The sequence below is a fragment of the Mesoplodon bidens genome (assembly GCF_964165515.1).
Source record: "Mesoplodon bidens genome assembly, chromosome: 6".
Classification (NCBI taxonomy): Eukaryota; Metazoa; Chordata; class Mammalia; order Artiodactyla; family Ziphiidae; genus Mesoplodon; species Mesoplodon bidens.
In genome coordinates, this window is record NC_138162.1 from 101,698,380 (window position 1) to 101,761,649 (window position 63,270).

Sequence of the window (63,270 nt, forward strand, 5' to 3'; positions counted from 1 at the left end):
ATGCTGGCCCCAGACAGCTGAGGTTCATATCAAAGGAATGACTTCAGTGAGCCCAGACTCTTGCATCTTCCCATACATAGAAAAACACTAAATTCCTTAACTTGAGATATCTGGTTTTCTCTAATTAACAATAATCTTTTGACTACTTGCCCTTTGTTGCAAAACTCCTGTATATCCTGGTTCCTCCCCTCGCCTGCTCTGAACAGTTTTTCAGAGTTATCTGAAACACTGTCTCCAGGGCTGCAGTCCTCATTTTGCCCCAAATAAAACTTAACTCGCAACTCTCACATTGTGCATTTTTTTAAGTCAACACCCCTAAACCATTTATTGAATAATCCAGCTTTCCTCCAATGATTTAAAATGCCTTCTTGGGCTTCCCTGGTGGTGCAGTGGTTGAGAGTCCACCTGCCAATGCGGGGGACATGGGTTCGTGCCCCGGTCCGGGAAGATCCCACATGCTGCGGAGCGGCTGGGCCCGTGAGCCATGGCCGCTGGGCCTGCACATCCGGAGCCTGTGCTCTGCAACGGGAGAGGCCACGACAATGAGAGGCCCGTGTACCGCAAAAAAAATAATAAAATAAATTAAAAAATAAATAAATAAAATAAGATAAAATGCCTTCTTTATCATATATTAAATTCACACTTATATTGGTTATATTTCTGGAATATCTATTTTATTATTTTATTAATTCATCTGTAATCACGTATTACACCATAATTGTTTCTTACTATAACTTTTTATTTTAATAACTGGTAGAATTTGTACCTCAATATTCTTTAAAATTTTTCTAGTTATTCTCACATGGTTATTATCTATACCAAAATTTAGAAAAAGCTAGCCTAGCTTCTCAAAATATTTCTCTTGGTATTTTTACTGGGATCATATTAATTATAAATTATTTTAAAGAGACCTGATCTCTTTACCATATTGAGTTTTTCTATCCAAAACTAGGTTATATCTTTCCACTTATTCAGATCTTCCTTGGGTGGTTGGAGAGGAGAGAAATGGAAATTTAAGGAAAGAAAAGTTGTAAGACTGAAGAACCATGAAGCAAACACTCTGGGAACCCTGGGCAGATATATTGTTTGGTGTCAAAGGGAAAGTAGGTAAGACTGGGAGGTATCGCGGGAGTCAGACTGTTGAAGAGTATTGAGGACCACGTTAAAGAATGTGTATCCAGGCTGGCAAAAGACTTGCTTCAAGAAGAGTCTTAAGGGCTATCAGTGGTCCTTAACCAGGGGTAATTTTGCCCCCAGGGGACATTGCCAACTTCTGGAGACATCTTTGTTTGTCAGAGTGGAGACAGGGGTGTTACTGGCACCCAGTGAGTATTGGTCAGGGATGCTGCTCAACAACCTACAATGCAGAGGACAGTGCCCACAACAAAGAATTATCTGACCCCAAATGTCAATAGTGCCAAAGTTGAGAATCTTTTCACTAGAATGTTTGAAGGGCAAAGAGGCTCCAATCAGGGAAACATTTTAAGAGGCCAGTGCGGGCACCGTGGACTCTGAGCGTGCCTTAATGTAGCTCCAGTTGGCCTCCCCTCCCAGCATCTGCTGGGCAAAAGCAGGACAGAGCCAGTGAAGTCTATTGGGTCCCGGGCTGGCTCTCATAACCCTCCTTGCAAAGGAATTATTATTTAGTGGTTTACATACATCATACTCGACTACATTAATCAAAACAAACATATAGAAAGACCTCAATCCTTTTATCCAGAAAATATTTTGAGAAATTCTTCTGCAAAAATTTCTTTGAAAATAAAAGCTTGTTTAGAGTTTAAATGCTCAGAAGTCAGGAAACCACAATGGTCTGATTTTAGAAAAGTCATAATTCAAGTGAATACAGGTGGCTTTTCTTCCCTTGAGAAAAATGAACAGCATTTCCTTCCAAGGAAGCACATCCCTAAAAATGTTATACCTCCCACATCTCCAAGTGGTCTCTGTTCCTTAGCATAAAGCCTGCAAATAGTTGGCACTTGATAAATAAAAGTAAGTGAATACATAGTAAGGGGAAAGTAAACATTTAACTATTTCATTTGAAGTAACTTAACAATATGTGTGAATAACAACAACTAACATTTATTTTGCCCTTATTATCTCATTGACTCCTCAAGATAATGAGATGATGAAATAGGTGTCATCATTATACATAAGGAAACAACGCCCAGAGGTAAACGGATTGCTCATGGTCACCCACCTAGTGAGTGGACAGCAGGGATTCAGGGGGTCAATTACAGAACCCATCATTTTAGCCCATCATATTGATGCTGCTACTCCTCTCACTAATGATACACAATTCCTATCCTTTGTCTTATTTAATCCTCACAAGGACCTTGGGGTATAAGTATATAGGATCCCATTTTGTAGCCGTGGAATTTGAGGCTCGGAGAGTGGGACATGCGTGGGGTCCCGTGTCTAGTGAGTCACAGTGCTGGGTGTAGAGCTGGAGGGTTCCTGTAATATGTCAAGGTCTACGCTGGTTTATCAACTTACGGCTTCAGCTCAAAATCCACCCTCATTGATCTGTGTAAGTGGAGTTGGATCCTGTAAATATTTCTCCTCCACCAGCCAGCACAGTGTTAAACTTTATTAGTAGAGGATGCTGGAGGGACACGGCCAGAGGAAGGGTTTCTCTCTTGCTGGTTCCAGAGCACTGACTTCTCCAGGCTCAAGCAGTGCATGGTCTGTCCAACATCCAACTCTCACAGTGAACAGCCTCTGCAGCCTTCAGCTCCTGTAGGGCCCAGTGACCAGCTGTGCTCCTCTAGAAGCTTTGCAGTGAATTCTGAGGTGTGACATCTCCCTGTGAACAGCTGTCCCCAGCCTCCCAGAGGGCAGGTTTCCAGCAAGTTCTGCCAGTTACCTAGCAACTTCACAGCCATCCAGTCAGACATGACTGTGTCCTCCAGGAGGTCTGTATCTCAGCCTTAAGGGTAATGCCTACTCTCCATATCTGTGAATCCTATATTCTTTAGGGCTCTCTTTCCTCCTTTCTAACCAGTTCCCCATAATTTCAATGTCCTGCTATAATTAACTACTCTTTATTTTAAAACTTTTCCTGTTCACATGATTTTGTGATTTCTGTCTCCTGCTTGATCCCTGACTGATACAGGTTGCTTCCTTTTGGAGCATCTTATTGAAGAGGTTAAAACTTGAAAATTACCCAGCACCCCACAAACATGAACAAGAGAATCATGAAGCCAAGAGCCAAGGGAAAATTTTCTGATCTTCTTTCCTTGGTCTGTCATCTAAGTTCCATGGAATGCAGGAGAAAAAGATCAACCATATTGCACTTTTTATAAAAAAGTGTAATATACAAATGAAATATACAAATGTTGTTTATGCTCTAAAAACAAGTCAAAAGGTTTTTTAAAATTTCTAAGTTAGGTTTCAAATATATGTCTACGTACCATAGCCAGCACCCAATTCTCTAAATATGAGATTTGGGATAACTGATCTTAATCATCTTTAATGTTAGTATGTTCCCTCTTTTGGGAACAAGTATATTTGATCATCAGCTCTCATGATGAAGACACATCCTCACATGTCACAGCAGCTTCACATATGTTAGGTCATTAAACTATCAAAGCATCTCCTGGAACATCTACAGCAATTTTACTGTCCTCCTGTTAGACAAGCAAAACCTGTCACTGAGAGAGTTAAATGACTCTCAAAAAAGGCAAGTGATAAATAGCAAAGCTGCAAGTTAGGACTAAAATCCAAGTCTTCCAAGTTCATTTTTCTTTTTCCATTGCCTCTCCCACATCTCTCTGTTTCCTGGACAGAAGAGTTATCACCTGTTAAGGAATTTCCAAGATCAGCAAACAGTGTGGGGGGGTCTGTTTTGGGGACTACAGGGCTCTTCTAGCACCTCTCATATCACTGTTGAACAGAAGGCATCTCATACACAGAACCAGCTCTTCCCTTAGCCCAAAACAGAGACAGGAACTGAGGGTAGTCAGGGCTGGGTGTGGGAGGGACTGTGGGACCGTGGAAATGGTGTTGCACAATCTGACAAAAGGACTCACTTATAAGGTCCTTCCCCAGCAAGAAGCCAAGGCTGCACAGAGAGGGAAGTGTATGCGCCGGGGCAGGGGGAAGTGAGTGTGTGTGTAGACATTCTGCTAGCAAGACTCCGTGGGAGAACTTGCCTGCCATCTGAGGGTGGGTGCATGCTGACTACCCTCACGTGGTCGCTGAGGACTTGTACACCAGCAGAGGACAAACCTCACAGCATCCCTTTATAGATAAGGCATTGTCATGTCATGCTTTGCACCAGACTACCTTGGTTCACGCCTATTCTAGAGCAATCAATTTCTACTAATTATTTTAGCAGCCCTTTTACTGTCAAAGTTAATGATGTGGTCCCCCTATTAGGTCTACCACAGACAGCAGACACTGGAACACAAGACTGAGGGCCGTGTAATGATGCCACCGCTTTGAACGTGAATGTTTGCTCTCTCTAGAGAAGCACACTTTGGGTTAGATGATTTGATGTTCTTTGAGTTTCCCTCATTTTGTGGAAATATCCTCTCCTCCTCTAATCTACTAAGAACTCACTAATGTAACTTTCTGGTCCAAGATCCAGTCTAGAATCACATATTGCATTTTGCTGTCATTTCTCCTTCGTCACCTTTAATCTGACCCAAACCCAAAACATCTCTTTGACTTTCACCATCTTGGTACTTTCAAAGGGTGCTGATTTTGTACACTATTCCTCAGGTTGTGGTTGTCTGATGTTTCCTGATGAATTAAGTTCAGGTTACACATTTAGAGCATGAATAGCACAGAGTGATGCTGTGTCCTTCTCATGCATTGTATCAGTCTGTTCAGGATGTCCTTTGTCCCTTTATAGGAGATGTTGACTTCGACTGCTTACTAAGGTGGTTAGTTTCTCCATAGTAAAGTTACTATTCTTCCTTTCGTGCTTAATAAGGATTTTGTGAGGGGATACTTTGAAAACATGTAAACACCACATTTTCATCACACCTTTGCCAGTTAAGTTTAGTCCACATTGATGATCCTTGCCTGTAACACTAGTCATTACTGTGTTTGTCAAATGGCGACGTTCTATTTCTAGCAGCCCTTTTACATTTATTAGTTAGAATTCTACACTAAGAAAAAGCTTTCTCTTCTCTCCCATTTATTAAATGATTATTTATATCAGTATGGACTTAAGATTCTTATTTTATTCTACTGGTTCTAATCATCTCAGATTTAGTCACTGGGAACTGTTTCAAGTTGGCTCCAATAGGCTCAAGTTCTCCTTAAGATTATTTCCTTAAGGAGGTCTGTGTCTGAGAAGCCACTTTTGGTAGGAGGCCCTGGGCCACACCTCTACCTGAAAAGACTGCTTCTCAAAGTCTGCTTGCTGCTGGGTCTTCCCGCTGCTGATGCTGCTACTCTGCTTCTCTTCTGAGGGCCCCTGGCTGCTCTGGGTTCCAGGGCAGAAAAGAGACATTGCTCAGCTCTGTGCGCTCCTGTGCCAGCTGGGCCTCCAGCAGCACTGCTGGTAACCCAGAGTCACACATCAAACGTGTGTGTTTTCATCAAGTGACTTTCTCTAGCTCCTAACTTTTCTAGCTTGTGCAGAGAATTTTAGGAGTCCTATGAGGAAAGAATGTGGTGAGTCTGGGGACTTTGGAACAGCTGACTGCCACAGACAAGAATCATAGGAAACTGAGTAGTAAGTTGTGGGGTGGAGGTATAGTCTCCAAAATCAAATATATTAGGACCCTCTATTGCAGTGATAATCATTTTATCAGTCTCTTTCTACTAGAGTAACAGTTAAACATCCCTCATACCATATGTATATAATTTTTCCCCCCTCAGATAGCTTTTATATCCATTATCTATCTTGATCTCAATGCATTCTTACAGAAAAAAGTAAAATAGAGTTGTTATTGTTTTTACTAGAGAATGGACTTGAGGATATGGGGAGGGGGAAGGGTAAGCTGGGACAAAGTGAGAGAGTGTCACGGACATATATACACTACCAAACGTAAAATAGATAGCTAGTGGGAAGCAGCTGCGTAGCACAGGGAGATCAGCTCGGTGCTTTGTGACCACCTGGGGGGGGGCGGATAGGGAGGGTGGGAGGGAGGGAGATGCAAGAGGGAAGAGATATGGAAACATATGTATATGTATAACTGATTCACTTTGTTATAAAGCAGAAACTAACACACCATTGTAAAGCAATTATACTCCAACAAAGATGTAAAAAAATAAAATAAAAATAAAATTTGGTTTAATAAAAATGAAATAAATAAATCCAATTCTTAGATGAGAAAACTAAGTCCTTTATAAAGTCGTACAGGCTAATGTGTTATCTGTACCTGATGCAAGTGTCTGATTCTCCAGTTGAGGTCTCTCTTAGCTCATACGACACACCAGCTCAGTTTCTTTCTCTTGGCTGGTTTCCTCTATTATACAAAGCTATGGCTGCGTTAGGAATTTTGTTATTCTGAGAGGCATATCAAAATTGGTGGGGAGATGATGATATGAGATTTGAAAACAAAGCAGAACTTTGACCTATTGCTTTGTTTTTGTTTTTGGTTTTTTAATATGTTTTCAATGACAACGCTTTTTAAATTTCAACTAACATAGATGCAGGCTATGAGGTCTTTATGTTTGTGAAGAAGGATCTGGACAGAAAACACTGAGCAACACTGGACTAGCTGATCTGCAAGCTCTTGTCCAGCTCTGCTGGTCACTGATTCTAATTCCATTTACTCAGCACCAGCTAGAATTTCCTTTGCATATTGACCCACATTCCCAACAATGCTCAGAAATGTTTGTTAGGTTTTCTAAAATTGTATTTATACATGTATGTACATGCACATATGTATGTATCTATGCTAAAATAACTCAAAAAGGAGGGTTACATGATTCAAGATAGAATCTGGTAGAGAGGTGGAAATGACCAGAAGATTTTATGAGGCTCTTCCCATTGTAGATTCTAAAAAAAATATAAACACCCCCGCAAAAAACTAAAGTGTTAGAATATCTATGGTTTGCTTGTTAGAAGTTCATCCTAAAGACTGTGTAGCTAGAGATGCATTTCCAGGCTGGAGATGGAGTAGAGACTCTCTGCAGAGAACTGATAAGAGAAACAAATCTTGTGATCTTGGTGAGAGAAATAAAAAGCATGGCTACACATTCTGCCTGCCAGCCCCGTCTTCCTCCAGACTCTGGAATCTTGAGGGGACATGGGAGTCAGCTTTATTTAGGTAAATGATTTAGGAACGGTTCCAGGTATGATTTGAACATTTGGGGTAAATATATGGGAGTTGAAGGATAATTATGATAGAAAGTAGAACAGTAAAGTAATGAAAGAGCTTCACTACATCTCAGAGCTTCTCTCCTTTCCTTCTCCTGACTACATTGGAAGGCACAGAAAATCTGGTGTTTTTTGGCTTTAGTCATAAATGATGATTGCCAACCAGATAAAAATCAGATAAAACAGTTATTATAAATGACTGTTATAACCACCATCGTTAAGATCATCTACTCAGAAAACAAAATAGGTTCATTTTATAGAGCCTTTTTCTTACTGTTCAGAAGGTCCTGTGGACAGAAGTCAGGAGACCTGGATTTGCATTCTGACTCTGCCATCCACTAGTTAAGTGACCTGAGTATGACACTGAACCTCACGGAATGTCTGTCTCTCCACCTACAAAGTGGAGTGAATAATACCTTCCCTGTTCATATAGGATCAAGTGAGGAGATTTGTATACTTTGTAAAATGCCACATAAATTTAAGATGATATTATTATCATTATTTACCATTAGGGGCTTTCACCTATATATCCCATACTGAATTTTCAACTCTCCTAAGACCAGAGGACACCTTTTCTGTGGTTTCAAGTTTGTCTCAGACCCATGAGGAGGAAGGGGGTTGCCAGAATGTGCTATTTCTCCCCTCCCCAAGACCGAATGTGCTGTGTGGATCAAGACACTTCAGCAGAGATGGCCAGAAACAGAACCTGCTAATTGGTCTGGACACATGATAGGACATGATGTTATAATGTTATTGCTCTTACAGACCCAGTTTCAGGCCAGGTGGCTTGTCAGCTGACTTCCTGTCCCGGGGCTCTGCAGAGCAAGGCTGATTTGATCATGGACCACGTTCTCCAGGAACCACTGGGATTAGTGGCAGAAATGCCAGTATCTTGACCATACCTAGGCCACTGAAATAACAGACTTGTGGGGTCCATCCAGGCAGATACTGCTTGTTGTTGGTTTGGATTTTTTCTTGATTTGGGCTTATGGAACTGTGTGGAGAGGCTGGTTGATACAGTTTTATCCACTCCTCTTTCACCTAAGAGGATATGTCTCTAGCTTCTTTTTGACAAATACAATGAAATTCCTTTACCAGGGCTCTCAGGGGAGGAATGGTCATATACTTTAGGAGCATTTGGCCCAACAGTGTGAACTGTGAAATGACTTTCAGAGAACTATCCAGTGATATCCTCTTTGGATAGAAAGTGAATTTCTGTTGTTGTTGTTGTTGGGTTGTTTTCATTGTTATTTTTAGTGGAAAAGTGAGTCTTGCAAAATCAGGCCTGTTCCCTGTGTTTTCTCTAGTTCACTTCCCCTGTGGATAGGAGAGAAGGCACAGAAATAATGTGTGTCTTTGTGCTTCCTAATAGACAGGAGAAAATAGATTTTTACCTGTTAGTGTTTTGATGTGTGATCCCATGGTAATCCCTCTAACTCGATATATCTCATCAGGATGACATGTCTCTGACACCTTGATGTATTTGCTCATGGTGTCTCTGAGCTGAGGATTCTTCTTGGCACCCTCCTGGTGCTCTCTCATTTCCTTAGTCCAAATAAGACAAAGATTTTGAAAGATCCCCTTGAGCTTCTGCACACTCCACCAGATTGTGCAAGCTTCTAACTCCAAGAGAGCCAGGAATTACCAACAGCAACATGGCAAGAGGAATGCAAGGCCTGAGACCCTGGTTCAGGCTCTGGATCTCTCAGGTTTGAGGCACTCTTGCAGCCTCCTCACCAGCCTGCTTGTTACCTGCTGCACCTCCACCCCAACAATCCTGCACAGCCCAGCCAAAGTCTTCTTCCTGGATCATCATTTGCATTGAGCTCCCTTCTCTACTACGAGGAAGATGAAAGCTGGCTCCCCGAACCCAGCCTTTGAGTTTTCTCATAACCCGGGCCCAGCGTGCCTCTCTTTCTTAGCTCCCATTTCTGCTTAACAAGAAATGACCTTCCGGTCCCAGAGTGACTGTGCTTTTCTCAAGGTGTCTGTTTCTGAGCTTCTTTGCCCAGCTGGCCATCAGCTCCTTCTTGGGAGTAGAGCTCAAACTTTACGGCTGCCGCCACCTTCCCTCACACAAAGTGGTCTCTCCATCCCTTGAACGGCTTCAGGAATTTTCTGTATTTTTCATTTTAATCAATTAATCTCCCACAATTGTGACCTCCAATAATGCTGTGGACAGAATGTTTGTGTCCCTCCAAAATTTCATATGTTGAAGATGTAACCCTCATTGTGATGGTATTTGGAGATGGAGCCTTGGGAAAAATAATTAGGGTTAGATGGGTTCATGAAAGCAGAGGCCCTGGTCTGATGAGGTTAGTGCCCTTATAAAATAAGACACCAGAGCATTTGCGTGCTCTCTCTCTCTCTGCCTCTGTCTCTCTTTCTCTCTCTCTCTCCCTGCACACAGGCAGGCACTGAGGAAAGGCCATGTGAGAACAAGGAGAGATGGTGACCATCGGCAAGCCAAGGGGAGGACCCTCATCAGAACCCAACCATGCTGGCACCCTGATCTCAGACTTCCAGTCTCCAGAACTGTGAGAAAATAATGTCTGCTGTTTAAGCCACCTAGTTTATAATATTTTGTTATGGCAGCTTGAGTTGACTAAGACAGATAATATTTCAAGTCTTCTGCTGGGTAATTTTTCTTTCTTGTGTTACTTTCTACCTTCCCAACAGGATAGCTCACTTTCCTGGAGATTAAGGTCTTAAATACCTCAGCATCCCCCACAGAGCTTGGTATTCAAAATATGAATGAGTCTCATCTGAATTCAGTGTAGCTGTTCAGGTCACTTGAAGAAAGATTTGTGGACATTTATGGAAGTATGTCTTTTGAAAATAATTCAAGAGGTCCAGGTTTTATATCTTCAAGATCATATTCTAATTAGAATAAAAATATTCCTAAAATATTGTTCAAGAGAACTCCTTTTGAGACTTCACTGTATATATAGACATTTTTTGTTGATTCCCTTACTAAATGGATAAACAGGTATTCTTTTCTCTTAACAAAACTTAAAATTAGTTTTTCATCCTTCTGACATAGTTTGAACCCCCAACTTGCCATCTTATTGACATGATTTCTTCACAGAAAGAGCCCTTTATTTATAACTCTCTTTATAATCACAAAGGTAAATGTCAGCCCATGCTTCATCATGAACCACTTTGATTTTCCAGGAAGCCAAATCAGAATTGGTGACGTTTAACAATATATGCATTTTATAAAATAAGTTCTCTCCCGCAATCAGTCCACAGTTTGCAAAGGCTTTATCTTTTCTTAGCACACCCACTACTATGTGGGGAAGAAAAAAAAAAGCAAAAAAAGGTTCTGAGGATTGATTTCCCACTCCTTCCCTACATCTGAGATAGGGCTCTGACTTTTTCTCTGAAATGTGTCCTGAACAGTTCTAAGAAGAACAGGAAGGAGGGACTGACTTCCGGGACCTCACCCCACCTCCACCTAGAAATATAGGAAGGCTTGGTGGCCCAGAGATCACAGCAGCCGATGAAGAGAGGTGTGTGAACATAGTAGACAAGTGACCTATTCAGTGGGGTTGCTGTATCCTCATGGGGAAAAAAGGATCACACTGCATTTCCTGTCCTCAGCTGCATGTTACTTTTGTCAGATGTTATCCATAGAAAGTGTAGTATTAATACACAGTCTATTAACCCCAAGGACCTCAGCTAGGTTAGGAGCGTTTGCTCATTTTTCCGGCTCTGTTGCAGTGGCTGCTCTCCGGTGATTCTGTTTCCTGCTTCATCTTCTCTGACTAGTGCTTCCTCCTGTCCCTGGAGTAATTGGCCCCAAAGGACGGTGCTCAGAATCCCTGTTCAGAAACATTCCATGGTCCCCTAAGGGCCGACAACATTAATTCCAAACATCTCCAGAATAGTGTCGAAAGCCCTCCACAACTTCTCTTTCTGAACTTTTCAGCTCTCTCTTGTATTACCACTTCTCATGCATTGTAGTCATAACCTCCCATGGGTCTGAACATACTCTGGTGTCTTCTGCCTTTGCTCAAGCTCTTCCCCTCCTTCCCCATATGTTCTCCCCTCCTTTCCAACCTGGCCGGTGCTGTTCTGGGTCAGCCATATTGGAGTTGAGGCTAAAGGAAAAATACATACCCCCATATATGCTTATCAAAATATACTCTCATATTTGGAATCACTTGTAAAAGTTAATAAGAGCTCTCCAATCAAAAAACATGACTATCTATAAAACTCTGTGTTGCCCAGTCTGTGCTCACTCACTGTCAACCTTCATAAACTCTCCTGATAGGGTATAGAAACCGAGAGCTGATTGAAAACAACGATTCCCATTGTACAAGAATGCAGGGTCACAAAACGAACATCTTGTCTTTACTGAAATTCTATGTTCTCTTCATCATATGCTTTTTCAAGTTTATTTTTATTTTTAAAGCTATTTCATTAACATATTAATTAATATTTATATATTAATATGATTCATATTAATGTCTTGATCATATTAATATATTAATTATTACATTAATATTAATGTCTTGATTACTGAGGGTTTTTTGCACTTCGTTACATTTTGCACCTTAGTCAAAAGCGTTTCTTCTCTCACCCTTACCCCCACCCTGAATCTGGCAAAACAGGGCATTTAGAGTCCTGTTTATATGCTATTTCCTCTAAGCCTTAGCAGATCTTCCTAATTAGGTCCAACTCTACATCTCTTCTACATCCACAGCATGCTGCTTGGGCCTGGACCTTGCTCTCAACTACTCTGCTCTTTACTAGATTATTGATGTATGAGTCTTGCTCTCTTACAGCTGAGGGCTCCTGGGGAACGAGGTTCACACCTCTTTCGTCTCTGTGTTCCTTGCTGTGTTTAGCACCGTGTTCTAAGTCCACAATTGTGTAATGAGTTATTGGTCCAATAAGTCTTGGCTTGACTGGATAATAGTTCTAAGCCCCTGCCCTGGAATCTCACTCAGATGTTATTTGTTGTAAAATAGAATTTAGTATAAGTTCTTCTATTGCAGCTGAGGGGAATTTGTTTCCTGAAGTTCTGAGGGTACTAGTTAAAATGTAACCCCATTATATGGAGGATGGAGTGTAGACGTACAGCATGGAAATGCCTCATGGTGGCCTCCTGAGCTTCTCCTTCAATGTTTCTTTCAAATGAGCCTCTTTCCATTTCCCCTGTTAGATCAGTGAGTTCTTCCCCCACAAATTCCTATCTCTCCTTGATATAGGACAGGCATGGGGTTCAATGCTTCCAGTGTTTCTCATATTAACACTTATGCCCGACTCTTCCCATCAATCTCTCTCTTTCCAGGTAATACCTCTCTTGTGGGTTAGGCCACTGTCTCTGCAGATCACTGGGGAAAAAGGAGTTCCTCATCTTTCTTATTGAGGCTCATTGAGCTTCTGCCTGGAATTCACTCTGCTGCTGAAAGGGCTCTGGAATGGAGAACCCAGGGTCCCCAAAACCCAACCATTCCTAATAATTGGACTTGGGTCTACTGGCATTTTCCCTCGGTAATTTGAAGACATTTATCCATGTATTTAATGGCATACTTTTTTTTTTTTTTTGCGGTACGTGGGCCTCTCACTGTTGTGGCCTCTCCCGTTGTGGAGCACAGGCTCCAGACGTGCAGGCCCAGCGGCCATGGCTCACGGTCCCAGCCGCTCCGCGGCATGTGGGATCTTCCCAGACTGGGGCATGAACTCGTGTCCCCTGCATCAGCAGGCGGACTCTCAACCACTGCGCCACCAGGGAAGCCCAATGGCTTACTTTTATTGATTCATGCTCAAGTGAAGCTGCTGTGTGTAAGAATTAAAGCAACTCGTGAAAGTGAAAACAAATTTCTAAACCAAGAGAATAAATTAGCAGCTGAGAAAGTCAAAACCAAGAGACTCAGGGACCACTCTACCTCCTTGAACGTAAAATATTCCTAGACTCTGGGGAGAAAAGGAAGGGGAAGTGGGCCCTGTTCTTTCTAGGGTCTAAGGTTTTGCAGCTACTCCTGAAAAATCTTAATTGGTCAAGGCCACAGAAGAATAAAATTGAGGTTGAATTCCCTGAAATCAGGGACCCTGACTGGCCTGATTCTCCAGGGATCCAAAGAAGCCCACTAGATATTTGGAGCCTCCTTCTAAACTCTGTGACCTGTTTGCAGCAGACACCCACCACAGACTTGACTGCGTGACACAGCTTCCCAGTGGCCTCCGCTGACCCAGCCACCGAACATGCAACCCAGCCCACTGAGCTGAGCCTGGAAACATCTCAAGGGAAACAAACCACAGCCCCATAAACGGATTACAGTAGCTTTTAACATGAGTTAACATCATACTTGCTCTATTCAACCTCTGCAACAGTCAATTCTGCAAAGTCCCAGAGAACGTCACCAGGAAGCTCTCATTCTCATTCTGGGTTTACGTATCCCAGCTAAGTGAGCTTGATGGGTGGTTTTGCTAGAATAATTCCCTATCGGCCTCTTCAAGCCAGAGACAGGCCCTGCAAGAGTTCTCTCTAGGAAATGATTTTCCCAGTAGTCTAAAATCCACTTTTCCTGCCTTGTATTAAGGGGTGTGGAATGAAAGTGACACAGGCATTTGGAATTCTATGAGGTCATGCATGCCAGCTTCCAGGGCTGACAGGCTTTAAGGACACACGGAAACATACATGCTGGCCCACGTGCTCATCCTGCCCTGTCCTCAGCACTGTGATCTACCAGTTTACCTCTTTCCAGAAAAGCCCATTTCCATGGCTACTCCACGTTCATTTCAGCCTGTTGATTAAATGAGCCAAATCCATTCATTTATACTCTCCTGTGTCAGTTCCTCATCAAACACGTTTTGAGCACCTTCTTTGTGCAAAGCACTGGCCAGGTGCATTGAGAAACTCAGGGATGACCCCCCAGAGCACCAGAGAGCCCTGTCAGCTGCCACTCTCTCCTCCCTGGCAGCCCCCCTCACGGCCAGCACCCTTCAAGTTCAAGTCTCCCATTGCCTCCACCCCTAGCCACAATTCCCTGGATGAATTAAGTTTAAGTCTTCAGTAGGAAAAGTTTTAGAGACCTTATCCTTATAAGAAGGGTAAAAGCAGGATTCCCAAAACCAGCAGACTGGTGTTCTAATTAGGAAAATAAAAGTTCAGGTTAGATAAATGCTGCCGGGGGTCCGGAACTGTGTGCAGGCAGAGAAATTATCTGTAGGACCTGTGCCCGGGAATCGGTTCCTCAGCTCTTTGTGGGAGGTCAATACGGGCCAAGGTACTGACTCACGGGGGCAAGCTTTCTAGGAAAGATGGAGGGGTCAGGAATTTTCCAGTAGGACACATGCTGTTTTTCCCAGGCCTGACTTCCCCAGCTCCTCCTGAATCTCCTGGATGAAGGAGCTCTGTGGCTAGGTTTTGGAGCTCTCAGGCTGTCTAGCCCTAAACTAGAATCCAAGCAGTAGTTAGAAGCCCCATTTCCTGGTTGGGAAGAGCCCAGACATCGATGTGTATGGAGAAGATCCACAGGTACTATAAACTCACAGACGATCAAACACGGGGACGGCCAGCAATCCCAAGAAGGAAGAACTCTCATTGTCGGGCACCCTTTATTCGGAAAAACTCAAAGTAAAAGACCTAGAGTTCACTTGCGACTTCTGAGGCAACACTTTGGGTGTTTTTGCATGTGTGATACCGTTACACCTCAGCACAGCCCCGGAAGGCACATGTTCCCCCTATTTTCCTCAGGAGAAAACTGAGGTGCAGAGGTGATCTCGCTTGCCTAGCGTGGCTAATGGCAGGACAGGGAAGGGTGCACAGTTCTGTCGGATTCCTCCTCTCAGGCTTTTTCCCAGAAATCAAAGCCCTAACACAATACCCTTCTCTGAGACACGCAAGAGCCAGGGCTATCCCTTCAGGCAAAGGAGGAGACAGCGGCCTCTGGAGTAGGATTTTGGGGGCTGCGGCCAACTGAAAAGTTCCCCTCAATAGCTTGCCAGCTGTGCCTGGAACTCAGACCAAAATTGTTCCTCTGGTTGTTTGAATTGTAAGTAGATTTACCTGTATTCACTCCCTTGCTTTTAGCTGGCTTCTTCCCCTCAGCTATCACAAAGCATTTAACTCTCCCCAGTCTAAAAATTTTTAAAAATCTTTACACACCTCTGCACACCTTCTCTTCGATGGTCCAGCCCTGGAAGAGAAGCTCCATGGTGTGGATGCGTTTCTTCATCCTCCTATGACCTGTTCCCACGTCCGCAAAACCAAGCCTTTGTCAGTGTCCTTTGACTCCCAGATGTCTCTATAATGGTATCTTTTGGGTCTTCTTCCTGCCTGGCCTTTCCATGGCATTCAATGCCCCTGACCACCACTTCCTTCAACTGTCTTCTTTCTCAGCTTCAGGCAAACTCCGGTGTTTCAGGGATCACTTATGTTGCTCTATTCCTCCCTCTTCTTTGCCTGCACGTCCGACTGGCCTCTGATTTAAAGTCCCTCTCCCCGTTCCTTCTCTTTTTTATTCCCACTCTTGGCCAAAGGCATGGCCATCTCCCAACCTGAAGGCATGAAGCCATATTTTTGGACACCTCCTTCTATTCCTCACTCTCAATGTTCATCTTTACAAAGTCCCATTAGTCTACTTTCTCTCACTCATCCTGTCTCCTCCATTATCTCCGCTCCCTTTTCCAGTCCCTCTCTTTTCTCATGTGTAATGAAGAGACTCCTAACAGGTATTCCTGCTCAGAATGTCTCCCCACCTCAAGGAAACTCCACATGGCTGTCAGAGAGATCTTTGAAAAGTACAAACATGGCCATGTCAGGACACTAATAAAACCCCTAAATAATTCCGACTGACCATGACTTACTGTCTGAACTCCCGGGTCTGGCTTTTTAGGCTCTTGACAAAGGAACCCCACTGTGCTTTGCTGGCTGGCCTCCAGCCTCCCCTCCAGGCCCTCAGAAGAACCTGACACTCCCCAAAATCCATGCCCCCCTGTCTCTGCTGCTCCCAGCCCCTTTATGAGAAGCACACTCTTAACCCTCCTTCCAGGGCCAGCCCAAATATCACCTCCTCTGGCCAAGTCTCTCTCCTCCCCCAAGAAAGGTTGAACTTAGGTGCCCTTTGCGGTCCTACAGCACTTTCATCCTTCTGCTAATAGAGCCCCACTCCAAACCCCTCTTCAACATTGAGTCGCTGGACAGGTAGCAGCCAGGTTTTATCTAACTTGTTTTCCTAGAACAGTAACCAATTCCTCAAAGGAACTTAATAAATGATAATGATGACCGTGAAAATATATGAATGAATGAATGAACTACTGTGTTTCAATTGTTCTTTCAAGGACTTTCAGGAAGCAGGGAGGGAGAGAGGTGGGTGTAGACAGAAATGGAAGCAGAGGCAATGAACAAGGTGGCATAAATTAGCTTATTGGATCACCAGCTGTGTTTATTTATTTATTTATTTATTTTTTGCGATACGCAGGGCTCTCACCGTTGTGGCCTCTCCCACTGTGGAGCACAGGCTCCTGATGCACAGGCTCAGCGGCCATGGCTCACGGGCCCAGCATGTGGGATCCTCCCGGACCGGGGCACGAACCCACGTCCCTGCATCGGCAGGCGGACTCCCAACCACTGCGCCACCAGGGAAGCCCTGTATTTATTTTTTATTGAAGTATAGTTGATTTACAATGATGTGTTAGATTCAGGTGTACAGCGAAGTGATTCAGTTATACATATACATGTATCTATTTTTTTCAGTTTCTTTTCCCTTATAGGTTATTACAAAATGTTGAGTAGAGTTCCCTGTGCTATACAGTAGTCCTTGTTATTTATCTGTTTTATATATAATAGTGTGCATACGTTAACCCAAACTCCTAATTTATCCTCCCCCTCCTTCCCCTTTGCTAACCGTAAGTTTGTTTTCTGTCTGTGGGTCTATTTCTGTTTTGTACATAAGTTCATTTGTACATTGGCTGTATTTAAACGAAAGGGCCAAGTAGGTTTTATTTGGCGGATTCTGGCCAGCAGTTTAGCACTGGGGAGCTGACTGGGGAACCCCAGGCCAGGTAAGAAGCAGCAGTGAGCAGATCCCAGCCTGGACGTAGGGAGGGACTATACCCGGCCCCTGGAAGGCCTGTGCATTCTGAACTGACAAGGGGTAGAAAAGTGATCAAAATTGCCACTTCACAATTTTCCCTTGAGCCTTTTTGTGGAGTAACAGCTTTCTAGGCCTAAAGGAAACTCCCTGAAATTGAAAAACCTGGGCGCTTCCGAGGAGAGGAGCTGTTTCAATAGTGTGGTCAGGGCGCCCCCTAGTGGACCTATATAAAATGAACAGAGACTCTTAATGCTCTCCCTCTTACCCATTTATTCAACTTCCTCTCTCTTCATCAGTTTTTGTATCTGTATTAGTTTTATATTGATGTGTAACAAACTATGACAAAAGTAAAGGCTTAAAACAGCACAAACATTATCTTATAGTCCTACAGGTTAGAAATTCAAAATGAGACTCATTTGGCTAAAATCAAGGAGTTGAATGGGCTGCATTCCTTCTGGAGTCTGGAGGCTCTCTGGGGAATCCCTTTCCCTGACTTTTTTAGAGGCCTCCGCATTCCTTGGCTCGTGGCCCCTTCCTCCATCTCCAAAGCCAGCAATGTCGACTCCTTATGACCCTTCTGTTGTCTTGTTTCTGTCTGACTCTGACCGCAGCTGGAAAAAGTTCTCCTCTTTTAAGGATTTGTTTGAGTTGGTAGGGCCCACCCGAATAATCCAGGATAATCTTCCTGTCTCAAGATTCTTAGCCTTCATCACATCTGTAAAGTCTCTTTTGTCATGGAAGGTACCATATTCACAGGTTCCAGGAATTAGGATTGGACACATATGATCAGCCCTTATTGTACCCACACCTCCCTCCTGGCATCATTGTCTGTCATATTCCTTGTGCTAAAGAATGAGTAAGATACTCCTTACCTCATGGAGCTCACAGTCTACTGAGCAAAGCAACCCTGTAAACACATGGCATCGTGGTACCTTTCAGATGCACCAGTCACTATGCGAGCACTGAGGAGGGAGCTTCAGCTCTGCCAAAGCTGTTAGAGACAATTTCCCAGATAGGATGGTATTTCAGCTGAGATGGATTAGGAGTAGCATTACTGAATGCCTTATCCAGGATTAGAGCCTACTCTATCCACTGTTGGTTTTGTTTGTTTGTTTGTTTTTGGCCGTACAGCATGTAGGATCTTAGTTCCCCAACCAGGGATCGAACCTGCATCCCCTGCACTGGAAATGCGAGGTTTGAACCACTGGACTGCCAGGGAAGTCCCTATCCACTGTTTAGAGACCGTTTTCCTATTTGCTTTCCGGAGGAGAGGGAATGGTATTAAAAGAGTAGGGGATGCTTAAATGTCTACAGAAAAGTGTCATTCCTAGGAGGTACAGGAGCTATGGGAAATGTAAGTTTCAACTTTCTTAAATGATGTTTATCCTTAGAAACCTTTATTCAGATGAAATTTTACCTGGATAAGCAAAACAACTGAAAATAGAGCTTCCCTAAATAACGACCACCCTTGGCTTAAATGACTGGGTGGGGCAAGAGGGAGCCTTTAGGGGTGCTGCAATTTCTTTATATCTTGATCTAGAGGGTGGTTCCCCATGTGCATACATATGTAAAATGACTGCATATAAAGCCTGCTTTGGACCCCCGGACAACACTGTGGAACCCTTTGGCCTGGAACATGGTTTGAGGTCCACCAGCCTGTTTTGAAACATAAACTTTTGAGAAGGTACCCTGTGCAGGGTAAGAAATGGGTCCACATTAAGTGCAGATCCAAGTTCTTTGATATGATCAAGTCTGGAAGGGAGAACACAGTCCAATCTCTCCATTCCTTCTTAAGTAAACTTCTCAATAAAATACCATATACATACAGAATAGTGAATAAACCCTAAACGAACATGGCCATGAATCCACTATTGAAATGAAGAAACAGAGCATAACACACACTACCCCCCAGCCATGTCCCTGCCCTGGTGCCGTCACCCCTTCCCCCCAGGGACAACCACTGACTTCTAACCCCATAAATTAGTTTGCCTGGTTTTGAACTTTATATAAATGGACTCTTACAGAATATATTCTTTTCCATCTGGCTTTTTTTTTTTTCTTTCAACATTATGTTTTGAGATTCATCTATGCTGTTGGGGATAAGAGTAGTTCATTTATGCCGAATGCTGCATAATATTTCCTGTGTAAGAATGCCACAATTTATTTATCTGTTCTACTAATGATTTATACCTGGATTGTTTTCATCTTTTCCATCCCCCCCGAAACCTAGCGATCATCGAGCAAGTTAAAGAATATATATATATAAATGAATCACTTTGCTGGATACCTGAACCTAACACAGCATTGTAAATCAACTACACTTCAATTAAAAAAAAAAAAGAAAGAAAAAGAGCAGGTGGGCCTGGAAGCTGGGTCTGGCATCAGACTCCCACAGCACCCTCAGGCCACATGAACACAATTTACTAACCTAAGGTAATGTCGCCACCTGTGGGTGTGAGTACCCAGCCCTCCCCAACCAGGCTAAGAGCCCCTCAAGGACCAGATGAATCTCTCTCTGTAACACCAGCCCCGTAGCACAGTGCCAAGCACCTACAGACGCTCACAGGTATCTGTGGAAGGAAGGCCTGTTCCCCACTGCTTCCCACGACAGGCTTAGGACCCCTTGTCCTCCCAAAATTCTCTTGCCAATTTGCAAAAAACATTCAAAAGGAATCTAAATTTCTGTGTTATAATGCAAGAGGGCCCAGAAGAGGGAGGGCCCAAAGATGTGTTCAGTCCCTTGCATCTCAGCGTGAATTTTATTTTATTTTATGTTATTGAAGTATAGTTGATTTACAATGTTGTGTTAGTTTCTGGTGTACAGCAAAGTGGTTCAGCTTTATATATATATTCTTTTCCATATTCTTTTCCATTATGGTTCATCACAGGATATTGAATATAGTTCCCTGTACAATACAATAAGACCTTGTTGTTTATCCATTCTACATATAATAGTTTGCATCTGCTAATCCCAAACTCACAGTCCATTCCTCCCCCACCCCGCTCCCCCTTGGCAACCACAAGTCTGTTCTCTATGCCTGTGAGTCTGTTTCTGTTTCGTAGATAAGTTCATTTGTGTCATATTTTAGATTCCATATATAAGTGATATCATATGGCATTCGTCTTTCTCTTTCTGCCTTGCTTCACTTAGTATGATAATCTCTAGGTCCATCCATGTTGCTGCAAATGGCATTATTTCATTCTTTTTTATGGCTGAGCGATATTCCACCGTGTATATACACCACCTCTTCTTTATTCATTCATCTGTCAATGGACATTTAAGTTGTTTCCATGTCTTGGTTATTGTAAATAGTCTCAGTGTGAATATTTATCAGAGATCCCCCCTCCCTACAGACAGTTCCCTGAGACCCTCTGGAGAGGCTTTCAGCTTCAGCCTTTGCTAGAATCTAGACCCCTCTGTGCCCCAAGGCAGCCACTCTGCTGTCAGACATCCCCTCACTGGTAAAATGAGTCACGTCTCTGCCTGGACAGGCAACCTGATCTGAGCAATGCCCATCTCTATGCTTCATCAACCATCCCCGTGGGGAGAGTAAGAGGCTCACAGTGGAGACCATCTAGGGCAGTGGTTCCCAACCTTGAGTCTTTGGTCTTTAAGCAGCATAATCTTTTGTTGAAACAAGATTTTGTGGAACGTTTTGGGGAAACCCCCAACTTTGCCCACCCATCTGCATGGATTGCCTAGAGCTTTGGGATGCACAGGTGCAAATCTCTGCTTTAGACCAAACAAAGACGTTAGCCAAAGCCTGGAGGGTGACCGAGGCTCCTGTGGATGGTACCATAATTATTCTTTGCGTTAAAGCTTGGGGCACATTCGAGGGCTGGACCAGAGGAATGTGTTATGCCTTATGTAACTATACTGAAAAGAAAAGATGCAGAGAGCTTAATTCCAGATGACCTTGTTAACAAGTTTGCCCATCAGATTCCCACTGGAGGAGATTAGTGAAATTCCCCTACTTGGATCTACAGAGAAGTTCAAGATCTTCCACTCTCCAGAAGGGTGAAGGCAGGATGTAGGCCTTGTTAGGAGGAAGAGGAGTGCTCCCCTCTGATTCTGAGGGAGCCAAGAGCTTCCTTGGACCCAGAGCCTCTTCTGAGCTGTGGGGAGGTTGGGCTGCCCCCTGCTGGCTGGGCTACCACAGAGCACTCTGGGTTTCCCCAAACAAGAAAGGAGCTGGAAGTGATGAGGTGCGCGCTCTTTGCAGCCCCAAAGCTTCAAGCTAAGTCTGGAAATTAATTCCAACAAATTGTCAGGAAGGACCCTTTCACTCTTGGTTCATTGCAAAGTGCATGGATTACAATAGTCCTCACAGAGCAGGCCACACACAGTTGTGGGACAAAGGAGGGGCCATGGGTGAAGTGTTTCTAAATGCAGGCCTTTTCTAGTGTACATCAGGAATCAACCTTGGAAGATACCTCTGGGTATAACACGGTTTGGTGCACCCATCACTTATTTGTAATGGAAATTAACTTAAGAGCTATAAAACAAAAAGATTTATTGGCTGGGGCAGGGAGTGAAAGTAAGGAAGGGGCTATTTAAATACCAGCTTTACTTCTTTTACTTAGAAATCCACCTGTTCTTTTTAAATGATTAAGTTTTTACTTGCTTTTGCTTTAAGTTGCTATTACTAACTGCTATGTTTGAATGCACTAAAAATATATACATATAATTTTTTTTTTTTCGGTACACGGGCCTCTCACTGCTGTGGCCTCTCCCGTTGCGGAGCACAGGCTCCGGACGTGCAGGCTCAGCGGCCATGGCTCACGGACCCAGCCGCTCCGCGGCATGTGGGATCTTCCCGGACCGGGGCACGAACCCGTGTCCTCTGCATTGGCAGGCGGACTCTCAACCACTGCGCCACCAGGGAAGCCCAAAATATATATATATAATTTTTAAAGAGCTTTATGAGAAATTCTGAACTGCCGGTAGATGAGGACCCTCCTCTTACAACTATAGCTCATTCTGAGGGCATCTGCCTCTCTCCTCCACAGGAAAGGGTTTTTAGCCGAAACGGATGGGAGGGAGGGAGGGAGGAGGGGAAGAAGAAATAAAAATAAAGAAGTATGGGCTTCCCTGGTGGCGCAGTGGTTGAGAGTCCGCCTGCCGATGCAGGGGACACGGGTTCGTACCCCAGTCCGGGAGGATCCCACATGCCGCGGAGCGGCTGGGCCCGTGAGCCATGGCCGCTGTGCCTGCGCGTCCGGAGCCTGTGCTCCGCAACGGGAGAGGCCACAACAGTGAGAGGCCCACGTACCGCCAAAAAAAAAAAAAAAAAAGAAGTATATGTGTATATTTATCTATGTCTTTATGTAGATGGGTCACAGCAACAAATATTAACTGAGTACACACTGTATGTTGGGATCTATAACAGATACTAAAGATGCAAACCTGGATAGAAGAGCCAGCAATCAGCCTGGAGGAGCTTGGAGTCCCGTGAAGGAGAAGGTTTGTAAAAATACAGCAGCTACACTACATACTCCTGCTGTAACTGAAGCAAGTGCTCCGTGTTGAGGGAATGTGGAGAGAGGAGTGGCTCGGCCTGGATAAATCAGAGAAGACTTCATGAAAGAAGAGGGTAGAGAAGCAGAATACGCCATCCCAAAACATGTCACTTGGCATATTGATTTTTTTTGTTTTATGTGGATCATTTTTAAAGTCTCTAGTGAATTTGTTACAACATTGCTCCTGTTTTATGTCTTGTTTTTTTGGCTGTGAGGCATGTGGGATCTTAGCTCCCCGACCAGGGATTGAACCCCCAACCCCCTGCACTGGAAAGTGAAGTCTTAACCACTGAACCGCCAGGGAAGTCCTTGATTATTTTGAGTTAAAGTTACTTGAGAAACAGCTGGTGTCAAAAGGACACTCTGACCCTCCTTTGTCCCCCTGAAAGCCACCCTCCCTGTACCAGGAAAATAGAAGGCATTTGTATCACCAGAGACAGAGAATTTAGGGCTGAGAAGACTGTGTAAATAAACACTGTCACTCCCTCACTAATTTACTACCCCAAGACCAAACTTCTTTGTCTTGTCAATTCTTCACAAATGTATTGTTTCTTTGTCCAAAAGGTGTAAACGCTGCCTGCTTTGGTCACCTCTTTGAGCCTCATATTTTTCCGGACTCCCATGCTTACAAAATCAAATTTGTTTTTCTCCTGTTCATCTGTCTTATGTCAATTTCATTATTAAGTTAGCCAAAGAAATGAGAAGCAGGGAGGGGAAAACTTTTTTGCCCCTACAAGAGACATTTGAGCTAGATCTTGAAGCATGAAAACAAGTTCTCTATCTGGTATAAGGGGACACTCATTCCTGTCTGAAAGAACAGTGCAGGCTAAGTGTGGAGGGCAAGGATGAGGGCAGCTGGCCCAGGAGGATTACACAGCCAGGGAGGACAGGAGAGGCTGCCATTCTCTCTCCTCCCCTTGGCAGAAGCCATCAGCACAGACAGGAATGCCAGCTCAGGGGCATCCCAGTTCCCTGGACCAGCGCCCAGCTTCCCTTGATCTCCCTGGGTGTTAAATCTTCTCCCGAAGAAAATACATAGCTTGTTAAGGATTAGAGCTGTCCCACATCAGAATGACTGCACAGGTGGTAGTGAGGTCCCCATGAGAGGAGGTATGGAACAAAAGGGACCCCTTGTCTAGGCTGTGGTGGAAGAGAGGTGGGAGGAGGAGGAGGTCTCTGCCACAACTAAGGGTCTGTGATTCTTTAACGAAAGTGGAAGTTCCTTCTCTACTGTGGGGATTGGAAAAACAGGCCCAGAGAGGTTGTGTGATCTGTCCCAGGTCACACAGGTCTGGTCTCCTCAACTGGATTTTGAGATATCTGAGAGCAGAGGCTGGCTCTTTTCTTTGCACTCTCTTTGCCATCTTTGGTAAAGACACTAGCACTGGACGCCAGCTGGATGACACATGCGTGTGACTCACAGGCTCTGCTTCAGCCCTGTTAGGCAGGGCCCTGAACAAACACAAGCATATGAAGTGTTTGTGCGGACACTGAGCAGGGCACTGAGTAGGGTCCTGACTTCACACCTGCAGACAGAAGGTCACTGCTAGAAATATTTCACGTGTTTATGTTCATCAGGTTCCTTGCTTTGTATCAACACTGGCTGATCAGATGGGTCAGGCTGAGCCAGCTTTCCCTCTGCCGAGCTGGATTTACTGTGACCAGTCAAGGGTTTTATGGAGACTGGCTCAGCCTTCAAATGTGTCAGTTTTCCTCCTTCCTGGTCCTTGCATCCTAAAGCAAGATTCAGATGCTCAGATGCCTGCTCCTCTGGGTTAAAATCCAGCACCCACAAGACCCAGCTAAACTCACCAACATGTTCTGGAAAGGAGAGTTTTCCAAAGTTCTCGGGGCCCGAGACATGTCCGTGAGCAGTTCCCTTACCACTTGGGCACACTTTGGAGCACTCAGTGTGACTTCCCACACGTGACCCTATTTGGTCCCATGGCTCTGGCTCAGGTGTTAGTCACACCCCCAGCATCCAGAAAGAAAACCCAGACCCTGAAGCTTGGAGCCTTTACCACACATGCCAGATGGTCTGTTGAGCAAGGTTGTCCCTTTGGAAAGGGGTGAGCAGGGCACTTAGGGGCTGGGATCCAGAGACACGAGTTGTGGGATGAGGAAACTCCCGGGCAAGCAGACCCCGCTAGGATGCACTGGGCAGATGACAGCAGATCATGGGGACCAAAACCAAACTTTAGAGTTCACTTTGGCCACACTTGGGTGCTGGGCCCTAGATGGTAGATTGTCATAGTTGTAAGTGTTGAGAGTACAGTTCAGTGTGGGCCATGTCCTATCACATGGGAGTGACCCGGCTCTAAGGGGTCCTGACCTGATGTTACCATCCTTGACCTGATGCCAGCAGAGCTGAGCCACGGACATGGGGCCACCCCAGGCAAGGCTGTCAGGGGAACAGAGGCCACAGAGCAGCCATAGGAGTATGAGCGGGCCCCTGGCAAGGTGATTAGGAAACAAATAAAACATGGAGATGAGTTTATAAAAACCACCCAAACAGACAGCACCTCATACTGGGCTGAAAGTGTAACATCAAATGCTCTACAAGGGGATGTAACATGCCTGGATGATGGTTAAGAGTCCCACTCCATCTTCCTGTCTCTTCATCCTGTGTGACACAGCCAGGTCCATCTTTCCCACATGTTTTTTGACCTTGTAATTCTTTCTTTGATTTCTGGTGTCTGCAAAAGACAGGTCATAGACCCTGACCTGATGGCCACCGTCTTCTGTCATCTGACCTCTCACCACCTTTCCAGACTTGCTGTCCCCTCCTCCCTGCATTGTAGGTCCCCCCACCCCACCTCCAAGCTGACCTGCTCACTCACTGTCCCCCAAGCCAGCCTGACACATAAGACATGAGTCTTACACTCAGTTGAATGGGATCCAGAGAGGTGAAGCCATCACCTCTCCTGGTCCCTAGGGGATCCAGACCAAGCCTTGATTTTGAAGCCCAGGCCTGTTCCCACTATTTTGCAGTTGTTTTAGAAAATCAACATGCCAGAACTAATCCGTTTTGAGGGTTTTAATACCCACAAAATGTGTCCATTACTCTTAATGAATAATCTCTGACCCTCACATCTTTTAATAAGCTCCTTTGCCCATGGCATTGAACACCATTTCAAGTCTGACCAAAGAGAAGAATTAAAGTTTTTTTAATGGAACAAAAATTATGTGAAGCAATGTCATCAACTGTAAGATAACATCCCATATTAGATTCACAGGACGTCATTGTATTTCATAAACAAAGCTACTCAACGAGCCATTTGTTTGAATGAAGATTTTTCTTCAATTTAGTCTTATGCCAAAGAAAGCTCTGCTGGTGACTGGTTCTCATGGCCATTTTAGGGAGCCTTATTCTCCATTTCTCTGCAGCTTTTAAGTGATGCTAGCTGTAATGCTTCTGTTGTTTCTGAAGAGAGAGGCCAAGGCCAAAGCAAACTCAGAACTTTCATCCAATGTGGTAAAACCTCCCAGGGATCTCTCCAACCAAAACTCCATGTCCCCCTTTGACTGCTGAGATTGATACTGACATGCACCTCCTCCCCCCACCCACCAAGTAACTGGCTGGTTTCAGTCACTCAGCATTTCTCTACTCAGACCCTAGAAAAGACAAAGCTGGATACAAAGAATTCCAGAATGGCAGGATTGGTAAAGACCAACCTCCCTGTTTCACAGATGAGGACGCTGGGACCCACAGTGCAGAAATGCCAGCTTGTAAGTGCTAGTGTTGACGAAAACTTAATCAACTGATCTAAGAAAGCAAAGGAAAATTTTATTTGTGCCAAGTTTGAGGATTATAACCCAGGAAGAGCGTCTCAGGAAGCTCTGAGAACTGTTCTGCCCATTAGAAATCAAGGCACAATTTATATAAGTTTTTTGAGACAGAGAGCTGTACGTCAAATGACGTATTACAGACAGATTACATAATCCAGATCTAAGCGCCCTCATGGTGGGTCACATGACTCCCTACAAGATCAAGAAGGAATGTTACCTTTTAAGGAGTTGTCTTGTTGGTGCTACGAGAGGTTGAGCAGGTATTCCGGCCCTGCCAATGGGGGAGGTTTAGTTGATGCATAATGCGGATACACAGTGCATAGTGGGTGGGAGAGAGGAGATCAAAGGGCAGAGAAGATTTTTTGTTTAAATGTCTTGTCATAAAAATATGACTTTTAGGGCTTCCCTGGTGGCGCAGTGGTTGAGAGTCCGCCTGCCGATGCAGGGGATGCGGGTTTGTGCCCCGGTCCGGGAAGATCCCACATGCCGTGAAGCGGCTGGGCCCATAAGCCATGGCCGCTGAGCCTGCGCATCCGGAGCCTGTGCTCCGCAACGGGAGAGGCCACAACAGTGAGAGGCCCGCGTACGGCAAAAAAAATATATGACTTTTATTTCACACTAGCAATGGGAATTCCACTCCAAGTTCCAATCAATCAAGATTTTCTAAGCTTATGTACCATGGAAATTTACAAGAGGATCAAAAAGTGTGCAGCATGGAAGGATCCTTGAGGAGCCCACGGTCTGGCTTGGGGAGATACCATTCATACACTCAGAATAGTAAAGATGAACACAAGACTGTGTAGACAACAATCCAGGCAAGTGATGCAGCCATGAGGCCCACAGGACATCAGAGGTAGAAAGGGTCAGTCACCCTTGTAGAGGTTTGAGTAGGGCAAGGAAAGTCTCTACCCCACCGACGCCAGATATGCGGCAAGTTCAGTACCAAAGTAAGCTCTTAAGTTGCAGACATTAGCCTCTTGAGCAGCTGTGCTGGTCCTCTGAGGTCTCTACCTCCTGCAGGCTCTGTGCCACAAATCTGGAACTCACTCACATGTGCACAGCTGTATAGGGGTCTTCATTGTCTCTGTGGGTGCCTGGGCTTAAAAAGTGCCTGGCACTTAGTAAAGGCACAGTAAATGTCAGCTACTTTTCTTTGTAGTTTTTAAATGTTTATTTTTTTTTAATTCTCTTATAGATTTGCCCAATACTAACCAGATATTAGGCCACGCTTCTTGCACTGGAGTCAGCCATTAGCAGTCACTTTGAGGGAAGTCAGGAACACAAACTGGCAAACAACTTTCTAGGACTGCCTTTGGAAGAAAACAGAGCCCCAAGAAAACAGACTCCTCATTCACTTACTTCGGAGCTGAGAGGACGTCAGAAGCAGGGTAAGTGAGAGGTTTCAATAAAAGAAGATAAGGGTGTGGACGACTTCAAAGGGAAAAGGGAGAACAGAATGTAGAAATTAAACTTCACTTAACATTGTGCGTACACTTTATGTAACGTTGTGTGCGCATAAGGTCCACAATAATTAGTAAACCGTAACTGCTCAGTGAGTCACCCGCCTCAGGTCTCACAGGAATTTGGCTTTAGGCAGTTCAGGGTCTAAGCAATTTAGTGTGGACTCTACTGCCCTCTTCTGGAAAGAATGGGAAATTGACCATTATTCTTTTTTTTTTTTGAATAAATTTATTTATTTATTGGCTGCGTTGGGGCTTCGTTGCTGCACACGGGCTTTCTCTAGTTGCGGCGAGCGGGGGCTACTATTCCTTGTGGTGCGCGGGCTTCTCATTGCAGTGGCTTCTCTTGCTGCAGAGCACGGGCTATAGGAGCGAGGGCTTCAGTAGTTGTGGCTTACGGGCTCTAGAGTGCAGGCTCAGTCGTTGTGGCGCACGGGCTTAGTTGCTCCGTGGCACGTGCGATCTTCCCGGACCAGGGATCGAACCCGTGTCCCCTGCATTGGCAGGCAGATTCTTAACCACTGAGTCACCAGAGAAGTCCCGACCATTACTCTTGATGGTGTGAGTCGGTCAAAAATACTGGAAACCTGAGGCCACTTTCACTGTGGAAATTGAGACAGAATTTGGTAGGTGTCTCGGGAGGGAGGAGAAGCAGGGTGGCAGCAAATAAAGGTGATGTACTATATTTCTCAAAATATGCAGAAAAGTTTCTACAGCCCATTCCAACTTTAGTAATAATTCACTGCTGCGAAAAAGCACCCTATATTAAGTTTTGTTCATGAGCAAAAGGTGTTTGTTGAGATATTAGTTTCTGGAGGAAAAAGCTCAGACTTTGGAAGCAGACCAACATGAATTTAAATCTGGACTCTGCTGCTTGCTCTGTGAGAAAGTGACTATGTGAGCTCAAGCTGATTATTTAACCTCTCAGCCTCAGTTTTTTCCACATAAAATGGGGACAGTAATGCCTAACCCAGGAAGATGAAGTGAGATGCCATATTTGAAAGGTCCAATATGTCATAAATTTCCCTTCAAGAAATTTACTTGAAGGGGGAGGGGCAAGATAGGGGTAAAAGATTAAGAGATACACACTACTATGTATAAAATAAATAAGCAACAAGGATATATTGTACAGCACAGGGAAATATAGTTACTGTTTTGTAATAAGCTTAAATGGAGTATAATCTGTAAAAATATTGAATCACCATGTTGTACACCTAAAACTAATATAATATTGTAAATCAATTATACTTCAATTAAGAAAAGAAACAAAAGGAAATTTATTTGAAGAAAATGATAAAATCATAATGAGAAAAATAAAGAGAAATCGGAGTAAATGGAGAAATACATATGCAGTTCAAGAACAGACAAAAACAATTGATGGGAATAGAAGTCAGGATAGTATTTACCTTTGGACGGAGGGTCGGTATTGGTTGAAGAGGGACAGCCTTCTGGGGCGATGGAAGTGTTCTATATTTTTATCTGAGTGTCAGTTACACACACATACATAAATTTATCCAGCATAGGAGAGGGTGTGGAAAAAAAGGAACCCTCCTACACTGTTGGTGGGAATGTAAATTGGTACAACCACTATGGAAAACAGTATGGAGCTTCCTCAAAAAACTAAAAACAGAGTAAACATATGATCCTGCAGTCCCACTCCTGGGCATATATCCGGACAAAACTATAATTCAAAAAGATACACACACCCCAATGTTCATAGCAGCACTATTTACAATAGCTAAGACATGGAAGCAACCTAAGTATCCATCAACAGATGAATGGATAGAGAAGATGTGGTGTATACACACACACACACACACACACACACACACACACACACACACAATGGAATGTTACTCAGCCATAAGAATGAAATAATGCCATTTGCAGCAGCATGGATGGACCTAGAGGTTATCATAGTAAGTGAAGTAAGTCAGACAGAGAAAGACAAATACCATATGATATTACTTATATGTAGTATCTAAAATATGACACAAATGAACTTATCTACAAAACAGAAACAAATTCACAGGCATAGAGAACAGACTTGTGGTTCCCAAGAGGGAGGAGAGGTCGGGGAGAGATGGATTGTGAGTTTGGAATTAGCAGATACAAACTATTATATACAGAATGGATGGACAACAAGGTCCTACTGTATAGCACAGGGGACTATATCCATTATCCTGTAATAAACCATAATGGAAAATAATATGTGTATATATATGTATAACTGAATCACTTTGCTGTACAACAGAAACTAAAACAACATTGTAAATCAACTCTTATACTTCAGTAAAAACTAAATTTAAAAAACAAATAAATAAAATGAAAAGCTCTCAGAATAAATAAATAAATAAATAAATAAATTTATCCAGCATGCCCTTATTAGTACATGGCCAGGCCACTCGAGATAGCTGTTCTCTTGCTCTCTATACATCCCCTACTTGACCAGTGCCTACTTCACCTATACCCTACTAACATAACTGAACTTCCTACATACTTGTTCCAGGCCCCAGCTAGTGATTGTTCTTATCAAATAGGTGGTGAGGGCCCTGCCCTTCTGCTGGTTTCCCTGGTAACTGATGAGCCAACCTGACATTAATTCCCCCCATAACTGGTAATCTCCCTCTCCCTCTGGTGGTGAAGACTGTCGTCATATCCTACCCGCCGTCCCCTGCACACGGTGGGGTGTGCAGGATCTTGCTCCAAGACCTTGCTTCAGATATGTAAACTCCCCCATCCATTAAACCACCTCTGTTGCTGACTCCGGGCTCTTTCTTTGGTCCTAAAGCTGGGCAAGAGCAGGCCTTGTAGGCCTGCAGGGAGCAGCCTAACAGTACACTTTACTTTATATGTAACATACATAATTTTTAAAAAGGAGGGAGGAGGGGGAGGAAGAGGAAGTGGGGGAGAAGAAGTAGGAGAAGGAGAAGAAAAGAGAAAAAAAGAATGGAAAGGAAAAGGAAACAATCACTAAGAAAACTGCAATGGTGGGTGGCGGAAATCAGAACTCCACTCAAGATAGTGATCTGAGCATTTTTAACTCTGCCCCACCCCACCCCTCCTAAGGGCCCATTAAATGGCTTGTGTCAGTCCTGGAACCTATGGGAAGAGACATCCACATGCAGAGACTACGAGGAATTTCTGCTGGTACTGACGTAAGGAGATAGAGCAGAGGTAGACTAACCTGTGATTCAACCAGGTGAAAGGAAAGCCTGGGGGGAGTGGATATAAGTGATTTCCATAAGAAACCCCTTGGCTCAGAGTGTCAGTGGCTGGAGGCCAAGATGGACCAAGGGGCAGCCAGAGTAGAGTTGGATGTGTAAGATCTGCGGCTACCATAATTTCTGGCAAGTGCTCTGGATGCAGGGGTCAACACAGAGTGGTGACACCCCCACATCATTCACCCACAGCCTTGCATGCCAGGCATATTATGCATGCCAAAAACAAGTTCAGCCATGGTTCTGCCTCAGTTAATTGCTAACAGGAAGAGTCAGGACAATTCCAGAAATAAAGGACTTAATTTCAGACTACTCCAGCAAATACGAAAAATAAATGCAGGCACACAGACCAAACTGTTCCAAACCTGTCTCAACTCTGGCTCTTTTCAATGTCTTTACAAGCAAATATAAACTATGAGTAATTTTCCCCCCTATCTTTCTTTAAAGGAGCTGGAAAGATGTTTAATTCATATAAGCTCCTATAGCTACCCTATGAAAGGATTCAGAAGGAAAGATTTGGGAAAAGTAGTTGATACTACATGAGATAGCAAGAATTTTTTGGAAACTGTTAAGATGAAAATGTTGGATAAATACAGAGGGCAAAAAGGCACACAAAAAGATGCTCAACATCACTAATCATCAGAGAAATGCAAATCAAAATCATGAGAGATCACCTCACACCTGTCATATGGCTAACATCAAAAGACCACAAGTGTTGGCAAAGATGTGGAGAAAAAGGAACCCTCCTACACTCTTGGTGGGAATGTAAATTGGTACAGCCGCTACGGAAAACAGTATGGAAGTTCCTTAAAAAACTAAAAATAGAACTACCATGTGATCCAGCAGTTCCACTCCTAGGATATCTAAAGGAAAGGAAAACCCTAATTGGAAAAAATACGTGCACCTCAATGTTCATAGCAGCATTATTTACAATAGCCAAGATATGAAAGCAACCTAAATGCCCATCAACAGATGAATGGATAAAGAAGATGTGGCACATATATACAATGGAATACTCCTCAGTCACAAAAAAAAAAAAAAAAAAATTTTGCCGTTTGCAATAACATGGATAGACCTGGAGGGTATTATGCTAAGTGAAGTAAGTCAGACAGAGAAAGACAAATACTGTATGTTATCACTTATATATGAACTCTAAAAAAGAGAAAGACAAATACTGTGTGTTATCACTTATATGTGAACTCTAAAAAATAAAACAAATTAGTGAATATAACAAAAAAGAGACAGACTCACAGATATAGAGAACAAACTAGTGGTTACCAGTGGGGAGAGGGAAGGGAGGAGGGTCAATATAGAGGGAGAGGATTAAGAGGTACAAACTACTATGTATAAAACAAATAAGCTAAACTGTGTACAACACAGGGAATACAGCCAATATTTTATAATAATTATAAGTGGAGTGCAATCTATAAAAATTTTGAATCACTATGTTGTTACACCTGAAACTAATATAATACTGTAAATCTACTGTAACTCAATTAAAAAGAAAGCTCAGTTAATGCTGGCAGATACCACTTTACCCAAGTGATCAAGGTTAAAATTACCAATAATAAGAGATATCACATATTCCCTGATGTGATGCATTGGGAAGAGCACAGGGGAACCATATCCTAGTATCTTTTCGAATTATGGTTTTCTCCAGATATAGGCCCAGGATTGGGGTTGTGATGATATGCTATGCTCAGATATTAGTAGTCAGAGAGGCTTTATCTATCTGTTGGAGGACTTGAGAAGAATGAGAGCAATCTGTAAAACTAAGCAAGCAAAGTAGCCATTATCAACTGTAGGAAAAACAAAACGTTGTAGAAAAAAGGAATGAAATCAGAATACCATCCTTGGTTCAGCAGCGAGTAATGCTAATTTGATCATAAAATGAAAACACTTCTTATTAATTTAATATATTGTGAGGTTAGAGGGCAAGGAAGGAGTATGTTTTGGTAAAAATACCAAATCCCCGGGCTTCCCTGGTGGCGCAGTGGTTGAGAGTCCGCCTGCTGATGCAGGGGACACGGGTTCGTGCCCCGGACCAGGAAGATCCTACATGCCACGGAGCGGCTGGGACCGTGAGCCATGGCCTCTGAGCCTGCGCGTCCGGAGCCTGTGCTCCGCAATGGGAGAGGCCACAACAGTGAGAGGCCCGCGTACAGCAAAAAAAAAACCAAAAAAACAAATCCCCATCTACCATTAAAAGAAGAAAGTAGATGACATCAAAAGATTAAATCAAGAAAGAGCTGAGTAAGTAGGTTTCTTAAACATAAAAATAGACAGATAGATAGATAGATAAAATAGATAAAAATTTGAAAGTGGGGGATAGGATTCAGGGGTGAAGGATGAAGCAAAAGACTGCTGCTTTTTTCTCATACACCAGAGGAATTATTTGTTTTTTTTAACTATCTGATTTTATAACTTACTACACAGTTACATTAATCAAGACAGTGAGATTCTGGCATAAGGACTGACAAATAAATTAATGGAATAGAATTAGGAGTTCAGAAATAAATCCTTACATTTATAGTCAGCTGGCTTTCCAAAACAGTGCTGGGAAAATTCAATGGGAAAATGATAGTCTTTTCAATAAATTGTGCTCAGACAACTGAATATCCACACGTAAAACAATGAAGTAGGACCCCTACCTCACACCACATACAGAAATTAACTCAAAATAGATCAAAGATCTAAATATAAGAGATAAACCTAAAAACTCTTAGAAGAAAACATAGGTATAAATCTTCATGACCATGGCGTAGACAATGGTTTCTTAGCTATGATGACAAAGCACAAGCAACAAATTAAAAATAGATACATGGATTTCAAAATTACAAGCATTTGTGCTCCAAAGGATACCATCAAGAGAGTGAAAAGACAACCCACAGAAAGGTAGAAAATATTTGCAAATCATATATCGGATAAGGAATTTGTATGTAGACTGTGTTCCATTCTAGTGTATGACCTTAGGAAACTCACTTTCCTTTGTTGGACCTCAGTTTCCTCTTCTGTAAGATAAGAGAGTTGGACTAACTGATAACAGAAAGTAGCACTTGGATAGGACTTTGTGATTTATAAAGCGTATTCTTATTTCATTTATTATTATCTCATTTAGTCTTCATCACAACCCTGTTACTAAAGTATTGCTATTTTCTCCACTTTACAAATAAGGACGTTTTCATTGCCACATTGCCTATATGTAGAGGAGTTCTGCCACCTGCTTTGCTCTGTAATACTGCTGCCCTGTGCCCAGATCCCTGATACCCCGTGATTCCATGGTAGAACTAAGGTGAGCACCTGGCCACCTGCACATTGTCATGTTACTATATTGCACTACACCTGTACACACAGAGCTTCTTGCTTTCCTATGAAGATTTGCTCAACAACCAGTTGTGGCATCCACCCTGTCTGGCTGCCCCTCAGCACACCCAGGACCCTGCAATTCTCCCTTTATGAATAGCTGTCAGTTACTGGCCTGGGCTACGAGTCTGAGTAAGCAAAACAAGCAAGATTCGGCCAAACAACCTCAGTTTCCTCCCCTGTGACTTCAGGAGACTGTATGCTGACTCAGTTTGGAGGACAAATGCAAACAGACCTTGATCAGGCCTCTTGCCTCTGCTTACACTGTACTCTTCACCCTCCAGCAGAAGAAGAACACGGAGGAAAAAGGGGGTGGGGGAGGAGGACAAGGAGGGAAAAAAGGAGAAGGAGGCAGAAGAAGGTGCATATTTTATTTCCAATAACTTCCTGAATACAGGAAATCAAGCCTCAAGTCACATTTGTATTTCTGAGGTGCGCTGGAGCACTGTCTGGATGTCTCATCTTTGCCTTAGGCTCTTCACACAGGCCCTGCCCCTGGAACTTACTGAAGGTGGCCCCAAAATAAGCCAGCGGCAGGATGGAACCACAGAAAGCCAGATCTGATCTACAGGGGGTGGGTGATGCTAAAGCCCAGAGGTGTGAAATGACCTGCTCCGGGACACAGCAGCTGGTCAGTGGCAGAGCTAGACTAGGATTAGTTCTGTTTACTCTTTTTTTTTTTTTTTTTGCGGTACACGGGCCTCTCACTGCCGTGGCCTCTCCCGTTGCGGAGCACAGGCTCCGGACGCGCAGGCTCAGCGGCCGTGGCTCATGGGTCCAGCCACTCCGCGGCATGTGGGATCTTCCCGGACCGGGGCACGAACCCGTGTCCCCTGCATCGGCTGGCAGACTCCCAACCACTGCGCCACCAGGGAAGCCCAGTTCTGTTTACTCTTGATTTGGTCCTCCTTTTATCACCTTATGACCTCAGCATTTCTCCTTCACAGCAAGGGGGGAGAGTGCTGTGTGCCAAAGCCACCTTGTTCCAATCCTCCCTTGCTCCAGAGAAAGTTTTTCTGCCTTAGACAAGATTGTAGGGGTGCACTCAGCAGGACTAAGTTGTGTGCCACAGCGACCTTGGTGCATCACCCATGAAGCTCAGTCCACAGGTAGAGGACAAACAGGTATTAGAGATGACAAAGATAGACTCAGCCGCATCACATCCAGGGCCACCCAGGCATGCTGTGTGGACTACATTGCCCTTTCTTCATGTCAACCTCAGAGGACAGACTTACACAAGCATTACAGAGCTGCCTCCAGGTATAGGGCCGAATATTCTTAGAAAACTTATTTTATTTCAGTTTGGGCTGTATCTTGGAGTAATGATACTCCATAAGTAAGACAACACAGTGGGAGATAATATTCCCTAATACCGACTCTTGCCTTAGCTCTGTAGTGCTTTTGGAGTAGCCCTTTGTGGAAGTGTTCTGAGATTTGGTGCTGACACCAAGACGGGGCCTTTCTTAAAGGTTTTAGCTACTTTCTTCACATCCCCTTGGGTTTGGGTCCCTCCCTATAAGAAATGTCCTGTCTCTCTCCACACCACTCTCCCTGCCAGCCATTTATCATCTCATGTGCTCCCTCTGCATTTTCTCCAACTCCACAGTTGCCTGTGGTAACTGCCTGTGCCTTGTGGTACTCTGCCTTGCACCCCAGGTTTTGTACTTTGGAAATAAAATGTCTTCTGGTTTGTTTCCAACACTCTGAGAATTCCCAGTATTTTTCTGGCCTACTGAGCACAATAGCTCATGAGTTCCACTGTCTCCTTTGTTGCATCTCATTGGTAGTTAGGGGCCTCTCACCCTATAAATGTTTATAGTCTCTGCAGCTCCTCCCTTTCATAAGGGGAAAATACACATCTTCAGCCATCCACAGTAGAGGCCATCTGATTCTTTCTGCCACTTTTACAAAAAAAAAACCCAAAACCAGTAAATAAAACCAAAACCAAAACACAAAAATCCCAAAAAACAAACAAAAACAGAAACAAAAAAAACACTGGTGGCTCATTTTTGCTGGGCTGGTATTTTCATTTTTAGAAGACCTTAGGGTCACCTGTGAATGCGTGAAGTTTACTATGAATTCTTTATCTTCTGTAAAACCATTGATAAAGACTAATTCATTTTCTATTTTTATGATATTCTCTTTTTTAATAATCTTCTATATATAGGCTACGTTTATGACCTATTTCTGACCTATCATAAAAAAATGGGTCCTGACTTACTTTGTAGTGTTTGGTGTTGACTCTTATCAACAGTATTTTGAAAGGCTGAATAAATTATATACATTGTTTCTCCTTAAATATATGTTTTAAATTGCTCAACATTTACTAACAAGTTAAAGATGAATTACTCCTTTAAAAATTCTTCCTACTTTTTTTTAATGTGCAAACAATTTCTGTAACAAGCCCATCCTTTAATTATAAACTGTCCTCCATGTGGATGTGAAAATCAAAGCAGCACTGTTGTTGGTGCCCCTGACCCCTCCACACCCTACTGTATCCCACTCCCACCTTGTACAGGAGTCACAGTGGACATGTATTCAATATAAAATTTGTAGTCACAGCTCACATATTTTGACAAATTATTTCCCAGTTTTATCTTTGAGCTCCTTCAAAATCTGAGACAATACCATCCTGACTAAATGATATAAATACATCGGGTTTTGCAAATCAGGTAAGTCTAGTTAATGCCAACCCCCTAAAAACACACCCATAAATCAGATATCCATTGTCCAAGTGGTAAGAATTCATTGAGGCTAAGGTTGAATGTGTTCTGATGATTCAGGACTTGCACCGAACCCACCAAACTTGCAGAGGAGTGCACTAATCAGACCCAGGCACCATTCCAGAGTAAAGTCTGAACACCCCGATCTAATATCCAGGAGCCCCAAGTCTGTGCCTGTGGGTCTTTCCATTCCTGCCTCTGCCTCCATCTCCACCATTATTCCCCACCCAGACCATGAGCAACCCTGCGTCTTTACACTTGAACACAAGTGTATATACAAACTTGCAGTATTGATCGTTTTTATTCAATGTATATCCAGTTTGCTCAGATAGATGGAAGACTACCTAAGGGTAGGTGCCGTGTCTCCCATATCTTGGAAACCCCATCTCTTAGTAATTATTTCAAAAAGGTAGGAAAATGTCAAAATATTTATAGTACCTACTGTATTTGCCCACACACTCTCTTTTGCTGTAAAAGAGCATCCAGTGTGCCATGTCTGAATCAGGGATCAATTTACTCATTAGCAAATGTGGACAATGCCTCATTAGAATCTTTGTGTTAGGAAACCCCAGTTGGAAGGGATTCCAGCACAGTTGCTTCACCCTTGTTCCCATGAAATCTTAGAGTTCATAGACTGTGTTTTCTGTCCTCCTACCTTTATTTCTAAGAATCTAAGAAATCTAAGGAAAGGGAGACAAAACCCACAGGGGACATCATGAGAAAGTCAGTAACTCAAGCATAAGAGAAGCAGGCTCTTTTCCTTTCCATTTAGTAATGAGGAAAGTAGGAGACCTCCTTCCACTGAGGGCAGACTCACTTCAGCAGCTGTAGGTTTGGCCACAGAGAAAACACATTTCCCAAACTGGCAATGTGGCAGCAATACAAGGTTGAGGACGCTTCCTCAACTCATCTGGGAAAAGTGAGGGAGGACCATGTTGAGGAACAGAAGACAACACTCTTATAGTCTGTTGGGAAGGTACCAGAGAAAATCAGATAACAGATGAAATGAGTCTTGGCAGCCACCCCACTGGTTTCAGGGAACACGGCTCACTGCCGCCTCCGTGAGATGAGTCACCCCTCGCAGAACCCACACCGCCTTACAGAAACCGAGGAGGGAGCATCGCTCTGTCCTCCCACAGAAGGTGGGCTAGCTGAGGCATCAAAGCTTAGAGGGAGGGCTTCCCTGGTGGCGCAGTGGTTGAGAGTCCGCCTGCCAATGCAGGGGACACGGGTTCGAGCCCTGGTCTGGGAAGATCCCACGTGCCGCAGAGCGGTTAGGCCTGTGAGCCATGGCCGCTGAGTCTGTGCGTCCGGAGCCTGTGCTCCGCAATGGGAGAGGCCACAACAGTGAGAGGCCCGCATACCGCAAAAAAAAAAAAAAGCTTAGAGGGAGAGCTATAGGTGACACAGGTGAGGAGAGAACCTGGGAACAGCATGCATGGGAGGGGAGGAAAGGAGACACCAGGGGAGAGAGAAGTGAGGAAGAGCCTGTGGAGATCTGCGTCCAGGGAACGAGGCAGTCACTGAAGTCTGAGCCTCACGTGACAAGGTCCAGGGACCAGTTTCTGCTGCTACTCCTCACAGCCAGGCTCCTCATCGCTGTCCTCCCCCAGAGGAAATTCCCTCATGTGCTTCTCAGCTGCGTGCCTCCGGGTCTCCATGGGGCAGTCCTGGCGCAGAACTGCCTGCAGCAAGAGGCAGGAAGAGAAATCACTGCACATCCTTCACCAGCTTCCCCATCCCCTTCCCCAACTAGCTCATCCAAGTCTAGTGCTGTGCACAGAAAAGACTCAAGAAACCAGCAAAGGACCCTTGCTCTGCTTCATGTATGTGCATAGACCACCCAAGGGACCAAGGTGTAGTCACCCTAGTCAAGACAATCATCTGATATGCTTTTAATTTCAGCCGTAGTACAGGCTCGAGCAGGGAGCCAGCTGAAATGGGCACCACCTCCCACCAGACTTTCACGTCGTCTTTTGCTCCTTTAAGCAACCTCCACATCCATCCCTAACCCACTCAGACCCTCAGGGTGCTCGTGCTGCGGTAAGAGGAAAGTATCTTATTAACTAAAATCATATGCTGTGGTTCTCTTCCCTGGGGTGTTTGTGCTTTAAGAAATGACCTGGTAAGGACAATGACCGATGTGAGTGAATGAATGAATGTGCCCAGTGGAATTCTGTCCATTTTGTGGGCATGCTTTGGTAATTCACACTTTGCCAGTAACTACAGCAAATATAGGATGCCTTGGATGATCCCTGACCCCAACACTTTACAAGCATCCCATTTTCCTTCTGTACTTAGGACCCTTCCTAACTGACCAGTGTTAGAGAGAAAGTGGTTGTGTAGAGGAGGGAAAATAAGGAAAGGCACAAGGGAAAGAGGGAGACGAAAGGGGCATTGGAAAACATGGCAGAGCAGAGAGCCTATCAAAGAGGGAGGAAGTAAGAGCACGGGATAAAAAGGGATGAGAGACATGGAAAGAAACAGAAGATGATTATTTTTTCAGCAGTCATCAGAGCCCCTTACAAGCTTCTCCTCCTTGGCTGGGGGGCTCCTCAGGTAGTAGCAGAGAGGAGCGTAGATGATGTTGACGACCCCGATGATGACCATGAGCCGGGGGAAGCCAATGGCTCGCACAATGGCACCCCCAGTGGATGGGCCTGCGAGGAATAAAGCAAATTTATTTATTTATTCAAAAAAATAAATTTATTTATTTATTCAAATTTATTCAAAGTATTTATTGAGTCTTGATCACACGGAGGACACCATGCTAGGGGCAGCAGGTGACCCAGGAGACGTCCCAGGGTCAAATATCTCCAGAACCCTAGGAGAATCAGCCTCTTCTACCTGGTAAATGGTAGATAAAAGGAGAGTGGGGTACCAGGTCCTGGTGTTCCCCCATCTCTCCACCAACATACCTATAGCAAAGCCCATGCAAAAAGCCACGTCAGCGATGGCATAGATACTCCCGTACACCGGGGCATGGCGCAGGTCCACCAGGTGTCCCATGATGGGCATCACAGAGGAATCCACCATGCCTGTAGTCAGAGCAAGCAGGACACGGCAGTCAGCTCTACCCACAGTCCCCCTGCCTGTGTGTGGCATCCTCCCTCCTCCTCCCCCCTTTAGTCCACTGCCTTTGCCTGCTGTGCGTCCTCCCCTCAGAACTGACACCCATTCCCACCAGGAGGTATGAGCCCATCTCTCCATACCCCTGCCAGCCGCTCTCCTGCTTCTTCTGCCTTTCCACATACCCCCTCTGATCCGACCCAAAGCCAACGTTCAGGGGCTTCTTGTTTCCTTTAAGGGCACTTCTTACCTATGGAAAAGCCAAGCCCTGCATTGGGGCCAATGAGACCAAAAATATTACGAGCCAGAGGAATCTGCAGCAGGAAAGGAGGAAGAGTTCTTCAGGAGTCCAGCTGGGTCAGGTGGGAGCAGCACGAAAACAGAGTTTTCCTACAAAATGCATCCTTGACCAGGCACTACGTGCCACAGACATTATCTCCGTGTATTCTTATACCTCCTGATGAAAAAGAACCTTTACTTCCGTTTAAAGATAGGAAAACTAGATTGGTGCCATTTGGGTTGAAGGTCCTATCGAGAATTACAGAACATAAGTGGTAAGATCAAGTGTGAACCTCCGATTTGACTCTAGGAAACCGCAACAATGGCCCTTTTCTGCTACATGGACTCTTCCTCACCTTCCTCTATCCCCTCCACCCAGACACATACTTCCACCCTCACTCTTCACTGAGTGGAGTTTCCTCTCTTTTCTATTTGCAACATCATCCAGAGGTTTTACTTAAACCCTAATTGGGAGCCCGTGGAGCAAGAAGACAAAAAAGAAATGCCAACAACCAGTTACCTATGAGCTAGCAGGGCAGGTGGCGTGGTTTGCATTGCCGCTTCAGCAAGCTTGTGAAACTCATTCTCTTGCCCTCCCCATCCATCCCTCATGGAATTCTTCTTTTCCTCTTTTGCTGGTTCCTTACCTCCCTCCCTGGGCATCTGTCACCCAAACCTGCTATTCCAGCACACTCACCCCTTAGAGGTTTCACATACCATTTAGATGTTAGTGGCTATAAACAATTTTAGGGGTGAATCCTCAAGGGCTCTTTCTGTTTTATCACTAGTACTGGTTAAAATTCACTGTGGGCTCACTACATGCCGGACATGGCTGCAGTTGGTGTGGGTAACCCTGTGAGGTGCTACCAGAATCCTCTTTACACAGATGAGGATACTGAGTAAAAGGAGGTGATGGAACGAGCTCAAAGTCACATGAGGAGCAAGTGACAAAGCTGGGACTGAACACGGAGCTTGTGCTCCCGATGAGGACCTCCAGCCTTTCCTGAGCACTGTATTCAGTGCTTTACAGCCATCTTATTCTCCTTCAAGCCTACGAGGCAAGCGTGCTTCTGATCCTTATGGTGGAGAGGAGAAAACGAAGGCTTAGAGAGCTTGAAGGGGACTCCTGGAAATGGAAGAGCCCTTCTTTCTTTCTTCCTCTACCAAACATTCTGGTGCTAGAGATGGGAGCACAGATAACGGTTCCCCTGGTGGCTTATGGGGTCCTGTCAGGGTGAGATGAGTAAATGAAGGCATAAAACGCACCAGCTTACAGACCCCAGAAATAGATACCACATGTATTGCTTCATGTGCCCATCCATAAAGCCTCAGACCTCTGTCTCCAGCTGCCCCACTGCCCTCTCCCTCTCCTTCCCCACCTCCTTTCAATGGGATGACTGGTGGCATCTCCCTCCAGTGCTAAATTCCTACCTACACAGAAAGAGTCTTTCTGACAATCCTTGCCAAGTCAACCCTCTGCTCATTTCAAAGGAAAGTGGTCCTTAAATGTCTGGGTTTCTCTTTCTCTCTCTCTCTCTCCCAACAAGACCTTATTATACTTACACAAAGCAAGCTGGTACCTACTACCACCATCCCAATCAGGGAGCACAGCCACCTGGAAGAAAACAACCATCATTAAACAGTGCAAAGGGGAGAGAGCCCTTCCACCTGCCACCCCATCACCAACACACTGGCCAGTCCCACCACCCCTACTTCCAGGAATCCCTTAGGATATGAGAAGGTAAACACATCTCTACATGACCAGTTTATGCCCAGGTGAGCCCTTGCCCTGTCCCTTCCTGGCCCCCCATCTCTTCCCTGACTTCACACCTCTTTCCAGTAGAAGCAGATGAGGAGCAATGGGACATATTCTTCCTTCCCTTAGAAGAGGAAGCAGCTGACTCAGAAGGTACTTGCCCCTTGGGGATAATCCTCAAACTTAACTTCTGCTATTTCCCGATTCAGCCTACCTCTCACCTATTCATATTTTATCTGGTCTTCAGGGTCCATCTCAAAAACCACAAAACATCCCAAACTTCTTTCCTTCTCTGATTTCCTATGGCAATGGTTTTTAAACTTATTTTAAAAATCTTTGTGCTGAACTCCAATGGTAAAATTAAAGGTGTTCTCACTGTAGTGGAGGAACAGAAACCAGACTCATACCTCTTAGCCCCCAACCCTTTCCACTTGGTGGCCTCTGAGGCACACCTGTAGAGCTCCCTGGGGGTCCATGGAATATAGTTTGACAACCACTGCCCAAAGGTACTGCTTTCTTCATACCTGTTCTCTGTGGAATTACTTTATCTCTTCAACTGGACAACAAACATCTGGATACTAAAGGTTGTCTCTCATATATTCACTGCCTCTTCTATAGCAGCCAGCTCAGGACCATCCTTTCTCTATATTACCCTTACCATCTACCCATCCCCATCCTCCCAGTGGGCAGTTTTTATCTGTGTGTACTTGTTCTAAAGTTTCAACCTCAGAGAAGCTATTATTCATCATCCCAGGTGCAGGGAACACCTCAGAAGACTCTCCCACCTGACTTTTCCCAGACCCCCAGGCTACATACCGACCCATCTTGTTGGCCAACACACCAAAGAGGTTGGTGCCAATGAGGTAGGACACACTGGCAGGCAAGAAAGCTAGACCTGTAGAAAGACACAGGCCCTTACCTTAGAATGTACCCAGCTCCTCTAAAACACCTTGTTTTGTGTTCAAGGATCCCAAACCACTTTGTTTTGTGGGTTTGGAGATCCTTGTGCAAACCCAGAGCAGATGACATAGGGCTCCACACTCTGCTTTCCTCAAGAGCAGGGCTGCGTTTAGCTTCAACACATTTAACGTGCGTTTAGCTCCCCTCTTGGACTTCCTGATGAATGGCTTTGATGAGCCATTCTCATGTATAAAATACCCGTGATTATCAGCATAAGAGCATGAGCTTTAGAGAAAGACTTACATACCTCCTAGGAAGTAAAATTCCTGCCTTGCTATTTACCTGCTCTTCTATTGCTCTGACAGTGACTTTTTTTTTTTTTTTGGCCACACCTCAAGGCTTGTGGGATCTTAGCTCCCTGACCAGGGATCGAACCCATGCCCCCTGCAGTGGAAGCACAGAGTCCTAACCACTAGACCACCATGGAATTCCCTCTGACAGTGATTCTGCATAAGTTACTAAACCTTTCTGAGCGTTGGCTTCCACATCTAGGAAAAACAAAGCTGTGATTCTATCGTACCAAATTACACTAAGGAGCAAATTAGATAAATGTATGGAAAAGGATTTTGTAAACTGAAGCCCTTATCACATTGTTTTCTGTGACGGTAGAGTCAGGTACCCTGGAACGTGGGCTTTGCTGCTGAGTTCAAACTGTGGCTTGACCACGGTTTAGCTCTGTGACCATGGGGAAGTTACCCTCTCTGAGCATCATTGATTTGTTCTTTCATTTATTCATTCATGTAGCATTTTTAATGAGCTTTTATTATGTACCAGGTATTCTAGGGACCAGGATTAGAAGGGTGAATAAAATAAAGAAAATCCTGGCTTCCAGGGAGCTTACATTCCAAGGGAGGGAGATAGACAATAAACAAGTAAACAAATAAATGAAAAAGATAATTTTGACAAGTGATAAATTCTGTGAAGAAAGTTTAATGTGGCAGTATGGAAGAGTGACCCGGAATAAGGGCTAACTTAGATTTAGGAGATCAGGGAAGGCTTCTTTGAGGAGGTAACATTCAAGCTGAGAACTGAATAACCAAAACAGAAGGTTTTTAGCAAGAAAAACAAACAAACAAACAAAAACACTTAATGCAAATAGGAAGGCCTATTGAGTGGACAAGTCTAGAGTTCCGAGGAGAGATCCTATGCACAGACATAAGGGTTCGACTAATTGGTTTACCAATTCGTTCTTAAAGCCATGGGAATGGTTGGGATCACCCATGAAAGATCAGAGATAGAAGAAGAGATATCTATGGACTGAGCCTTCTGGGACTCCTACCTTGAAAAGTTAACAAACGAGGAGGAGATAGCAAAGGTGGTAAAGAGTAGCCAACGAAGTAGGAGGAGATGCAATCCAGAAGGAAAAAGAAGAAGAAAAGAAAAGAAAAAAGAAGTTTGACCTCTGAAGGAGCTGGGATGTTCCAACCATAAACAGAAGGCAGTGGATGTAGGCACAGGTACAGGGAAGTAAGTATATGTAGTGATGAGAACATGCAAGGTCCCTTCTTGTTGCTTCTATTTTCTCAATGACTCGGAGTTGAGGATGATGAAGGTGAAGGGATGAGGGTGTGTAGGAGGTTTGAATGGAGAACTCTAAACCAGTCCTTTTGGAAAGTAGGAAGGACATAACTAGGGACTCAGAGAAAGACTGTTGAACAGCATGAAAACCCACTTTAGATTTGTGGCCATAAGTATAAGGTGAGACCAACAGCCTACCTAGTGTGTGTTTTCCTACAGCCCCATTTCACTGCTCAGGGGCATGCAAGGAGTCGGCAACCAGATAGGCTTAACCAGAGTGAAGGCTTCCCATGTGACAACCCCAGAGGGAGTGGGTGGGGCAAAGAAATTAACAATGCTTTCAAAGGAGTGCCATTAATGATGGACATGGATTCATCATGATGGACTCCAAGCTGAGTAAAGAAAGAAGAGAGGACATGAGTAGTGAGGGAAACAGAGAAAGAACTGAATGGACTGGTGACCCCAGTGTAGCCAAAATGTGTTAATATAGGGGTATTAGAATACCTGAGCAGGGAATATGTAAGGTGATAACTGTACTGCTTGGAAGTGAAATTTCAGAGAAGCTACGATTAATGGTGAGGTCAAGGTCAATACTATATAAAGGTTTGATTGGTTAAGGTGGAGAGGAGAAGATCATTCCAAGAGAGTAGACTAAGGAATAGGCCAAGATGTTGGCAAGGTTATCCACCTGGATATGGGAGTCACCAAAAGTGGTGACAGCAATAAAGGTGAAATGAACATGAGCCAGGTGTTGGTGGATTTAATGAATAAGAAGGGATAACTCAGGGGTCAGTAGATAACTGCAATAAAGAAGGGTGGGGTGGTATAATCTAACGACATGATTTTCAAGGGAGTCAGGGCCTTTGAAGGAGAATGAAGAAGAAATGATTCAGAAGCAGCGAAAGAAAGCAAAGCCTAAAGGAACATGTACTTCCATCAAGAAGGCTGTGGGAAAATGGTGTTCTCAGAAAACATTCAGGTCTCAGGGCAAGAAGATGAAACAAGTGTTCAGAGAAAAGAGGCTGAGGGCATAGGGACACTTGCTGATGGCAGGGACTTCCACAAGACCCAGGATTTGGGAGGGCAATGGGAAACTGGGTCAGATTAAGAAATCTCTCAAATATGGGAATAATAATAATTGCTACCAGATAGGCTGGTGATAAGGCTTAATTGAGATAATGCAAAGCAACCATTTTGCAAGGTGCCTGGCACAGAATAAGTGCTCTCTGAGCATCGGCCTTAACTATTATCATCATAACCAGGGAGTAACAGGGTCAAGACTTGAACCCAGACCTTCTCCCTCCAACTCCAGGTGTTTCCACCACCCCACCAGCAGTGTGGCAGCACAGATGGCTCTGGCATAAAGAACTGCATGGAATGAGTGGTGTGAGTTTCCTTGGGTCTCACCAGCCTCTCTCTGCCTCTCTGTATGGAGTGGAAACAGTGCTGCCTAATAGAAACTGTCATGATGATTACAAATAAACCCAAAGTCAACAATTCACCAGTTACTGGCTGAGGTCTTGTTTGCTTTTAATATTCTCTTCTGTGGGCTGGAGGTGAAACACACCTTAGTGTGTTTGTCTAGTCTATCTGTACAGGTGGCAATCTGTTTCAAACTGTAACCATGTGTTTCTGTTTAATTGCTTTAAAAAAATGTAATAGTACAGCTACTCAATTGTCTACCTGGTATCTGGAAATGGGCACCTGTATGAAGCCCACAGGCCTCCTAGATACATCTCCTTGACATTATTTTAGGTGGTGTGGGATTTCCTGAATGAGATTTTCCTCAGTCAGTGTGGCTTGTTCTTTAGGATCTGAGTATAGCTTGCAATTCAGTAGCATTTTGTGCAAAAGAGGTGTTCCAGACTATATGTCTACAGACACATATATATTTCACAGCATATCTTCAAGGGGTGGGGAATTACACAGAGCTGTGACTGTCAAAGTGATTTCAACAAAAACAATGATGAAAACAGTAATGATTTTTATTTCCTGACTATATCCTCTATTCCAGGCACTGTGCTAATGCCTTTAGAATATAAAGATCTATTTAACCCTGAAAACAACCAGAAAAGTGCTTCCATTTTTTTTTTGGATTTTTTTTTTTTTTTTTTTTTTTTTTTTTGCGGTACACGGGCCTCTCACTGTTGTGGCCTCTAGACCAGGCTCCAGACGCGCAGGCTCAGCGGCCATGGCTCACGGGCCCAGCCGCTCCATGGCACGTGGGATCTTCCCGGACCGGGGCACGAACCCGTGTCCCCTGCATCGGCAGGCGGACTCTCAACCACGGCGCCACCAGGGAAGCCTGTGCCTCCATTTTTACAAATGAAAAAAAGTGGAGTTTGAAGATGTTAAGTAACTTATCCAAGGACACAACCAGTAAGTGGCTGGGTCAGGATTTCAACCCAGGTGGACTTGTCTCCAAAGCCTGAGCTCTTTCCTCCACTGGGTGAGAGTAGTGGGCACACAATGGGCCACTTGGAGGATGTTCAGTCACACACTACAAATTGTTCCTGCCAACACCTTGGAGACGGGTCTGCATTGAAAGCAATATTTTTCAGTGTGGTCGCTGACGCCATATCAGCATCCCTGGGAAATTCACCAGGAATGCAAACTTGTTTCTGCTGAATTGCTGGATGGGGCCTCGCAATCTGAATTTTAACACACTTTCCAGGTGAGAACATTTGAAGTTAGACTTACAGATGCAGAGGGCACTGAGCAAAGTTGTAAGGGATGGTGGAGGACAAGGCCTTCTCAGTCTCTCACTTACCCCCCTGAGGGCTTTCTACTGTAGCCTCGCCTGCGCAAGGCACTGGGTGGCATCAGGCCTGTGAGCTTCCTCGCGTCTCACCAGCCTCTCTCTGCTTCTCTGTACCCTGACAGGAAACAGTGCTGCCTAATAGAAACTGTCAGGATGTTTACGATGAAACCCAAAGTCAGCAATTCACCAGTTACTGGCTGATGGCTGGTTTGCTTTTACTATTCCTGTGGGGTGAAGAAGGGCTGGAGAGAGGCCGTTCTGAGCCAAGGTCGGTTGGCCCTCCGCTCCAAGAGCCTCGAGGCAGGGGATGTTTATTTGCACCGAGCACCAACTAACTCAATCAACTGTCATGGTCAGGGGCAGCTGCAGCCCAGAAAAAATTCAATTTAGGGCTACGAGTGCAGCTGGGAGCCTTGCTTAGCCTGGTCCCCTAAAAAATTAGATTTAGTGCTTTTCATTGTATATTAAGCTGTATCAGGTTCTTGTCAGTTTCCCCTCGGGCCACTTAAGCCTCTCCTCCCTGCAGTGGCTGAGCCATTTGCACGTAACCTTCTCTGTCCCCATTCCTCAGGCTTCCTGGAAAGGTCCAGAGCCTGCTCTCTGAGCTCAGATGAGTCATGAGGACATCTCTCCATGGAGCAAAGGAGGCCAGAGGCCTCCCTCACAGAACAATATACTCCATTAGCACCTTTTTAGAGGTAAAAAGATAGCAAAAGGGTAATCTGGGGGACGGGGAGTGGGAAAGAAGAACGTATCAGTGATGGTGACGGTGGTGCCTTGTTAATGTTCTATGGGTGCAAAGCTTTGCCACAGATTATGTCATTTGTTTCTCAGATTTACCCTCTGAACTAGATAGTATTCTGATGTCCATTTTAGAGATGAGAAAAGTGGTGCTCAGAAAGTTGTGATTTTCACAAGTGTGCACAGCAAATCAATGGAGCAGAAATAAAAACCCAAGGTCTTTTTTTTTTTTTTTTTTGCGGTACGCAGGCCTCTCACCGCTGTGGCCCCTCCCGCTGCGGAGCACAGGCTCCGGACGCGCAGGCTCAGCGGCCATGGCTCACGGGCCCAGCTGCTCTGCAGCATGTGGGATCTTCCCGGACCGGGTCACGAACCCGTATCCCCTGTATCGGCAGGCGGACTCCCAACCACTGCGCCACCAGGGAAGCCCAAAACCCCAGGTCTTTGGACTAGAAGTTATTCATCCACCCAGCTAGGTATGTTGCCCCTCCATCACCCATCAACGCCCCCCAACTCTGTGCTTCTCAGCCTGCTTCTTTTTTTCTTCTTCTTCTTTTTTTTTTTTTTTAAGTTGAGAGTTATGACAGAAATTTTTAGGACTTCAAGCCCAGGAGGCAGCCTCTCAAGTAACCCTGAGAGAACTGGTCCTCGGCCTGCTTCTTGAAGGGACTGCCCACTAAATCAGGCTTGATTCACAGGTGTGGGCAGGGAAGGTAATTCTGTGAAGGAAGCACACTGTCCTTCTGTGACTCTGAAGACCTGGCCCTGATGATGCTTGCCGATTACCTGAGAAAGGGCCCATGGCACGCATCTCTGCCCAAGCCCGAGTTGGGAACCAAGGTCACTTACCTAGCTGCCACTCAGGGGCACACATGGTCTGCATCATCCAGATGGGCAGTGTGGGCTCGAGCATGGCCACCCCCATGTTGGCAAAGCAGAGGGAGCCTGGGGAGATGGTTCAGTGAGCCCCCGAGGCTGCCCTGAAACTCAGACTCTCCCAGCCCAAAGGGAGGAAATGTCAGCTTACCTGCAGCCACCAGGATAAAAGGGTCTCTGACAAGTGTGAGGAGGGGAGTCCCCTTGGCACTCTGAGAACATGGACAACAAGAAACTTCCATTTGTACTGTGTATTCATCTCTCCTGTTTTCACAGAATCTGAGAGCGTGCAGGCAGACCTCAGAGACCATCTACGTCAGCTCCCTTACTGGAGAGACCAGACACCCACGTCATAGAAGAGGAGGCGACTTGCCCAGTGTCACAGAGTGAGCTGGTGGCCGCACAGCCCCCGTGTGCAAGGCAGTCACAAAGAGTAAGACAACATATTCCAGACATGATTCCTGCCTTTGAATGACCATCAACCAGATCAGAGTGGATTGTCAGCAAGGCCAACGTTGGACAACAGGTGTTCCTGGCCTCGGGCCTCTCCACTAGATCTTACCAGCACCAATATTCATCCACGAGGGACCACAGGCAGAGCGCTGAACCCCAAAGGTGAGCCTAGAGGTAACAACTCAGAAAGCTGCTCAAGCCTTCTGAATGCTTTGTTCTGACCGTGTGGAGCCATACTGGACTGGTGTGGCCGAAGGAGCCTGAACATCTAGATTAAAATGCCAGCCTAAATGTCCAATTATAACATCCCGCACCCCTCAAAAAACTTCATTCCAGATAAACTTAGCATCTACCTTCCTTCCATGCATACAAGCAGGCCCTCAGTTGTCATGGTTATCTTTTCCTAAACTCCCTTCCTTCTCCTTTGCATAGGTTCAAACCTCACCCATTCGTCAAGGTCAAGCTTAAGTGGCTCCTTCTTATCCAGTGTTCCCTGACTCAGGAGCTGGAACTTCTCTCTCTTTCAAATTTCCTGAGTACTGTGTCCTTACCTCTGGTGCTTACCACATTCTAGCTTGTAATAGATTTAATAGTTTTGATATGATAACCCTCTCTGCATCCACACAGGGTGGATTGCAATATTCAGAGATACTAAAACTAAAAAGATCATGCCTTCTCCCATATATAATTCAAGTAAATAGACAGATCTAACTCATAAAATGTACATAAAAAAGTCCAATAAACCCTTTGAGCCAACCATTTCACTTTTCTTTGTTTTTGTTTTTGGCTGCACCATGTGACTTGTGGGATCTTAGTTCTCTGACCACAGATTGAACCCGGGCCCTCGGCAGTGAAAGTGTGGAGTCCTAACCACTGGATAGCCAGGGAATTCCTGACAATTTCACTTTTAGAAATTTACTCTAAAGATGACCTCCAACTCTATAACAATGCCTATACACAAGTTTATTCATTGCAGCACTATTTGTAGCTGCAAAATACTGGAAACTACCTAAATGCCCAAATATAGAAGAATGAATAAAATATAGTACTGGTATGCTAGCCAGAAAAAAAATACTTTTTTGAATACATAGAACATTACCATCTAAAAATCAAAATTATTCAAAAAGGTACTAAAGGAAAATCACTCTTCTACTTACAACACTTCTGATACCAAATGGGTGGGCTTTTTTCACACCAAGCAATTCTCCAATTCTCTGTGAACCAGCTGGGGGTCCCTAAAGTTTAATTCAATTCTGACACTAATTACTTGGAGCTAGCACAGACCCCACAAGATTGCCCCCCACTTCAGACACCAATCACAAGTAGTGCACCCCTAGGATACCAACACTACCTTCTGACTTGGCTACAAAATCAAGGTCCTTAGATCAAACATTCCCATATTGTCTGTACTCTCTTATCTTTCTTCATGACTTGGTATAGATTTCCCAGAGCCATCTCTGTCTTAGAGTCAGACAGACACCAACTCTGATATTTAACTGCTACAGAATGACAGTCTGTAAGTATGCTTTGTGGGGGAGAGGTTGTTTGGATGGCCTCCAAGGTCTTCTTTAGCTCTGAGATATTATAACTATAAATACTTAGGTCCCAATGTGATAGTCATCCTGGTTCTGAGTTATTATATATAACTCAGTAAGGTTTCCTTGATTCTTTATAAGGCCCTTCCTCCATCTTGGTCCAACAACAAGCCAGACTCCTTCCCCATCCCTCAGGCTATCCTAAACGTGACCCTATTGGGAATCCAGTACAGTTCATGCTTTCTCCAACTCCACTCCCCTTTCTTCTTATGGTTTGACAGGGATGGTCTAGGCAGGCCTGGGTCACTGCACCTATCCATTCTATCACTCTCTTGGCAATGGAGCTTGGTATCCACTTACCTCAGGACAGACTTTGGAAGGCTGCAGGATGCAAAGCTGGAGTGCTAAGAAAGGAAGAGGGAGTGAGAAATAGTTCAGTATGTCTACTTATTAGTTGGAGGATCCAATAACAGCCACGTTGTCAGCACCTTACCCCTTGCAGATCTAATTCCCTGAGCTTCCTCCCTCTCTCTCACGATGGGGCAGTCCTCGATCCACCCAAATATGTCAACACGGACACCACAGCATAATGCATTCCCAACCTGACCTGGGCTCTCGCCTGCCTGGTGGCCTCTGATGGTGACTTACCTCCATCCAGTAGTGCCAGGAAGGCCAAGATGAGGAAGGGTACAGTCTTCCCCAAAAATACGTATGTCACGCTTCCAAACGGAGCTCCCACTAGAAAAGCAAAACAGGCATGGATTCCAGAGATGGGGGGCTGATTCCCAGCCAGCATGACTTGTCCTCCTATACCCAGTGGGCATTTCTTTTGATGGTCTGCTAGGGGCTGAGCTCCACATGAGGACACGAGGTTTTGAGGATTCAGAGATGAAGAAGACCTACTTCCAAGGGGCTCACTTTCTAGTGGAAGAAATGTGTGTGTGGGCGTGGGGGGGACCCAAATAATTATAACATGGTGAAAAGTAAGTGTTCCATCCACAAAATGTTATGTAATCACAGTAGAGTGAGTTCAGGTGGCCACAGGGGCTTTGTTAACTGGCTAATACTTGTGGGGAAGAAGCATGTGTGAAGAACACAGAGGTGTCAGAAAAGAGAGTGTGGATGGAGCAGAAATAGAAGAAAGTCCCTGTTACTAGAAGAGGAGTATTTGGGAGATGAGAAGAGGTGGGGAGGGTTGAGACCAAATAGCCAAGGGCCCTGTATATCCAGATAAAGCATGTACTTGGCCTTGTGGGCTAGGGAGAAACACCAGTGCTTTTTGGCAGGGGAGAAACACCAGCTCTGGGCATAGGAAGCTTCTTCTGGCGGCACCTTGGAGGAAGGAGGCAATGTGCAGATCAGGCAGGAGGCTGGTGCCTTGTTCCAACTGAGATGTGATGAGGAGCTGGCTTTGAGCAAGTGGCTGAGGAGGGTATAACAGGCTTATTCATTTGGGAGGGAGAGGTGATAAAGGAGACAAGGATGCACCAAAGTGTTAGCTTGGGTGTCTGGGGAGGTGGATACTAACGAAGAGCAGGGCTTTGCTTCCCTGTCCTCGCCGTGGTGGTAGAGAGCAGGGTACAGGCCAGGGAAGAGATTTTTGGTGTTTTCTTCTCAATTAGCTAGAAAATTCCTAGAGGGCAGGAAGCATGTCTGAGGCTTCTGACCTATATCCCCTCTGTGCCAGCATTGTGCTTGGCACACAGTACGTACTCAGTAAAAGTGTGTGGCTTGTTGGACTAGTCAATTAAACCAGACTTTGGATGAACCTCAAAGAAAGTATAAGCTTATGGTTTGGAGCTTGGGATTCGATCCCAGAAAATCTGAGTCTGTATCCTTGCTCTGGCATTTCCTGGCCATGTGACCTCGGGTGGCTATGAACTGTCCTTATCCTCATCTGTGTAATGGGGGCGATCATTCCTCTTTTACAGTGTGGTAGTGAGGAATAAAAGAGATTATGTATATATTTAGCACAGAACCTGACAAAGAGCATGTTCTCATGTTGAAAGTACTGGCCACGTACGGAAGCAGAGGTAAGGCGGTGGCTACTAACATGCAGATATTCACTCCCTTGAATAGAGTAGGTTTCTGGACCATTCCCAGGCCCTTATGAGCTGTTCAGCTCCCCAAGGGAAAAGAGATTCTGCTTTTCCTGGGCAGAATTTCAGAAGGACTCAAAACATGGTTGGACAGAGAAGGAAGAAAAATGCCGTCTTCCATGACCTTAGAAACACCTGCCTCCTGGGGCTGTCTCCGGAGAGTCTGCTGTAGCTCATGCTCCTGAACCCAGATCTGGGGCCAGTGCCACTTACCTAGCACTCCCAAGGCCAGGCCCCCCAAGGCAATTCCCATGGCCTGCCCTCTCTCACAGTCATCAGTGTAGACACTTGCCAGCATCCCAAGACCTGAAAGGAGAGAGGCAGGTAGAGTCAGCATAGTCTCTGCCTCTCTACTGAGTCCTTGATCTTGCCCCTATTATATCTTCAGGGGTCGTCTTAGCTAGAGTTTCAGTTTTTGGGGTTTTATAGAACCTAACCCATAGTATTTTGCAAATACTGCCTCCCACAGGTCCCCCAAATGCCCACCTTGCTCACTTCTTCTGTTCAGGATATCATTAGAAGTGCAAAAGTCTCTGGGAAGGGTAATGCAGAATACCATTGTCCAGTGATCCTGCATTTCATATTATTTTATCATTCCTAGTACATTTCCCTGAATCCATGGATATGGAGTAGGTCAAGGAAGGGAAAAGCTATGGACACAGAGCACTGCTCTATTCGATGGGGATGCCCAAGGAAGAGTATGAAAGCACTTGGGAGAGAGTGTGGGCTGGGCTCTTATGCCCATTTACTCATGTGTAAAATGCCATAAAATCTCTGCTTCATAGGGTTACATTAAATATTGTATTTGATAGTACTTTTCAAACTGTGATGGTATTACCAATAGTATTAACTTTACTACTTCTATAAAATGGTAAGAGGGGGACAGAGAAAAGACCATAGAGTGGCATTAAATAAAACCTGGCATACTTCACAGTTTTACCTTGGGCTTGGTCTGACCTGAGCTAGCAGCATCTAAATATCAAAGAAAATTATGTCACGCTTAGGGATTTATAGGCACTACCAGCAACTCTACAATTATCTTGTTTTTAAATCACAATTTCCACAACTATGCAGAGATACATATCACAATTTATGCAACAATCACAACTATGATGATATTTTCCTTAATTTCTTCATATAAATCTTATAGTGTCTGACGGTAGTAAGAGGTGGTGAGAGATGTGTGTGTGTGTGTGTGTGTGTGTGTGTGTGTGTGTAAGATGTCGGCGTTACCTGCAACAGATGAAAATGAAGATCCAATGCCTTGAAGAGCTCTGGCCACAAAGAGCAGGGTATAGGTACCAGAAAAAGCAAACACTGGGCAAAGAGAATAGCAAGAATGCTCCAGTTAGCAAAAATGCCTTTGATTCCCTGGCCACCAGAAAATGGACTCGTGATACTATAGACATGAGCCATTATGCGTATGTTTTAATAAAGCATGATCACTGCTCCCTGTTTTCGGAGTTGTCTTTCTAATCCTTCCCCCTTAATTAGGATTGCATTTTAATTGGCATGAAGACAGAGAAACCAAAGCATAAACTGATTCACCACATAGTGAATGGAAGGCTGAGTGTCCACATTTCCTGCTTAAAACCCAACATCCTGTCCACTGGAGTCAGGGCTGTGCATGAAACCCAATGCCCTGGGCTGAGAACTGGTCCCTGGACCCTACTTCTGGATCCTCTATATGCAATACCCAGATCTGATCTTTGCCATTGTTGGGTCCCATTGAGTCATCTGGAGTGTGGGACAAAAGCTATGTGTACTTGAAGGACCGTTGCTACTGTGTAGAAAATAATATCTTGTAATCCAATCATATCCTTCCCCTAATATTGGAGGACCTTTTAGCCAAATCAGATCAGTGAGTATTTATTAAGTAATACTGACCATGCAGCTGTGCTGTACTCTGTAGCAGATGTGAAATAAAGAGAATATCCAGTTCATGCCCTTGAAGAGATTCATTCTACTAGAGACTAACATACACGAAACTGAGAACCAAACAGGAATATGTTGTCAACAACTAAATTACAGGGCATTGGTAGTAAGGTTGGTGGGTCCAGACATGTCTCATCTCCAATTCCAGGACAACACCACAGAAAGAGAGAAGACTCCCTCCCAAAGTGTCTGAATCAGCATAATCTGAATCCCTTTGCCCATTCATTAGATGTCTTTGGTTGTGTTTATAATCTTCTCCCATGACTTCCCGACATGAGCACACCGTCTCCCAAACATGCAAATGATTGGTCTCTCCTGGCCAGGCCTCCAATGCTTTCTGCCAGGCTTTCTGATTTCCACTCTGTTCAGGGTCTGCTACCCCTATGTCCTTTGAGAATGGTGTGACCAACTCATCTCTGTTGGCCCAGGACCTCTGTGGTTTTAAAATCAAAAGTCTCGCATCCCAGGAAGCCCCTCAATCCCAGGCAAACTAGGATGGTTGATCCCCCTATTTAGGAAGACCAAAGTAATTTCTTTTTCACTTTGTGCCCCAACATGGGCCACCATTTAGCTCCTAATTACATTAAGCATGTTTCCCAGCTGGGGGCCCTTCAGGGGAGTGATGGGCATCAGTAACCTCATTTTAGTATTTAAAAACCCTGAAGGAATGCTACACAGGATCCCCTAAACATCAAACGTTTGCTAGAGTTAGGCTAACTCAGTATAGCAACACTAGTTATGGCATGGAAACGATAACTATTATTTAATATATACAGTTCAGTAGATAAGAAAAGCTTTCAAAACATGAGTTCTTGGACTTCCCTGGTGGCACAGTGGTTAAGAATCTGCCTGCTAATGCAAGGGACATGGGTTCGATCCCTTGTCCGGGTAGATCCTACATGCCACGGAGGACTAAGCCCGTGTGCCACAACTAATGAGCCTGCACTCTAGAGCCCGCAAGCCGCACTACTGAGCCCACGTGCCACAACTACTGAAGCCCGCATGCCTAGAGCCCATGCTCCACAAGAGAAGCCACCGCAATGAGAAGCCTGTGCACCGCAACGAAGAGTAGCCCCCCTCACCGCAACTAGAGAAAGCCTGCGCGCAGCAACAAAGACCTGACGCAGCCAAAAATAAATAAATAAATTTATTTAAAAAAAAAAAGATGGGAGGTTTGTACTAAACTCATTCAAGGGATTACTGATAGATACACACATACACATTATAGCATACAAATTAAAACAGCCTTCACAATTTTCCCAAGCTGAAGGAAGTGAAGTATCTGTTCTTTTATAGCATGATATACAAATGCCAACTAGACTGAGTTGCCTCTACTGCTCTAGTCCCCATAACGAAAACTGTAAAGCATTTAAATCAGTGTCATAGGTCACTTAGTCAGATGACGAATTAGCGAACTTGACCCTGCTCTATTCCTGGTAATGCATGTGATAAAATCAAAGTTAATCAATGAAGTGAAGAAAAGAGGTAGCAAATTACTTACTAATTGTGGAGATAAACATGATAACAAAGCCAGCAAACATGGGAATGTGATATCCAATCCTAAAAGGGAATTTAAAAAAAGATACAATTCCAGTAGGCATCTGTATCCTTGCACTATATTTTTTCATGTAACTGGGAACAAAAATGCAGTTATTTGAGTGCATGGCAAAACATGTCTCCGAATGCAGGTATAGAGATGGAATATGACATGTGAATGCATATAAACAAACATGCAAATTTACCTGTTGGCCAGGGCCCAAATCCTCTTTTCCAGAAAAGATAAATAACCTAGTCAGAAGGCATATCTTTCTGAAACATGAGGATAATCCTAAACACAAGCACTAAGAATCCAGCGCTCTATCCTGCAAGAGGCCTGTCCTATTTCTACCATTCCCCCATTCAAGCCATGTTCCAGGGCACTGAAATAATACCAGTAGTATACTTCTGTTCTCTGGTTCTCTTCTTGGTAATCAATAGTCATTACATCACCAAGAAAATCTGAAGCCCAAGTCATTTTATCAATATCACCTTATCTTTCCCAAACAGCTGACCACCCTGGGGTGCAGACAAGTGAGTTTTCCTTCTTTATCCCTTCTAACCACCTTTATGATACCTCAGCCCATTCTCTTATGTCTGAGCCCCTGAGTACCCTGTGGGGCACTGTACCCATTGAGATACCTGTTGGTGAGAGGCCCCACGAATGGGTTGACCAGAAGTTGCATCACAGCCTTGGAAGCAAACAGAAGCCCAACCCGTAGGTTCTCTTCCTTCAAGAACTCTGTGCCTTGAAAGCAGTCGTTTTCATGGGCTGGGATGGCTTCGGTGACTGGAGCGGGGATGGTGCCGGGAGTGTCACTTGTCCATGCTATGCCACTGGGCACACTTTCTTCGATTGCCAAGGTGTTGTTTTCAAAGAAGGAGAAGATGGTGGGAAAGGCAGAAGTGAGGGCAGGCTGGGAAGCTGTGGTGGGCCCAGGGTACAGAGACGTGTTGACTTTGAACTCTGTGGCATATAGGTAGGTGGGCACAATGGGCACTGAAAGTTAAGAAGAACAAGTAATGAGGGCTAAGGACAGACTGGCTTCTGACTGCTAGTCAGTTCAGGGACATTACCATGAGGTCCAGCCTCATGCTCAGGAAGGCGTCTAAGTGACATGATCTGAGGCCTACTCAAAGACTGCGCCTGCCGGAGTTACCCTATTAGCTCAAGTACCTGCATTCCAACCATCGTACAATTGGTCCTCATTATTCATGGATTCCATATTGGCTAATTTGTCTACTGGCCAACATTTGTAATCACAAAAATCAATGCTCACAAAGTCACCACGGGTTTTCTCAGACATACATGCAGAGAGTGTGGAAAACAGAGTCACCAGATGCTCACTTTTGCAGCTGAGGTTGAACAAGGTGGGCTCTGCCTTCTTGTTTCACTCTCACACACAGATGCAGAGCATGAGGCGGGGAAGGGCAGTGAGGTGCAAGAAATTCCAGCTCTGGGGCCAGGTGGGCACAGCCTGAATCCCAGCTCAGCACCTGTTAGTGGGGTCACCTCAGGCAAGTCACTTAACACCTCTGAAGTTCGTTTTCTCTTTTGTAAAGAAAATACAATCTACCAGGATGTGTTGTTTTTAAGATTTAAGATCATAATCTATATGGTGTGTATGTGTGCGCACACACACACACACATATGTATGGGGGGGCGGGGGGGCGTGTGTGTGTGTGTGTGTGTGTGTGTGTGTATTTCCCCGAGGAGAAATTATTTAGTATTGACTAAATCCAGTGTTCACAGAAAATTTATAGAGCATAACACCATGAATAATAAGAACTGACTGTATTGGATTTATAATTTGTTTCAGGAAGATTCTTGTTTAAAAGCATGTATTTTACCCAGAAGGGGAAACATGTTGGTGCCCATTTATATACCAGCACAACTGAATGTAAAACTGAATAGACTACCAACTGAAAAAAAAAGGACTGGGAGGGCATGAACCACAGGAAAGGTAAGTTTTGATAAGAAGTTGGATATCCATATAAAGTGTGTTATTTTGACAGAGCAGACAAAGGCAACATGGTGAGAAGATGCTGACAATCCCAGAGGGCACTTGGAGTCATTAGCGCCTTAGGAAGAGAGTATGGGGAGGAAGAAGAGTATTGCCAGTTCTGGCTCCAGGTCAGCCCCTTAGATTTGGGCAGATGCTCTCTGAACCTTTGGGGTCTTTCAGCAAAGGTTGGCAAGCTTCAGACTCCATTTCCTGCCATTTCTTCCAATCCCCAGCAATCCTTGTGTTTTCAAGCACAAAAAGAAAGTCTCCAGTCCATTCACTGCTGAATTCTAACAGGGTATGTGCTGTCCTCTGGGAACCAGAGCAAATTAACCCCCAGCGCCAAGCCCCCCACACGTACCCACCACAGTGAGCAGCATGTTGTCCAAGAGCAGAGCGACAAACACCACCAGCAACACCAGCTTCCGGGACTCTCTCCCCTTCTTCAGCAGCCACTGAGGAGCGTCCAAAGCTGCCCTGAGCATGGTGAGGGCGCCAGGGGTGGCTTCTCTGCCAGGTTTTTAGGGAGGATCTGGGAGAAATTCTGCCCAGACGCGTGAAACTCACTATTAAAATGAGATGTACAAAGAGTTGCAAGTGATAGGATGGTATTTTTGTTTGTTTTTTGTTTGTTTATATTTTATTGAAGTATAGTTGATTTACAATGTTCTGTTGATTTCTGCTGTTCAGCAAAGTGATTCAGGTACACATATATATATATTCCTTTTCATACTCTTTTCCATTATGGTTTATCACAGGATATTGCATATAGTTCCCTGTGCTGTACAGTAGGACCTTGTTGTTTATCCATCCTATATATACTAGTTTGCATCTGCTAAGCCCAAACTCCCAGTGATAGGATGGTATCTGAACCTTTTCCATGCCTGTGTCTCTGTTACTTCTTATACATCTGAATAACTCTACCTTGTTCACAGAATGCCTTCCAAGGAAGCATTGCTGACCAGCTTTTTATATCTGAAATTCTACCTCACATATTAAGCAAGTTCTACAGAGATCACCTAGCTCTATATTTTTCAAACATCAGACATTTGCCCATCACCTCAGTAGTTTATGTCATATCTGAGGACTACCTGTATTGTTATTTACTTAATCTTTTCCTCTAAATCCACTCTTTTTAAAAACTGAAATACTATCATTTAAAAAGATAACTTTATGTGCCATGCCAAAAAAATAACTGTCTATGTCTAGGTACCACCCTAAAATAGCCCATGTGCCACAAGTGTTACCTGTGCTGCCCACTGAGAAACACTGACCTAGACCAAGGCTTTCATCTCACAGATGAGAAATCTGAGATTCAAGAAGCTAAGAGATGTGTCTCAGGTCCCACAATCAGTGTCAAACTAGAACAAAATCCCAGGTTTTTTTTTTTTAACTTGCAGGAACGTTCCCCACCATCTTCCCTTGCTCTATGGTACTAGAAACACACCTATTTTTTTGTTTAAGCTATAAACCCCTGCTCAGAAAGGTGTGCTACTCTGTGTAAGTAAAATACTAACTCTGATGATTCGTTTTCTACTTAGGATTTCATGTCATTAGTCAGCATTAAGTCAGAGTACTTTGTTAGACTTCAGGTAATAACAGTTGCTGGGAAGGATTTCATTTTCTTTTATGTTGTTTCTGTTGTAGTATCAACAATTCCAATCTTATAAAGTTTAAAATAGATTACTGTCATGAAACATATCAGGCTCTAAAAAAGGTATACCCTTTGATTTGGAACCTATCTTAAGGAAATAATCAGAAATGCAGCCAAAGATTTATGTGTAAAGTTAATAACTGTTGAATTATTTATGTTAGTGATACATTTTAAATGTATCATAAAAATGATACATTTTAATGGTGGAATATAAGTAGCTCTTAAAAACAATGTTTTCAAATAATTTTGATGACTTAGAAAATACTCTTAATATGTTAAGAAAAAAATGATATTAGATTGTATCTACAGCTTGACCTCAATTATATAAAAAATAAATATATGTGCACCATTTTAAAAGACTATACTAGAAAGGTACACCCACAGGTGTCAGCTATTATAATCAATGACAAATTATCTTCTTTTTCCTTTTCTGTAATTTTGAGTTATTCTATAATTATTCTATAATTAACTACTTTCATAATACAGAAACTAAATAATTTTAAATGATTATCATTGGGGTTCAATATCAGCCTCAAATGTTGGAAGTATCCTAGCACTGAGCTACTCTGTTCTAAGTCAAGGGCTGGAAGAAGAACACCATCCACACTACAGTTGCAAGTGACAAAGGGGTGCCCATGGAACCAAATTTCCAGATCAGTTTTAACCAGAAAATGCATGCAAATCATTTAAGACCCTTCATTTGTCTGTATATAAGGAAAAGCTATATCTAAATACAAACTGAGTTAGGATATATAGAAATGCATACATAAGAATATAAGAAGAGATTAAAAGAAAAGCAATGGAAAACTAAAAGATGTAAAATTTTTGGTCTGAGGACAGACCAAAAATATTCAAGCAAACAAAACTAAACTAAAACAACAAATCAGACAAAACCAGGAATCTGTCAACAAATCAGTAGTAAACTTTAAAGTCATAATTCTCTTTTGAGAGACACAAATTACAAGGAAGGATTAAATGTGTCCAGAGAGAAAAACATCTTACCTTAGAGCTCACCTTGTCCAAGGTACTCAGTGAGGTATTGGCAGCTGTTAGCAGTTCAGCCGGGACTCTTCTCTGAAAGTGGATGTGCTGATGGATTTATTGCCACCTGTTATCCGGGGATGTCATGTGTGCCTTTTGTCCACAAAGATTTAATTGGAACCTTAGCTCCCTGCATCACAGGCAGGAAAGCAGCACTGAAGAGGATAAAGAGAGGGGAGAAATTATCCTAAATAAAGATGAACTGGGCTACACCGTTTTTCATTCATGTTTGTCTATCATCAAACACATTAACTTTTGTCTGGGTCTGAATACAAACTGGAAGACACAATGGAACAAGGGTACGTTTCCTCTCGCTTGTTACTTAGTCAAAGAGGCTCCACATAGCCAACTGCTTTCGGGAAAGAAACAAATCTTACAACACCTGCAGGACCAAAAACAAAAGAAAAACAAAAAACAAACAAACAAACAAAACTATGCATATTGTTCTCAAGTATAAAAGCCCAACACCTATGGTCTCTGTGGAAGCACAGATTGCACATTTCCATCTTTATATCCCAATACTAGCTCAAAGCCTGGCACGTGGAAGTCTCCAGTAAATATTTCTTGTATGAATGACTGGATGGATGGTTACATGAGTATGGCTCATTGTGGAATCTTCGAGTGGCCCTATAGATCTATACACTCTTATGATATTAAGAGTCATCAGTGGGGCAAAGAACATAAATAATTTACAAAAGAGCAAATGGAACTATTGAGCAGAATAGCAGTGGAGACTTCCTAACTGTGGAATTTGTAGCCCCTCCTAATTGTCTTAATTAACTTGGGAACTTTCAAGTTCAGGCTTAAAAAAAAAAAAAAAAAAAAAAAAAAAAAAAGGAAAGAGATTTAAAGGAACCCTGGAAAGAGAAATAGGAAGGAAGCAATAGAAATAGGAGGAGGGGAGTGTATGAGTTTGCTATTGCTGATATAACAAATTACCACACACTTAATGGCTTATAACAACACAAATGTATTATCTTAGAGTTCTGGAGGTCAGAATTCCAAAATAGGTCTTATTGGGCTAAAACTCAAGGAGTTGGCAGAGGTGCAATTCTTCTGGAGACTCTAGGAGAGAATCTGTTACCTTGCCTTTTCCAGCCTCTAGAGGCCACCTTCATTTCTTGGCTCAGGGTTCCCTTCCACCTTCAAAGTCAGCAGCACAGCATTAATTGTCTCTCTCTCTCTCTCTCTTCTATTTAACTCTCTATCACTCTCTCTCTTAGCCTCTTGTCTCCCTCCTTCACTTAAAAGAACTCATGTGATGACATTGACTCATTCAGATAATCCAAGATAATCTCCCCATCTCAAGATCCTGAACTCAATCACATCTGCAAAGGCCCTTTACCATGTAAGGTAACATATTCACAGGTTCCAAGAATATGGTGTGGACATCTTTGGGGGTAGGGAGGGTCATTATTCTGCCTACTGCAGGGAGCATGGCATACGGGCTCCCTTACACTCCTGTTGCCTGAGCCTCTCTGAAAAGAGGGCATTAGGGCCAAAAGACAGCAGAGCATATTAATAATAAAGACATTTACAAGATTCTGGGCATAAGGCAGTGTCATGCTGGAGCCCAGATGACACTTCTACCATGATGCCCTCCAGTCTAAGTAAAGCTTTGGTACTCTGAGGTCTCAGGGCAGC

At 44.1% G+C, this 63,270-nt stretch overlaps 1 protein-coding gene across 3 annotated transcripts; it reads right to left on the minus strand.

The window, feature by feature from the left end:
• Positions 1-38,879: 38,879 nt before the first annotated feature.
• On the minus strand, positions 38,880-59,419 carry SLC18A1 (solute carrier family 18 member A1). 3 transcript variants are annotated; one of them, XM_081237490.1, is made up of 15 exons: positions 59,293-59,419; positions 57,568-57,925; positions 56,891-56,949; positions 54,688-54,771; positions 53,668-53,760; positions 52,004-52,093; positions 51,716-51,759; positions 49,519-49,579; positions 49,341-49,436; positions 43,328-43,406; positions 42,319-42,370; positions 40,727-40,790; positions 40,326-40,445; positions 39,934-40,067; positions 38,880-39,092 (listed from the first exon to the last, which is right to left on the minus strand). In XM_081237490.1, exons 1-15 carry the CDS (start codon positions 59,414-59,416, stop codon positions 38,979-38,981), a joined length of 1,572 nt encoding a protein of 523 aa, XP_081093616.1. In that variant the 5' UTR covers positions 59,417-59,419; the 3' UTR covers positions 38,880-38,978. The 3 variants fall into 3 exon arrangements, with proteins under 3 accessions (XP_081093616.1, XP_081093617.1, XP_081093618.1); XM_081237491.1 differs by lacking the exon at positions 49,341-49,436; XM_081237492.1 differs by lacking the exon at positions 39,934-40,067 and having other exon boundaries at positions 38,965-39,092.
• Positions 59,420-63,270: the final 3,851 nt, after the last annotated feature.

What these genes read in the sequence shown, in the direction of transcription:
- SLC18A1 (XM_081237490.1), bottom strand. Translation starts at nt 59,416, where the DNA reads ATGCTCAGGGCAGCTTTGGACGCTCCTCAGTGGCTGCTGAAGAAGGGG. An exon ending in CCTGGCACTACTGGATGGAG is followed by an intron (nt 51,760 to 52,003) that starts GTAAGTCACCAT and finishes TTCCTTTCTTAG; the next exon opens with CACTCCAGCTTTGCATCCTG. An exon ending in TTGGCCAACAAGATGGGTCG is followed by an intron (nt 42,371 to 43,327) that starts GTATGTAGCCTG and finishes GTTTTCTTCCAG; the next exon opens with GTGGCTGTGCTCCCTGATTG.